The sequence below is a fragment of the Electrona antarctica genome, assembly GCF_951216825.1.
Source record: "Electrona antarctica genome assembly, chromosome: 22".
In the NCBI taxonomy this organism is placed as follows: domain Eukaryota; kingdom Metazoa; phylum Chordata; class Actinopteri; order Myctophiformes; family Myctophidae; genus Electrona; species Electrona antarctica.
In genome coordinates, this window is record NC_136805.1 from 28869227 (window position 1) to 28941315 (window position 72089).

The 72089-nt window shown below is 42.3% G+C and overlaps 4 protein-coding genes across 5 annotated transcripts; 2 read left to right on the top strand and 2 right to left on the bottom strand.

Annotated features, from left to right (window-relative positions):
- The first annotated feature begins 290 nt into the window (after window positions 1-290).
- Window positions 291-12122, top strand: lrrc45 (leucine rich repeat containing 45). Its single transcript, XM_079492433.1, has 18 exons — window positions 291-544; window positions 1458-1867; window positions 2275-2336; window positions 3680-3750; window positions 3877-4055; window positions 4190-4318; window positions 5004-5116; window positions 5564-5622; window positions 6469-6546; window positions 7942-8077; window positions 8174-8251; window positions 8584-8695; window positions 8948-9018; window positions 9317-9409; window positions 9525-9617; window positions 10116-10289; window positions 10462-10609; window positions 10844-12122. The coding sequence occupies exons 2-18, from the start codon at window positions 1636-1638 to the stop codon at window positions 11041-11043; spliced, it is 2028 nt and encodes a 675-aa protein (XP_079348559.1). The 5' UTR covers window positions 291-544; window positions 1458-1635; the 3' UTR covers window positions 11044-12122.
- A 950-nt stretch (window positions 12123-13072) lies between these two features.
- Window positions 13073-19396, top strand: rac3b (Rac family small GTPase 3b). Its single transcript, XM_079492437.1, has 6 exons — window positions 13073-13236; window positions 14858-14929; window positions 15339-15456; window positions 15768-15830; window positions 16393-16552; window positions 17049-19396. The coding sequence occupies exons 1-6, from the start codon at window positions 13202-13204 to the stop codon at window positions 17177-17179; spliced, it is 579 nt and encodes a 192-aa protein (XP_079348563.1). The 5' UTR covers window positions 13073-13201; the 3' UTR covers window positions 17180-19396.
- A 148-nt stretch (window positions 19397-19544) lies between these two features.
- Window positions 19545-26685, bottom strand: dcxr (dicarbonyl/L-xylulose reductase). Of its 2 annotated transcripts, none has more exons than XM_079492436.1 (9): window positions 26561-26685; window positions 26116-26192; window positions 25505-25602; window positions 24974-25128; window positions 24760-24802; window positions 24549-24648; window positions 23129-23193; window positions 20322-20431; window positions 19545-19918 (listed from the first exon to the last, which is right to left on the bottom strand). In XM_079492436.1, the coding sequence occupies exons 2-9, from the start codon at window positions 26165-26167 to the stop codon at window positions 19900-19902; spliced, it is 642 nt and encodes a 213-aa protein (XP_079348562.1). In that variant the 5' UTR covers window positions 26168-26192; window positions 26561-26685; the 3' UTR covers window positions 19545-19899. The 2 variants fall into 2 exon arrangements, with proteins under 2 accessions (XP_079348562.1, XP_079348561.1); XM_079492435.1 differs by having other exon boundaries at window positions 20314-20431.
- An 851-nt stretch (window positions 26686-27536) lies between these two features.
- On the bottom strand, window positions 27537-41144 carry rfng (RFNG O-fucosylpeptide 3-beta-N-acetylglucosaminyltransferase). The gene is made up of 9 exons (XM_079492762.1): window positions 40684-41144; window positions 38703-39316; window positions 32404-32449; window positions 31310-31412; window positions 30351-30504; window positions 29859-29944; window positions 29375-29540; window positions 29174-29259; window positions 27537-28837 (listed from the first exon to the last, which is right to left on the bottom strand). The coding sequence occupies exons 2-9, from the start codon at window positions 39216-39218 to the stop codon at window positions 28771-28773; spliced, it is 1224 nt and encodes a 407-aa protein (XP_079348888.1). The 5' UTR covers window positions 39219-39316; window positions 40684-41144; the 3' UTR covers window positions 27537-28770.
- Between the last annotated feature and the right edge of the window lie 30945 nt (window positions 41145-72089).

The following is a 72089-nucleotide window of genomic DNA, read 5'->3' on the forward strand; positions in this document are numbered from 1 at the left end:
TCTTCATACAGAATGTATGTTCATTCACTCACTATGAGTGATCTGCAACATTCATTTATATTTATAGAAATATATTATGTTACTTATCTCAGACCGAAAAGCTATAGATGGGCAGACTGTGAAAAGGGCGACTAATTTATTTTAGCTCTATTTTGTCTTAATACTACTGTTGCTGTATACGGGACTACACCACCCAAAATGCCTTGCGAGTGCGACCAGATCCAGCATCCAGGCAAGAGGTCACCAGTAGCGAATGCAGGAAATAGGAATTACAAGTTGGCCAGGCGAAAAGCTGACACACAGCGGTGGGGTGGGGGTGCAGAAAGCAACAAGAACACATCGAAATAAAGACAATATAAATAAATAAGGTGTCTTTGCACAGACAGTTTGCAGCGAGCATTACAGATAACAGGTCAGGTCACACTTCCTGGTTACCGTATCATTCACTTCCAGTATCATAACCGTCAGAGCTGTCAACAACAAGTTAACAACACAGCAACTGACGAGTACTGGAACTGACTGAAGTGACCATGCGATCGTTATAGTGAGTTGACATATTGTTCTTTCGCTAATAGTCAACCATCACTTGTTGTATGTGTACTTGTGTAGGCCTACAAAAGAAAAGACGTTAAAGCAATATGTATGTACCAGTGAACGGGCTGCCAAGGGAACTGTGTGTTAATCCTGTTAACAAACGAATCAAATCAATTGTATCCAGTTTGTTGACATCGATCACACGCCACACGCTGTCGTGCAGTTGCCAGTTACTAGCGACTGCTATTTTATTTTTGCACAATAATCACATTAATAGGCTATTGGTTATAGTCGTTCAAGCAGTGTGTGTGAATCTTTAAATGAATGGAATTCGTAGCATATTTTCTTTTTAGGCTCCTTCACAATTAATGTTATCAGCTTCATTGTCATCTCATTGTACGGTTGTACCTCAGCATTAGCTCTGGTCCATAGCTCTAATGCGTTGCATTTAGAACGCATTAGAGCTATGGACCAGAGCTACCTCATCTTAATCATGTAGGTTCTTAATTTAAGAACCTACATGATTACGACATAGTGTAAAGTTCAACTAACTATCATGCTATGTGTGCCAATTTGCCAAATATTATAATGTCTTAGTGGTTGATGAACTGCAGGCTACCGATCAGTAAGCACTAAGCACACTGTACTGGACTGGAAGAGTGTGTTCAGGTTCACTACCTTAGTTATTTTGGTTACAGCTTGTAACCAGCTTGTAACCTCTTTGGGTGGTTAAACTATCATTCTGGGACCAGCAAAGGGAGAGGTATGAGGTGGGGTTGTGACTGAACTCAAGGACTAGATACATATTGAACAACTGCAGTAGTCCAGTAGATGCAGTAGTAATAGATGGAACCGAGGAAATCTGCTGTTGTGCTCGATTTTCATTCATTCTGATTTTCATTAACAACAATGTGCCTCTTCAGGAAAAGAGAGCCAGTCCCCAAGAGGAAGGGGGTGAGGACAAAAAGGCTGGGGACCTGAGGAGGAGAGCTATAAGAGTTGGAGGTGGTGCAAGCGAGCGGTGGATGAAAGGGGTAGGGCACAAGACGAGACAGGAGGAGAGCAACCAGAGAGAAAGAAAAGCACTAAGTGTGACCCAGGATGGAGGCCTTCAGGCGGACATACCTGCGTTTGTGTAAAGAGGGAAGTGTGGAGCCCCAGGAGTCCGTTCTGACACAGCTCCAAGAGACCAGGGTGGTGACGGGGGGCGCCAGACTGGACCTGAAGGCGCAAAGCCTGAATGCAGACACCTGTGCTGTGCTGGGCAGGGTCTTCCACAAAGATACGGTCTTCACAGAACTGGCTCTTAGTGACTGCATGCTCAGTGAGGAAGGTACTGTATCTTATGTGTGTTTGTGTGTGAGCCTCTGGCACATACTTCTGTTTTAACGTACAAATGTTCTATGTCACATGAATTGATCATAATAGCACTTGAATATATTATGAATATACCTGTATAGTGTATATACCTGTGTGTATTTTTATATCCTTTATACCCTAAATCCAATCATGATTTATTCCTGTAAAACAAATAATAACATGTGCTTCTGTCAGTAAGCCCCAACCAATTTCAACCAATACTATCTAGCCCTAGAATGGAGGGATTCATGTCAGTGATATAGTAGTGCACAGCACACACCCAATAATGAATTGTGCTGAGGTCTCTCTAGTTGTTCCTGTTGGGTACCACCTTGCTTAGAACAATATCTCTTGCCATACTGTCCATGTGTGTTCCTTCAGGTGCCAAGGCGCTCATCAGTGGACTGTTTGGTAACACCACTATTAAAGTGTTGGATCTGAAGGTAAGACCACAACCCACCAGGCATTGCAACTCACCGACAGCCAACATTCTCTCTTCATTAACCACTTCAACCTACTGTACTTGCGGTACCCATCCTACTATAAATGCGCCACATCTCTGTCTGCATGTGTGTGTGTGTGTGTGTGTGTGTGTGTGTGTGTGTGTGTGTGTGTGTGTGTGTGTGTGTGTGTGTGTAAGGTTGTAATGCACGTAACTCGAGAACCGCTTGCCCCACCGACTTCAAATTCGACACACGCGTTTCACACCCCCACAGGGAGTGCAGTGCCCGGCCTCGAGTCGGTGGCATACACCGTTGTCCACAAACACCACAAAAGGCTCTGGTCAGGCTCTGCCAGTGGGCCTAATGAGGCCTCTCTGCCTCAGCCAATAGAGCGTCGCAGTCCCGCCCCCTACCAGGGCCCAGGAAATGATTCCCCGTTCATTTTAAAATGTATTTATGTAAATACCTTTTAAGCCTCGTACAAAGCCAACTCTTGTCGTGACAAATCATGATAACAAACACATTTTTTTGGGGCCGAACAAATAATTAGAAGAAGAAGAAAAAAACGGCAGGTTACAACATTTTTTTTAATTTGTTCGGTCCAAAATATTGTTTGTTGTCATGATGTGTCACAACTCGAGTTGGCTTTGTCCGCGGCGTAACCGTCTTTAAATAAATATTTTTTGAAATGTCTATGGGAAAAATGCATTGGGAATCATTTCCTATCCGGTGCTATGACAACGGATATTATTAGGTTCCCAAGTTGCATCATTCCCAAGTATGCCGGTGGCCAACGGGCACAGACAGGTCTAACAAAGGAAAAACAGTGCCCTCTTTTTGGTAGTCACAGTCTGTCTCGAGAGACTAGTTGTACGTCAACAGAGGAAATTGGCAATCAAGAAGCTTACAGTCACAACGTGTTGCAACCCGATGTGTTGTGAACTTGTAGATCTGATATCTTTTGCCAAGTTGCTTATTATGATGTGCCCACAATAGGCATTGATTGAATGCTTATGCTAAAACATTGTTTCCATTGTGGTCCTTTCTACTCAACTAATCAGTAATAATAAATTATAATATTAATAATAACTATTTATATAGCACTTTTTAAAGTGCTGAACAACAGTTAAAATAACAGCATCATAACAACTTAAAATATAAAAGTAGGATAACATAAAGCTTATAGCTTTAAAAGCCTATGGAAATAACATACTGTACAATAATCTTAGTCTTGCCAAGCAATACAAAACATAACACAGACAATATTCTACAATACAATACAAGCTAAGCTGTGGTTAAGCATGTATTTGCCTGTACTGCATATTTGTGATGTTGCTTTGTAGGGAAATAACCTGAGATCGACGGGTGCTGAGGTGTTGGGGAAGTTGCTTGCTCGGAACAAGACTATCCGTAGGTGAGAAATGTGCAGCTGTTATTATTATGGCAACATCCCAAGATGCATGTCTGGTTTTAAACTCTGTACATCTTATTATTGTGTGTGCTGTTGTGTCAGTGAGTAGTGCTCATGTGTTGCTTGCAGACTGGTGTTGGAGTGGAATGCGTTGGGCATGTGGGATGAAGCATTCTCTGTGTTCTGTGAGGGTTTGGGCTCCAATAACACCCTGACCCATCTGGACCTACGCAATAATCAGATAAGCCACCAGGGGGCCTCAGAGCTCGCTCTGGCACTGAAGAAGAACAGCACCCTGGAAGTTCTTGGTGAGTGTGAAACATAAACTATGAAACAAATATAATACAGTCCTTTGAAAGAGCACAGACTTTTTATTTGCATATCTGCGATCAGTATTGTGACAATGTTGTGTGGTGCACCACTCTGGCCTCCCATACCACAGATCTGAGGTGGAACAACATTGGTCTTCTGGGCGGCAGGTCCCTTCTGGAGGCTTTACAGCAGAACAAGACGCTGGTACAGCTGGACTTGGCAGGGAACAACATACCTAGTGACACACTCAAGGCTCTCGGTAAGGAGTGTATCTGCATGTATCAATCAATCAATCTTTATTTCAGACCCAGGAGGATCCATATCACAAACAATACAATATAACAGTAAATACAAAAATAAAAATAAATAAAAAGGTACATATATGCACATATCCCACACTGTTCAGTTTCTGACATACAGACATGTGCGCCAGTGGTTCCACAGTCTCGACGAGAACCTGAGTGAACTGCGTGTAGGGTCCGTTATTACAGCAATGATGTTGTTTATTGACTCAGATGCCCTACACATGAATCTGTACATAAGGTTACGTAGTACAGCAGAGCAGGTAGGTACTCCGACACTAACAAACATCTGGCTAGCACTGGAGCTTCTTGGCACTCTCAACAGCAGCCTCATACAATCATTATAGGCCACTGTGAGTCTTCTGATGCTGCTTTGTCTATAGCGGCACCATAGACATGTATATGTACATATATGTATTCAGTGTGCTGTGCACACTGAATACATATATGTGTATATATGCGTATAACCTGTGCACAGCAGGTTTGTTCATGTTTCATCGTTACGTTCCCATAATATCCACTTATACCACGCGTATCTCTTGCCTTGCCCTGTCCGTGTGCTACACACTGCCCTCCACTCTCACACACAGCCTCATTTCTGTCCTGTCCTTGCCCGCTCCCACCTGTAATTTCCCCCTCCAGAGCAGGCTATAGAGCGTAACTCTGAAAGACAGTCCACTCTGAACATGAGTCGCAACAGAACCCAGGTCCTCACCAAGGAGATCCAGACGATTAAGGAGGATAAGGGACGACAGGTATAGGGCTGCGGCTACTGATTGTTTTCTTGATAGATTCATCTTGTCCATTACTTTTTGAATCAATCGAATAAGCGCTTTTTTTTAACCAATCAAAGTAAAACTATTCTAATTTGATGTTTTATAATTGACTAAATTACTATTAGTCTGACTACTTAAGCCAGGGGTATTCATTTATTCAACTAGATTAGGCAGCGGGCCACAACTGTAGAATGTTGTGTTGTGTGTGGTTGGCCGCACAGTATTTGTACATTATATTGATGTCATATTGATGTCTGAGGAATGCTTGTTTGGCATACGTAGCTATTAGGCTTAATGCTGCTTAATTTTGGTGAAGTATTAAATTGCTACATGTAAGCACCAATAACCCACACAATTAGCTCTGCAATGAAAATACAAAAATAACATCACATTGTATTTTTTCTGGTCATCATATCTCCCTGTCAGTACCTAAGTCTGATGGAGACGATAGACAAACAGAGAGAGGACATGGGACGCTCCAGCAGGTCAGTGGGTTGGGATGATTGGCTTAACCACGTACAGCAAACAGCGAAGAATACCCAATCTACATCTTGACACATTTCTAGATTGTAGATTTGGTATTTTTTACATTTTTTAATTTGTTATTGTGCCCAAAATAGATACACCAGGTTGAAAGTGGTTAAGGCACATTTTTACTAACAGTTGACAAAAATGTCATATTATCAACATAAAAAATAGATGTTATAGTTAGATAGATAAAATAATTAGAGATCCCGGCACTCAAAGTTAAAAGAGGGAGCCTTTATTAAAACAACATGTTTGGACCACACTTGCCTTGGTCTTCATCAGGGCTGGGTTAGGGTTAGCCCTGACGAAGACAGAGTGTGGTCCAAACATGTTGGTTTAATAATGGCTGCTCTCTTTTAACTTTTGAGTGCCCAGATCTCCCTTTTTTATCTGATGTCTTACCACGGTTTAATCCAGGAGCACCTATTACTATTTTTAACTACTTTGACTTTTGTTGTCTCGCTCTCTCTGACCACTTTAAACCTGGCATCATTATTCTATATTAAATAGAATATGGCATATGGCCCTTCCGCGTTTCAATATTAACGGGTGCACTACAAAATGTCATGTTTTGGGACACATTGTTTTCTCTTGTGTTACGACACGGACGTGACGCGGCCATATTATGGAGAGACCACTTGAAACTGGATTTTCAAGCTGTGAAGTGTCCTAAACAATCACCCGCAAATATTCCCCCATATATATATTTTGCCATTGTGACACGTGAGCTTGTAGATAGGCTATTATTTCCACCAGCAAAGTATGAAAGGGCATAACTGGTTCAAATGTTTCCCCCCTGTCAGAACAACCTCTATCCATGTTGGCCAGCTCCAGGAAGCACTGAACGAGAGGAAGTCAGCTGTCAACTCAGTCACCGCCAAGTACGCATCATCTCTTCCTTTATTCTCGGCTCATACAATGAAAGCACAAAATACTCAAAATAATATCTTACTTGAGATCCGACTGGTGGACAAGTAGTCCTGCCTGAAGTTCAGTATTAAAATACTCTACTGTAGCATACAGATCGGTTAAAATAATGTTTCATTCATTAAAATAAGTTTTATTTCTATGTATATCGACAATTCGATATGTATAATTTATAATCTAATTATCGATCCCTTTTTGAGAGTGCCTAAAAAAAGAAACTAATACATAAATAAACAGAAGGAAATGGCCATCTTGGTTGGTAAATGGTGCATTTATATAGAGCCTTACAGAGATTCTGCATTACATTCACACACACATTCATAGTACCGATGGCAGTGGAAACCATGCAAGGCACCAACCAGCACATCGGGAGCAATTAGGGGTTCAGTGTCTTGCTCAAGGACACTTCGACAGTAACTCTGGGGGAGCCCGGGTTCGAACTGGCAACCTTACGGTTACCATCCAGCCACTCTACCCCTGAGCCACTGCCGCCTCACATTGTTATTGATATATTATAGACTTAGTTGTGACCCCATCTTTTTATCATAATGAGAGGCATATCCCCTGACTCAGCCTCATGCAGACTTTACAGGTGTTGAATTTTTAATCAGGCGCTTGGAGGGTCAGCTATTATTAGCAGCCAAAGATTCCCAGGTACATACACGACCCCAACAGAATGTCTATTTATTCTCCGCGACGACCCAGATACTGCTTTCCCCTTTTCCCCTTTGGGAACTGTTTTTGTGGATACTTCCATTAGACAAGGTGGCACCTGGCCACCTGTCTTTTTTCCTGCGTGTTTGGCTTCACATTTTTACCAACATGGGAAGGAAGAGTGATGGCTCGCTAAGGGTGATGGCTCGCTAACTAGTGATGGCTCGCTAACCATCCTCGGAGGAAAATTACATTTGCAGTCGGGATCTATTTAAGTTTTGCGGGGTGGTCAATGGGAGGGTCTCCTATTCAACTTAATATCTACGTCTAGTTTGCACACCCTACTCAGGGACTGCGCAAGTTGGTAAACGATGTTAATTGGGAACCCTGCATGTTGGGACATTTTATAATGCATAAACATCTCCTTAGATTGAGCAAAATCCAACTTTGTTTGAGTTGTGCCTGTTGTGCATGCATGTTGCTAGCATAAATCATGTAATGTCTTCTGAGTTTTCAATCATGTTAGTATTCATTGCATCATTTTCAAAACAATAGTCTGCCTCATCGATCTTCTACTTTAGTAAGCACTTATTTTTTCCTATCTTATTTTATTTCCCTTTAGTATCTTTGGTTGAATGGATAGACTGTGCATGCTTCGAAGTTACAATGATCATGATGTGTTTGTGTGTACTCAGATTGCAGATGACAGAAGCTTCCCTTGCACTCTCTGAGCAGAAGAATCACAATCTGGCAGAGCTACTGGCTCGTGTGAAGACCGAGAAGGATGAACAGCGGGAACGGCAGAATAGAGAGAGGAGGAAAGAGCAGGAGGTTTGAACCGAGATACTGAAGGACAGAGAAGAAACACATTATAATTACAGGGGGACTGGGCTGTCATGTGACCACTGTGTGTCCTCTGCTCTACAGGACAGCGTACTCAGAGAGAGCAAGCTCCTCAGAGAGATGCAAAACACAACAGAATCCAATCAGCAACTCAGGAATAAGGTGCGTGAAAGGTGTGAGATTTTGTGACCAGGTGACCGGGTCTGAATTCACTTTCAGTACTTGTACTGAAATGCCCTGGTACTGTAGGTAGACACACACTTTGACCACTTGAACGGGTATCTCACTTTAAAACACTTCTGGGGTCATTTGTATGTTTACTTTGGGCTTTTGTGTGCACCCCAGACAGTTTTTACGTTGCTTGATTCGATATATTCGATATTCATTTGTACATCAGAAAACCTGTATTCTTATCACAGACCTGTCTATCCTCCATGCCTGTTGTATGCATGTGAAGGCCATGGAAACCATTCTCTCAACTGTGTGTGTGTTAGGTGGAGGAGGTGGAGCGCAGGTGTAAGTGCCAGCAACAGCAGATCTTTGAGCTGAAGCAAGAGCTGACCAACACTACAGCAGAGCTCAAACTACGGCTAGCACAGACAGAAGGTAACATACAAACGCACACTGTAATTTCATATGGTAATACAGTACCTAGTTGTACTTTGTTGCGCATCCTGTCATGCCGGTATCTTCAAGATCTGATATTTTTGGCATGCACAAGTTCGCAACGGGTGTGCAACTAAGTATAAATCAGGCTTAAGGCACTGATTTAAGCCTGACCAGTTTATAGTACCAACTTTATAGTGTTAGTGTCCTGAAAACCACAACTTTGTTTCTTTCTCTCTCACCCTCCATCAGATCGTTTGGAGATGGAAAAGAGGAGGTCCAAACAGGCCTTGGAAGACATGGATAGTCTACGTCAGAAAGAGGTACTCTCCAGGATGTAGTTACAATTATAATTTACAATTTAGAGCTTGCAAAGTGCTAGGTCAGAACACTAAACAGCATGAACCTTAGTTATAGGAGTTAAACACATTAACCCTAGCATTCCTATTCTGGAACATTCTGTGAAAATAGCAGATCTACAAGCTTGTAGATCTTGGAAAAGGAGCGGACCTAGTATAGAGCCCTAACTGAACCCTGATCAACTAAGTACAGTATAAATAATTGTGTTGCAGATCATGTTTTCATAGAAGTTTTATTAATATTATCAATTTTTTTGTACAGGTTGACAATGTGAATCGGCACCTAGAGGAAAGCGAGAGAGCTTTGCAGGAACGCATCTTCAAACTGGAGAGTCAGAGAATCCAGTTGGAAGAGGTCAGCTTTTTAATAAAAACATAAAGTAGATTTAAAAGCATGAGATTTGCATGCTGGTAAAAAAACAACAACAGTATAACACAGACATTAAAATGTGCAATGTGTAATGCTGCAGGAGCTGAGCAAAGCAAAGGCGGTGTGTGTGACAGAGAGAGCCCAGGCAGAAGAGGAATTGGGCAAAGTGCGTGCTCAAATCCGCCTGGAGCAGGTACGCTTTGAGAGCGTGTGAGAGTGTGTGTAAATAAGGTCCTTTTATGCTGTGGCAAATCTTGAAAATGGCGTATTTACTTTTCCTTCAGTCTAACATTAAAAGGAAAACATTATGGACATTTTTGAAATACTGTATTTTCCCCCTAGTTAGACCCCTCTCCTCCATAATTCGGGGTCCTATTGGAATATGTCTGTAACTAAGCATTTATTTTCAGGGCTACATCGATAATCCGCCCAAAAAAGAACAACCCAAAACCCCGGAAACAAAATTGAACGGGTTATGGAATATCCTTAAGTGACACTCTTTTGACAAAGTATAAGTATATTAAGCTTGACGGGCACATAAGAAAGAAAGAGATTCAATTGACATCAGTTGACTGAATCATTATCTCACAAGAAAAGACACAAAACCCCCCTTCCTTCCTTCCTTCCTTCCTTCCTTCCTTCCTTCCTTCCTTCCTTCCTTCCTCTCTCCCTCATTGGTTCCGGGGAGCAGCAGGAACAGGCAGCCTCCTTGGAGGAGAAGCTTCGCTCTGTGCGTCAGTCCCGTCAGGAGGCCCAGACGCACTGCTCCCAGCAGAAACAGACCATCGCCGACCTGCAGTCCAAGAACGGACAACATAGCGTTGAGATAGACGGACTTAGACGCAGGATTGAAGAGCTGCAGCAGGTTTGCAACCCACAACATGCACAAAATATGAATAGCACCCACACAGATTGTATCCTCCTCCGTTCAGATGTTCTTCAGTGTGTCAGGGATTTGTGCTGGCACGTGTTTGAGGGTGTATATTTGTCTAAAATTGTGCTTTCTGTGTCCAAAACCAACTGTGTTCTGGTACCAGGACTTGTCGGGTAAGGACCAGGAGAAGGTGGCTGAGGTGTGCAGGGTGAGGGTGGAGCTGCAGGAGCAGATTGGACACCTGCAGGCCGAGAGGACGGCGCAAGGGGGCCTCAAAGAAAAGATCAGCGCTTTAGAAAGAGAGATGAAAGGTGCACGATCGCTTGGCGCTTGCCCTTCTTCTCTTCCTCTGACCTTCTCCACCATTTCCCTCTCTCTCACTCACTCACACACACACACACACACACACACACACACACACACACACACAAACACACAATCACAGCTGTCCCATCCTGTACAGTATGGTTAAACCTGCATTCATCATCCATTATACTGTATGTGTTTTGACAGTCTTGTCTGCGTGTGTGTGTGCTGTTCCGTAGCGCTCGCCAGCAACCACAGAGAGGCCATCCTTGACAAGGAGAGTGAGGTCTCCTCCATGAAGGAGAAGCTGCGTCTGAGAGAGGCAGAGATTCAGAGGATGAGGGAGGACGAGGCGCAGAGAGCCAGCTACCTCCAGAGTGCCATCCTCACCTACGTTCAGGGTTCACCACTGGGCCACTACAGCAGCCCCAAGAAATGACCCGTTTTACCTCTTTCCACCGCTGATGTCATTGTTGCTTAAACACAATTGAAGGTATAAACATTAATTTAGGGTGTTTCAGCATAGACAGCATAGATAGACAACTCCAGTACAAAGTTCCTGCTGGCACATAAACACCTACAGTAAATGAGACAGACCCCCAAAGACAGTAATGTTGGCTTCAGTTGTGTTTACCCCTCTGTGACAGTCTATAACAACAGTCTATAAAGCCTGACAGTTTCTATTGCTTAAGGGGGCTGTGTCCACACTAGAAAGCGTTTTTTGTTTTGTTTGTGACAGATCATGTCTAGAGCGCAACACATGCACCGACCTCTGCTCAATGATTGTGGGCGTGTCTATCCAATTCTGAAGGTGGTCCGCAAAAAAGAAGAAAAGAAAAACGCTGGATGCCAATAGCACTGAAAGAAACGTGATGCTTGGCGCTAGGAAGAGGAGTGCTTCAGCGCGTCTTTACCATAGAAATACATGGCAGCAAATTGCTGCCAACTAAAATAAAAATGCTTTCTGGGGACATGGCCCCTATGGCTATAGTGAAATTGATTTTTGGTAGAATGTTTGTGTTGTATAACTACCTGGACATGATTTAAGTCCAGTTGTAGCTCACATGGCGATGGCATATGGCTGAGAGGCATTCCAAGAGTGCCAAAGTCTCACAATATAGCAGTCTGAAGACTGAACAAATCCACCTGTGTTTACCTTACCTGTAACCTAGCAACAGCCACCCCCGATGTTAGTAACGCAATAGTTTTCATTTTCAGTTTTTAAATACTGAAGGAATCTGCTTTGTTTGCGTTATTTCATGTGCTAAGAGTAGGATTTTGAGACCTGTCTTGCCATGCAAAGCGAGTGAGTGGAATTGCTACTTGCAGTGAATTGCTTACAGAGCACAGAAGCAACAGATCAAGATGATCTACAATAGTTGGACTGTAGCTGCAGTATACAACCCATGGTTCCACCAAAGTTCAACATTGCTGTCAAATCGACATGATCCTATTCTGTTTCAGCTCTGTATCAGTGCTGTTGGTGCTCAGATAATGGCCAAGTAATTCTCACATGCATGCAATAAACATGCATTTAATCACGGGTTGTGCTGAAAATAATCCACAATCCAACATTCAGTACATTTGCGTGTTTGCACTATCCAGTGAGTAGAATTAGACTGAACTCATAGAAATCTATTCAAAGCAAAGCCAGTTGTTGGCAACTTGGCACTGTAATGTTTGTCACAGTTTATGTTGTTTACATGCTGTACAATATAGTGTCACTGACTGATGAGCCTAATTTATACAGTGTTGTACTGCAAATGCCCAGAGCCATGATCCATGGTCTCGGACAGTATAAATTAGCCTATGGTCAGGACCAGCTGAAAGAGATTTGATCTACATAAGCCCATATGTTTTATTGTTTGTGCTACACTAATCATACTATTATTGTTTAACTTTAAGCTATTTTCTGACGGTCAAATTTAGAGCATTAAAATGGCTTAATGTGAATTTACAGTTGTATGTTCTATATTGCAACCAAGAACATGCAGTTTCCTAAGAGCCTCATAGCAATGATACTTATGATCGCATCAGTGATGCTATCATTGCTATGAGGGGCTCTTAGATCAATGATTAGTGTGATGTTTTATTACTTTTTTATTATAACTTTTATACGCTGTTATGAAATCAATGAGAGAGCGCGTTGATTTATTTCAGGTGGGCTTTTTACCATTTTTGTATTGTTTAATTTTATATTTTTGTCAGTGAAATGTGTTTTGTGTGGAAATAAATTATAATTTTTTATGCATGTTAGATAATTATTTACATTTCGTATAGCCTATGATAATCTAGACACGTTACAGGAGTGTATTTGTGCGGTATTTCCATAGAGTATTTCGGGGGTGTAGTCGAACAATGGGAAAGTGTGGCAAATCAGACAGTTGGGATGAGGTCACTGGGGCATGCGGGCAATGTCTCTTTAAATGCTCTCGGTCTTTTCCGGATTCATTCGGCAGTGCCCGACATCGACCCCTTTCACTGCGGCTCCATCACTGAGCGGACTGGCCCGCTTCTCTCAGTCGAAACCACACAGCAAATTGTTGGATCTATTTAACTAAATTGTCAGCTTATTGACGCCGCCAGCTCCATTACAAATGCAAGCTATAAAATGTGTGGTGGTCGGCGACGGGTAAGCCTTTTTTATTTGTATTTACACACAAAGCGTATTCCTTTTTTTTCATGTGTGATTCAGTGATGCGTCCACGAATGGATGGGAGGATGCTATCAGAAAAGGGGCTGGGGCTCTCCGCGGTTTGACGGGTGGTCTGGTCTATGAGGTCTGCTCGTTGCAATGCAAACAACTAGCCTACGCGATGTGCTTGCTAGTATAACCATTCTCAGATGTTTTAAGGCGTACACTTGTCCGATCGGGTGTTATCTCTCTCTCGAATTGTTGAGCCTATTGTAGGTTACGAGTAGAGCGCCTTGGGATGCTATGCAGGGAAACACCTACACGCCTTACTGTACAACGTTAGGCCATTGGGCTGAAGTGCTGATGCACGCTAAGGAATCCGTGGCCAATATAGGCCCGCCTTTCTCTGTTGTGTCTTATCTCATGTGTTTTATTTATCGTATAATTGCAGAGGCTACTGCTGCTATATGCCATTCAGCTGTATTGTTTAGACATTTTCAGCGAGATACATGATTCATTCCCCCCCCTCACTGTCGGATTCACCTGTCAAATCCAATCCATGCCCTTAATATTTATTTCACCCTGCCTGGCTATATAGTAGATGGATGTGTTACAGTGGACATCAGAGAGCTCAGTGCACTGAGGTCATCAATCAATAAATGACATGCAGATGCCAAGGCGTTTATCGGTGTGTCTCTGATTTAGTGGTCTGTACCAGGCATGAACCATACTGTCAACCACAGAACCACTCCTTGTTTTTCCTCCTTTCCATCCCTCTCGGCCTCTCCTCTGATGTCATTCCCACCTCCTCTCTCCCAGCCAGTGAAACCCACTGACCTCAGATATTGTGATACACTCTCACTTGCATGTGCTTACATCTGTAGCACACCAGTCACTGACACACAAACACACACTGTGACACACACACACACACACACACAATCACTCGTTATTGCATGCATGAGTGCACCGGCGATCTCTCGATCACTCCATACTCATCCATTCCACTTCCAATTTGCACATTTCCCTCGGACAGGCACACAGTGCACTGCCAGTGCCAGCCAATATTCCGCTCGTGTGTGACTGAAAGCAAGAGAGATGCGATTGCGAGCATGTTCCCATTCATGTGTGTGTGTGTGTGTATGTGTGTGTGTGTGTGTGTGAGGTCTTCTACACCCTCCAGGCAATGTGAATGTAGGACACTGTCTGTGTGACACTGAAAGAGGGAGAGGCCGCCTTAGTCTTTAGTCTGTCTTTACGCACACACACACACACACTCATGCACACATGCAAAAATGTTTATTTATTATTTTTTATATATAATGTTTAAAGGCTTTCATTATATTACAAACCTCTACAACATTGAGCCACCAAATATCTCAGCAGACTTTGTTGGTCTCTGAGATTATGTCTTCTCTCCAGATGTTCTTTAATCGTTTCTGTCAAACTTGAGAGCATTGCTAATTTAAATTTGACTGTACATGTTGCTGGACAATAGATCTTTAATATTGGATATATTAGAACATATTTTAGTGTTTTCTTTTACTTAGAAGACAGTTATATACGGTGCTCATATTCTCCCTTCCTCTTAATCTCTCTCTCTCTCCCTCTCCCTCAGGGCGGTGGGTAAGACCTGTCTGCTGATCAGTTACACCACCAATGCCTTCCCCGGAGAATACATTCCCACTGTGTGAGTGAACCACAACATGCAAATGTTTTATGGCATGGCCAAAGACCAGACCTTTTTCTAGAAAAAGGATTGTCTAGTCTTGTACAGTGTGTCATGTACTGTATGTATACGCTATAGCAGTGAACAGACACTCCACGCCACGCCGCGGTGCTGCTATTTGTAAACTGAACACCGAATTGAGATGTTGCTTCATTTTCAAACTGCACACCTAGAAACCTACTATCATAACTAAAGATTGGACAGGGAGGCCTCGCCTTTATACTATATATCTTGTTTGCTTACTATTGTAGCATATCAGTTCCAACCATATGTTAACGAGACTAACAGCCTGCATGTGCAATTGAATGGTCAGATTTATTGCTTTGACATAACATTTCACTAAAGTGCTCTGCTCTTCCCTGGCCTACAGCTTTGACAACTACTCCGCCAATGTTATGGTGGATGGAAAACCAGTCAACCTGGGCCTGTGGGATACAGCAGGACAGGAGGACTATGACAGGCTCAGACCACTGTCTTACCCACAGACGGTATCCAAACACTCACATACATGTGTACTGTGCACACATACATACCTAATTCATGCGTTATCTCTCTTGCTCTCTCTTACACACATGAAAACATACTCAATTCTAAACACTTTCCAAGGCCTCTGCACACAGCTTTTGAAACTGCATTTATACACGCGTGCGCGCACAAACACACACGCGCGCGCACACACACACACACACACACACACTCACATTCACATTCACATTCACATTCACATTCACATTCACACTCGCATGCAGGCACACACAAACTTTGCTCTCAAATGGCCATTTGTCTGATTCTCTCCCAGGATGTGTTCTTGATATGCTTCTCGCTGGTCAGCCCGGCCTCCTTTGAGAACGTCCGAGCTAAGGTCAGTACGCTGACTGACCCCTTGATCCATCTACCCCAACTCCCCTTCCCCCACGTGCCGAGTCTGACCATAAGGAGGCATATCTATCACCTGGCGTCATCTGCTGCGAATGCCTCCAACCAGGCCTCATCTTAGAACATTGTGCATTTTAGTGCCTAAAGGGCATCGAGTGCTCTCACATTCTGTGTGGAATGTGTCATGGGTTAATTGTTGTAAGGCGAGGTCTGAAGGGGGCCAAAGACTGTGTAGAAATAGTGGCGGCACACTGTGGTTTCAGCTGCAGAGCGCCCTGAGGTGGTCTCATGTGAAATCGCAATCATTTGTCCAAGGTCGAAACTATCTCTATGCAGTTTTTTGTGGTTCAATGATATCCTTTCAGTGCATTCAGGTGAATCTTTTACAAATGTGTGCTGCTTCTGCATCTCGTTCCACAATCCACAGATTCTTGTAATTGTTCACAAATGAGTATTCGGTGTCGTCATGGAATGGGGTCCATTGTTTGAGCCACTGTATTGTAACTTTTTTCTCTCTAACTGAACTTTCCCCGTGTGTGGTGCCTTAGTGGTACCCTGAGGTAAGACATCACTGCCCTAACACACCCATCATCCTGGTGGGCACCAAGTTGGATCTTCGAGATGATAAGGACACTATCGAGAGACTCAGGGACAAGAAGCTCTCCCCCATCACCTACCCTCAGGGCCTGGCCATGGCACGGGAGATTGGTGAGGCTGTTTGGCGGGCTGGATATGTTGTGTATATCTCTATGTATATGGTGTGTGTGAGTAGAACTCTTCATTTAATTTATTTCCGGGTCCGCAGGCTTGACGAGTACAATGGTGAAAATAATAATAGAAAAAGCAAAATGGTACTGACTTGTTTCAGCACATTCTGATGATGGCTGTGTGCTTGAAACACGTGCGTTGCTGCAAGCCATGGAATATTCTGCCTTCATCCATACGCATTTATGTGATATGAGAAACATGCAAACACACCAAGATTGATCACTGTATCTTCGCTGGCTTTATATTACGTTCTCTCAGTGTAAGGCTGTAAGCAGTTGTGCCACAAACTAGTGTCGCGTTTAGAATTGCACAGAAAACCCAGAAATCATCTCCCGTGCCTTTAACTGGCCTCACTGTATTTTCCCAGGGGAGAACTAAGTTAAGTGTGTTTCACGTCTTTTAACACACACACACTACGATCGTCCTGGTTTCTCAGGGGCTGTGAAGTACCTGGAGTGCTCTGCGCTGACCCAGAGAGGACTGAAGACGGTGTTCGACGAGGCCATCCGTGCCGTGCTCTGCCCTCCACCCGTCAAGAAAAGGGGCAAGAGGTGCACCATGTTCTGAGGATGGTTTAACACAACAACATAACAACAACCACTACTTCTCTGAGTGTATGAGGAAGAGAGAGAGAGAGCGAGAGAGAGCGAGAGGAAGAGAGAAAGAGTGTTAGCACTGCTGAGATTTTTCTTCTTTCTATTCATGTTTTTCAAAGTGACAATGGTATCAAGACCACTACACAAACGTTTTTTTTTTTACATGACTTAATATGTTCATCACACGATGAAAAGCATTGACTTTCCATGTACTTTGTATACATAACTGCATCAAGTTGCCATTGTATTTTATATGCACAGAATTGACAAAGCTGTCTATTAATCTCATTCATGACATCCCTCCGTTATCAGCCATGCTTGCTTGAGTTGATGCAGTGTTGACTAAATAGAAAGTGAACTGTGAATTCGCCTTCAGGTTTGAAGTTACCCAGGACATCTGATGTTGGATCAGTGATCACATGGAGAATTAATTCATACAATTGGCAGGCAGATTGAGGTCAATTGGCACTATACTGTATGTTTTAACTTAGAGCCATATTTGATGTACCCAAAACACTTTTTTAATTGTTTTTCTTAACCACTTAAAGCCTATACTTCTTTGTATGTCAAATAGCAAAAATAGCTAATCTATAAGCTACATTACAAGTCTATGGATCTGCTATTTGTATGCCGAAAGTTCTACTGGTTTCGCAGAATGTTCGCCTATGACGACATGCCCAGAATTAGCCCTAGAATGGCTGTGATATATTACACATACATTCCATGTGTCCCATACAGAACCATAGATCACTCCCATGCCCTCCTGGCCAGCAGACTCATCGTGGCGGCATTAAGAGTAGTAGTGCTGTGTGTACTTATCCAATTGTTAGCAGGACTGAACATTATGAAAACGTCCTTTGGCGAGCTCATAAGTATGGGCTAGACAACTGACAAGTTTTCATATTTTCAATCCTGCAATCATTTTAGGCCCCGTTGGGTAGGAGAATGTGGGTCTGGAGAATCTGTGTGCAGCTTGTGCAAAGGTGGATATATTTGACTAAATATTTCTTCTGCTAGAACTTTCAAATGGATATGAAACTAACGGACAAGTCGCAGCAATTAATTATTGGGTGAACTATGGTTGTATACATGAAATATATGTAATATCACAGCCATTCTAGGTCTCGCCGAGAATATGGATGCTAGGGTATCATGTGGTTATGAAATGTTGGTCTGATCGTAGGCAGGGGTTTCTGGGTAACTTCATCTCTCTGTGAACGTGTGACGGACAAGCATGCCAAACATGTGGGCTGTACAACCTTGCTGCCTGAGTTCTGCCTCTGAGGAAGAGCTTGCATGGGTCTTAATATTATCTGTCTTAATTTATCCCATTGTTTTAGATCTCTTATCTGTGTCCTGTGTGTGGCGCAAGCATGCATGTGGGGGTGTGCATGTTTGTGTGCGCGCGTGTGTGTGGAGACGAGCACATGCTGGTATCAATGAGAAAGCGAGCGTGGGTTAGTGTGTAAAAGACAGTATTGTTTTGAGAAGATTTTTTAGTGTCAAGTTTTTGGTACTATTTCATATTGTATTGTAGTAATACACAAGGCTTTTCAACAGTCAACAAAGAAAAAGGGATATTGATTACAAGTCTAGTGATGTACAGAATAACCCTTAGAGAAGGAATGCATTATGAGTATCTACATGTACCTGAATATTTATCTCTTAAACTAAAATGATTCAAAAAGGATTATAGTCACTGACATTGAATTTAGAACGTTACAAAACTATGTAAGATAAAGATGCCAATCATTGTACCATTTGTCACATGTGGCAAGCAGTGCAGATTGCACCTTTATGAAACACATTTCTGTATGGTTTGTGGAACTAGAGTGTCTGTCTCCCTCCTCTGGTGAGATGCAGCACTGCAATTCCTTGCTGTCTTTGGTTGGCATAGCAACTGTGTGGTTGAATAATGTTGTGTCCAGTCCTGCCTAGGGTGTGAAAAATGTAGCTGAGAAGCAGCAAAAAATACAAACTACTATTGCATGGAAATTATCTGGTTTATTTGACCCACTGTAATTCTTAGGAGAGGTTGTATGATGAAATGCATTGGCCATGTATGTATGTAATGTAAGATGACTTGTATACTTGTTTCAACTGTCTGTCTTATTTTTTATGACTTCACATGTCTGTGTGGTGAAATATTTCAATTTTGTATAATAAATACAAATGTATATGTATGACATTTCGCTTTCTGTTACAATCTGCCGTTACTGGCTTGGGTAAGGGACGGGTTCAGGTCCACATGCTGGAGAGAAAACCAACAAGAGAGCTCAAAATAAATCACTCACTGGATTGACTTAATTACACCAGATGAAGTAGTAAGTGTTTCTGCTCTTGTTCAGCCAGTGACATGAGAAACAAGCGTGATTGAGCCAGCAGTGGATAAGGAGGTAAGAAGAGTGGTTCCAGGTTTGATCCCTGCCTGCTCCTCCCGACAAGTGTCCTTGACTCCTTAATGAAGACACTGAACCCCTACTAACTGCATCCCTGGTGCTGTTCATTAGCTGCCCATTGCTACTATTAGTCGGGGTGGGTTGAATGCAGGGAGGGCACAAATTCCAGGTGTGTGCATATCTACTCGACTATTGAAATGTTCCCTTTCAGCAAGCCAGAAATCCTCCGTCCACAGGCAGAGTGACTCCATTGGTCATGTTGCTCTTATTGCTCAGCAGGAACAAGATACTGTTAACGACATCCTCCACCTCTGCACAGAGAGAGAGAGAGATAAAGCATTTACAAAATAAATGAGAGAGAGAGAAGATAAATGCAACTATCATTTATCTTCTTAGTGATTATTCCATCGATTACTCTTTCAATTCATCGAATAATCAAGAAGCAATCTTTTAAATATATATGAATGATTTGATGCAAACAATTCTAACAGTTTTGTTTATAATCGACTAAATTGAATAATCTGATTAACCACTAAGCCATCATTTCATACAATGGTGTGGCACAACGATAGTGAAAATATCCAATCTTAAACAAGCCCTGTAAATCAGTTTCATCGATTAACATCAATTAACTGTTACCAGGGCTCTGCGTGTTATAAGAAAGTTAATGAGGTACAAGGTAATGAACAGTAGCAATAAGTCTGACCTGCGAACCTGCCCAGCGGGATGCGTGAAGTCATGGTCTTGGCCTTGTCCGGATCGCTCCAGCCCAGGCGGCCCATTTCAGTCATAACCACTGTGGGGTTCACACTGTTTACACGGATCTGCACACAGCACAGGTCCGAAATGTAGTAAAGAGATAATATAATGCATTCAATTATAAATGGTCTGACTCTGCGCCTCACAGACATGAGTTCTGCAGTTCAAAGAGGAGGGAGGAAATCACCCTCTCCGCCGCCAATATGCAGGACGTTAGCACTTAAACTGGATCAGTTCGCAGTACAATACCAGAATACCCATAATCATTACCCATGATGGAATACTTGTGCATTGCACCAGAGATGGTTGCATGTATACATTAGTTTGTTCAATCACAGGTGTGTAAACACTGTAACCTGTGTCACTGTCCAGAGTTGCATGTTGTATGTAATTGTCTCCACCAGGCCGAAGGCATGGGGAGAGAGTATGTTTTGCACTCCGTCCGTGTGTCCGTCCGTCCGTCCTTCCTTCCGTCCGTCTGTGTACAGCTAATCTCCGGCACCGTTAACCCGGTCGATGCCAAACTTTGCACACACACTCCCTGGATGCCAACGATGAACCTCTGCCCCACATTTTCCAGAACGGCCTGTTATAGCGCCACCATGAGGCAGCTTTTCACATTTTTTACCTAAAACTGCACAGATCTGCGTGAAACGTTGCATGCACACTCCCTAGAGGCCAAGGACAAACCTTTGACCTGCATTTTCCGCATCTGCCTTTTATAGCGCTACCAGGAGGCCGACTTTTGTAAAACACATTTTTTGATATTACTCCTCCAGATTCTGTCCAAAAATCTCACAAATCGTTACACAGTATCTCTATGGTCATGTGCTCAAGTCGGATCTGTCTGATATTTCATATTCCATCCTAATTGGCTATAATTGGCTTTCACAGTTTGCATGATTGCCCCGTTTTGAACAATAGCCTCAAATCATGAACGCAGCATGCAATTTACGTGAAATCTTTCACACATTTTCTTACTAGGCTGAGGAATATATCCCACCCTTTTCACATTGGCCTGTTATAGCGCCACCAACAGGTTGATTTTTGCTAAACACATTTTTGGACAAAATGCCTCAAATCATCCAATTGCCATCAAAGGCGTATGAAGAAATGGCAATCGGTACACATGATCTCTGTAGTCATGTGATCAAGACGAGTCTGTTGGATTTCTCAGATTGTACACTGATTGGCTAAGATTGCCTTCCAAAGTTTTCAGGAGTGGCCCGTTTTGTACAAAATGCTGCACATGTCTTGCTCATCCAGAATTCTATCCTCAGAGATGCTATGAGTGATCTGGCTCTGCATTTCCTCAACAAAATGAAGCAAATTGTTGCAAAAACAAATACAAAAAAACATCCTCCTAAACATTTTGCCAAACATCACACACACTCCTATCCTCCTGGTGGAGACCTGTGCCCGGAAGGGCACTTTTTCTAGTTTGTGCTCTTGCAGTATTTCAAATATGTTGTGTTTTCTTATTATCTATTAATGTACTGAACAATGTTATATAAGAAACCATTTGTCTTATTTTGTGTTCATATTATGGTTGGTGTGTACACATTATTGCTTTAATTTGGGCAGTGATTGGCAAACCCCACCCAAGATTCACCTGTCTCACTTGAGAAGGGCTGTCGGAGATGATTGTGATATGTATGGCACCTGGAGAGTGTGGCTCTCTGAGACCAGAGTGAATGAGGAGTGAGAGTGTGAGACTGTCACTAGAGTCTTGTTATACTGTAAGTTATTGCCATTGGAGTAACTGTTCACATTGGAAGAAGAGATTGAACTTTCTTGGATTTCTGCGCTAAAGGTTTTCTGTGGACAAAAGAGTGGACTTTAATTTTGCCATAACTGCTGCATAGAATAGCCTAGCTCCTTTCGGAACCCTACGTTAAAGTTTCTGACATTTTGATGACTTTATGTAGGGTTCCTTCTCACCGGATTCAAGCGACATGGGATGCAATCTGATTTCCCCTGACTTACCCCTGTGCTGCGGTGTGGGTGTCACGCTGACATATTCCAAACGAAGCATATGGACGCTATAGGAGACAACGAACCATCTGACCCCCCCCGCGAACGGCTCAGAAGCCGTTAAGTATTTTTAATGTTTGTACGACCGTTTTGCCAGCTCTGAAATTCTCTCTTCGGTCCCTCCTTGTTGACATCTCGGTTGGCTAGCTGCGCCTACGAGGCGCGTAGGGAGGCGCTGCTAGCCAACCGAGATGCCGAGAGGCGGTACAATGGGATGTCAACAAGAGAGAATTTCAGAGCTGCCAAAACGGTCGTACAAACATTAAAAATACTTAACGGCTTCTGAGCCGTTCGCGGGGGGGGTCAGATGGTTCGTTGTCTCCTATAGCGTTCATATGCTTCGTTTGGAATATGTCAGCGTGACACCCACACCGCAGCACAGGGCTAAGTCAGGGGAAATCAGATGGCATCCCATGTCGCTTGAAGCCGGTGAGACCGGACCCTACGTGGTAGGTCCAAAGGAGCTCAACCCGGGGGGTCCGGAGACGGGCTAAGAATAGCCTAGAATTAATGATTTTCCATTGGAATTCGGATGTTGGCTTATGGACAGTGACGGGACACTAATAGGTCAGTGTTGAATATTTAATTTGATTTGGTTGAGCTATTGAAAGACTGTTTTGTTTTTGTTTATGAAAATAAATTTGTTTATGGGTTGGGTCCAGTGTAATACATATTGCAGTTCTGATAACGTATTCTGTCCAGTGTTATGCATAATGCCGGTCTGGTACCTGGTAGGGTCCCAGCTCCAGAGCCATTACTTTGGTCAACATGTCCAGGGCTCCTTTAGTGGTGCCTTTAAATAAAACAGACCAGAAAGGAGAGAGAGAGAGAAATAAGACAGGGTGGCTATTAGTGTGGACTTAAACTGTTTTTTGTCTAACAATGTGGCTTCCCTCTGCAGTGTGTAGCTATGGACAGCAAGTTACTACATGTATAGTTTGTGAATGAAGCAGCAATGATAATGATGATATTAAAGTGCCATGGGGAGCCTAGCAGCATGAGATGTGCTGTGATTGGCATAGCAGTGTCAGCACTCAGCATGTATTATATCATATCTTGAACAATGCCTATTGCCTATAGTACATCATGTGCTAACATGCTAATGTGAGCTTTAGCCTACATCTTAAAATGTGTATTGAAAACATTTATTCAGCTTACTATAGTTGGAAGATTTAGCTCTGACCATAACTGTAGTTTTCCCATGCCTGTAGCTTTGTTTTTGTCTCCTTCATATGTGTGTCCGGTTAAAATCTGCTGCTTATCCATTTATATCGAATCATATAAAGCTTTGGGGAAATTAAACTGGGACTTTTGCTTTTATATTACGCTGTGCCGTGCATGCTGTATATCTTGAACAATGCCTACACATCACCAAGATGCTGACATAAGTTTGTGTGTGATCATGTTTTTGAGCTGTGATTGGCATAGCAGCATGGGCTGAGCTGTGTGGTTAGCTGTGATTGGTCTACTTTTGTGCGGACTGCAATGGGTATAAGCAGCGTCAGCTTGAGCTGTGTTGTACTAGTATGCTGTGATTGATGTACGTTTTTGGACATACAGATGGTCTACTCAGGGGACATACATAAGTAGCCTTGGGAACCAAAGTCATGTGGCCTCTAGGTCAGGAGCCTATCTCCTGTTTCCTTAGCGTAAGGAGATCGATGTACATGTACACATTCTGGACATGATGCTAGTATGCTTAATGCTTGATGCTGAGTCTCAAGCAGGGCACAAACAGGGTGAAATATTTTTATAGTCCTTGTATGTCTGTCAGTCATCCTTCATCATAATAAATATCATAACACACACACACACACACACACACACACACACACACGCACACGCACACGCTGTTCACATTGGCTGTCCCCTTCAGAGGCTAGCCATTCTGTAAAAATGAGAGACAAAGGAGACCGAGGGCACACAGATGGAAAGATGAATAGGAGGACACAGGAGGATGCAACCAACACAATAATTATAGGGGGACATTATCTAATCACTATCTATCTTCCAGACAAAATTGTGATTATTATACAATGATTATGGTACATTTTGTTTGGATTATGGCCTAATCACAGCTGCCATTTTTCCCTTACGTCGCCCTTGCAGTGTTTATGGTCACTAGCTGGTCTGAACTGAGTTACTCACAGTAGACAGCATGGTCTCTGAGGGCACACTGTGAAGCTTGGCTGGAGATGTTTACTATGGAGCCCCCTGTTCCTCTGGCCTTCATACCCCGAGCCACAATCTACATGTGATCCAACCAAAGGGAGAGAGAGAGAGACTCTGAAAACTAAATGACCAAACCAACCAGGCATTTGTACAGATGGCAATGACGATTGATGATGAATATTGTTACCTGGGAAACTTGAAGCACAGCTCTCACGTTGACGTTCATTGACCTGGAGACCGGGGAGGCTTTTGAGTTTTATACGTTGATTCTGAAGCCTGATATATGCTTTTGCGACGTGTTGTCACACGTTTCATTTAAACTATAGAATAGTTTTGTGGCTAATTCGGCATGCGACACCATCACACAACGGAGTACGAGTTAGCGTTAAAGGCTCTGTTACTTGTCAAACTGGTCGGGCGTGACCTCCAGGAAGGGCTGCAGCGCGGCATACGCGGCGTTGTTCACCAGCAGATCGACGGGACCCACGTCCTGCAGCGCTGTGGCCGCGGCCTCCCAGTCCGCCAGGTCCACGCACACCGGCGTGATGGACGGACACTGCGGGACGACAAGCCACACACCAGACACCGGAACGAATCACCCGGGGGAGTTATCTTGCACGGCCTCCCTCCCTCCCGTCCCGGGACGAGTAGGCCGTGGAAACAAAAGGGGCGGCGGAGATGAAAAGAGCAGCGGGGACATTACTAGACAGAGTGTGCCTGTGATCATAATGAGTAGAGAGATGGAATGGGGACACAATAGGAGAGTGAGATGGAGAGCTGGAGTAGGGGGGGGGGGGTAGGCGTGAGATTGTGGGTGCAGAGGTCGCAAAGTGGGGGCCCCGCAGAATAGAATTGAGATCAGGGTGTGTGTGTGTGTGTGTGTGTGTGTATGTGGGGTGGGGTGGGGAGGGGACTGGGGGTCTGTACCTTACCTCCAGCACCAGGGTGTCCAGGTCTGACCGCGTGCGCGTGACAGCGGTGACCTCCGCTCCGCAGCGCACCAGAGCGAGTGCAGTGGCCCTCCCTATCCCTGAGGAACAAATATCCATAAACACAAAGCCTATTATGCACTTGAGCTCCCAGTGTGACACCGGGGGTGACACACACGCATTCCTATCATGTTTGAGGGTTTACGACATTAGAACTGGTTCTTCCATTGACTGAGTTCCTACGCTTGGAATAGTTCGACTTCACTTGCACAATGCATTTCAGATCGAAAGATTGTAGGCTACTGTGAAACTTTTAATAAACGACCTATAGGTCTGGGTACTAACGTATAATTAAAACATGACACTTTCTTGTTTTCTCAAATTTGTGTGTGAAAAATACGTTACTCGGACCCCTATAGTGTTTATAGTTTCAATGTAGGCCTACGGATATTCTACTGTTAGAGTTAGACGGATGATAGGAGTTATGATCCTAGATGACTATTTCTATGCATTTGATGTATTTACCTTGCTTACTACTAAATGCCTGAATTGTACATTGACCAGATGGTGTCACTGTAAGCACTGGAAATGATGGGGTTTTGTTTTTACAATACCTTTTCCTGCTCCCGTGACTAGAGCCCGTTTCCCTGCAAATGAAATCTCCATGGTTCGTCAAGTCCTCGAAGATAAACTGTGAATTCACATCATGTACAGTCTGGATGTTAGATTTATTATGGAAAGATAAGATTCACTTTTGTATAGACTTGTTATACTCATACTGTCTCGCCGATTTACTAATAGTTTTACTGAGCTGAGCACTGTTAGCTCAAACTCACATTTAGCACCCAGCTAGTTTATTGATTCTCTTTTTGGATACAAATACAATCTTTTCCAGAGACTACCATTGTGAATTGCAGCAGTGAAAATTATTATTTGCTAAACACTGCTCGTTAAAGCCTTGGGCGACCATGGATTTATTTTATCGAGTACGCAAATGACTTGATAAAAGACATCTATGACTTCTTGGTCAAATAAGGCTAACTCGTTGCTTATACCCACTTTCAGACTGGTGCAGAAGGAACTTGCACTCTTGCAGCTTGTTATGGACAGTGGGCAGCGTGTCAGCGTCACAGCGATCACGTCAGATGGATCCCGAGTTGCACCAAAAAGTTAAGTAACGTCCCACGGCCACGGTCCCACAAAAAGTGAATGGCCAAAAGATGGGACACTTGCTGGTTGGACCATTATACTTGCACAGTCACTGTTTTTATAGAAAACATCCTCCAGGTCACGAGTCGTAGGTGACTGTTTTTCTAGTGCTTATGCAATCGAACTGAAATAATTGTATTGTTTGTCTTAATACACTACAGTGGTTCTCAAACTTGGGTCTGGGGACTGCCAAGGGTCCTTGACTCCTTAATGAGGTTCCAGAGGGTCCCTGCCTACTCTATGGTCCCTGCAGATAAATTAGTAGGCTACTAAATACATTTGGCATCAAAATCAGCTTGTAGATCTTATTTAAAAAAAAATCTATAGGCCATAGGCTATTTTAAAACATTTTAACAACACAAATTGTGTGTGTGTGTGGGGGGGGGGGGGGGGGGGATCTGTGGCCATAATTATTAATTTGAGCATCCTTGACATGAAGTTTGAGAACCACCGTCTTAAGTATATCAAATTATCTGACAAACCCAGCCCTGGCCTTAATAGATGGTACACCCGACTGTGAACTATGTCAGCTCCTATTGTTCTGCCCTCTTGCTGAACCTCTCTTCATCATTCCCATTATAACCATCCAGGAGATAATTAACTTAACCCTCAGAAATAAATCCATGCTCTCACTATGGCTATACAAAGCACTCCGGGTTCACATCACCAACTTATCTGCTCCTCTAATAGCATTTAACTTGATTACACACCAAGTCAGGTATAGGTAACAAATCTGATATGATTACATTCCAATTTAATACTAAGATGATGTGATTTAGTCAAGACTGTTAATAGGGTGCCAAGAAACATAGGGCAAAGAACCATGCAAAGCTAAAACATTTTAATCAATTTAAATCATTTAAAAATAATTATGAACAAATTCACCCCAATACAGGCCTTTGCTAAAGCAGAAAAACACTTTTATTTTAATTTATCAAAATGGCAATACTTAACAGAAAGGGGTACAAAAACATAGGAGGGAAAAAATAGTCAAGCCATGGCAAAAAGAAAATACATTTAGCTCGGTTTCATCCACTGACCTGCAGTGAGACATACACATATACTTACTACTGTAGGTGTTCTGTATTTGGCTTTTAGTGCGTACACACACACACACACACACACACACACACACACACACACACACACACACACACACACACACACACACACACACACACACACACACACACACACACACACACACACACACACACACACACACACACACACACACACACACACACACACACACACACACACACACACACACACACACAGTAACAAGTTATACACAGAGCATAACATACAAGAATTGACAACTTCAACACAAGTAGTGCAAATAAAATAAAAAAGAGCAGCGGGGGACATAAAAAGAAAAGAAAAAAAAAGATGTAATGATAAATAATGGCATTTGGGTGAGAATATGGAGCCGTCAGGAAAATAGTGTGAAATGAATGTGTGCACATGCATGCATACACATACACAATAGGTAGACATTTACATGAGAAAGCAAGTCAAAGAGGAGCGGCAGCCATTCTCACAGAAACACTGTAGGGTGTAGAGTTTAGTTTAGAGTATGTCTTTTCTCACTGAAGGCAGGCACCAAAAAATAAATAATCTCAGCTCAGCTCCAAAAAAGAAAGAGAAGAAAAAATAAGTACCTAAACTATCATTGATATGCCCCCTCCACACTCCACCAAAACACTTTGGGATGGTAGAGCAGTCCAGAACAAAGGTTGGTGAATTATACTGCTATGGAAAATGAATCATACATTGGCAACTTTCCCAATGTTCAGTGATGATGAGGAAACAGGGTTCTGGAAAAGCTTCTCTTCAGTTTGAACTTTGTGGTGGGTGTTTAGTCTGTTCAGGAATACTGCTAATAAACAACGCTGAAAAGGCAATCAATCATCCAGTCACTTTGGTTGGGTGCAACAGGCACACGGGTACTATGGCCTGGACAGAGCAGAGTGGTGTGCGAGATAAAGGTGTAGTAGTGTGTGTTTCAGTGGCAAGTTATACAACATAAATTTAGTGGGTTTCATTGCATTGGGTTTTTAGTGTGGCTTCATCCTGGAGCACAAGTCAGTATCTGGATACAGGAGGCAGTGGACCGTCTTAAACCTGGGGAGGAGGAGGGGGGGGGAGTTAATACATTACAAATGTTACAAGTTTGGGCAAACTGTAAGTGCTTGCTAGAGTAATTAAGGGCAACATCACTGATTTCAAATCTGAATCATATCGTTCTTTTGTGACATAGCTAAATTTGACATAACACTTCCCAATGTGTTCTGTGTTTCCAGAACTTGCTCTCTAAGCGCTTGCAAAACACAATCTAGCCTACTTAAAAATGACAAGTATTTTGTACATAGGCTGGTGGTGATGTCCTCCTCATGAAAGAATGATAGGAATAGGATGCGTGTGTGGGTCACTGTAAACGTCTTTTTCATTTGTGTTTACCGTGTGGGGTCCTCAGTCAGGGAGAAAGGTCCTCCAATGCTGACCACGTTCCTTCTGTTTTCAAAACCCCCGTAGCTCAGAGTCACCTGACACACACACACACAAATTACATCTAACATCAGTCATCTCCCATGATTTCTCTCGTAATGATCCCCACTTACACAAACCTAAATGCATGCATGCACATACACACACACATACCTGCTCCAACACTGTGTCGATAGGCAGCTTCTGTAGGTTCTCTAGGTGAGAATGGAACAGGTGTGTGTGTGTAAGCATCACCTCGAGCAAAGCTTCAATAATATAACCAATAGTGCAGTCGTCAGGGAGCCGGATCTTCTCCGCCGTGCTAATGAAGTTTCCCAGACTGGAGGACAAAGAAACAGATAGCGTCATTTAAAATAGATCCACAATTGCAGTACAATTTCCTCAAATAGATCTTTTGTCCAAAAGGCTTGACCAAAACCGGTCGCTTCCCACAGAAAGTGGTACAGGCTCTGACATTCTTCCAATCCCTATCGATAAGATATACAATCATGCAATTTTAATTGATTAATTGGCATACAAATAATTGCGATTAACGATTCAATTGTGCTCTTTGACACCTATGAATAAAAAAAATCATTTTGTTACTTTTATGTAATTGTTATGGGCCAGACCAGGATCAGGACAAGCCACCACCTACCTGGCCCATGGGCTCATCTTCAGCGCCAAACCTCGGCTGATGCAGAACCCAGCACCACCTGTGGCAAACCAGAACTTCACCGAAACCTAATAAAAGATTAAATTGGGCCACGGGTAAGCACAAGAACAGCAGATTGGAGACAAACAGTTTGAATAAACGGGGGACAAAGAGACTATGATTATGTGACTCATACAGGGATGAGGTGGAGAAATGTAGACAAGAATGAGGTATAAAGTAATTATGGAAGAGAAAATAAAACATTCTAATGAGTGCTATTTAAAACTTCCATCACGATGTGAATGTTTGTCTTTGCTCCACATAAGTTCAAGTTTTGAGTCTGGTTTGTTTGGAAAACTCATAATTAATGTTAACCATCATTTTTACTTCCTTATTTCACCATCATAATGTGGTCTAAATTAAATCTGAATTGGAAAAAATTGGAAAATAATGATTTGATTGTGGAATTAATTTGCAGTGCCAAATGCAACGGACCGATCCATCACTCTTGACCCTCTCTGCAGCCTCTATTGGGTGGTCCAGACTGGGCCGGCCCAGGTAGACATCCTGACTGTGATGGTAGGAGGACAGTAGCTGCAGCAGGCTGGGAAGGATCACATAATTGTCGTCATCCACATGGCAAAACCACCTGCAGGAGAGAGACAGGTCAGAACCACAGTGGCCAGTCCCAATCTACTGGCATTTACCGGTCTGTTAACAAAACAGCTTAGAGTGGATGGCAGGAGTTTAATGAAACATAATGAAAGCAAAGCGGGAAAGATGATTAAACTGCATAAACTATGAATCTGCAAGACAGCACCTCACTGAGATGGCGCTTTTCATGTTTGAATACTAGTCCAATGTGAAATACACATTTGGAAAACAAGTTAATATTGACATACATGATGTTGCTTCCTTGATTCCTGTCACCAGGCAGTTGTGAAAGTAAACTATATCAACATAGCATTTAGGCTTTTCAAAACCACAGATACAGTCTGTCACTGGTAGGGCTCCAAGAAAGTGCATACAAATACAAGCCCCATCTGCTGATTTTTGAACCAAATAAACACAGTGCCTACATAGAACGTGAATGTGAGATTCGCTGTTCTCATGTCAATTTGCTCAGCACATATGGACTGAATGAAGTGTTTGTAATAAACCAAATGGCCTATAGAAACTATGAGAACACTTAAGAACACTTGAGTGTGCTTAACTGCTTATAGCATTAGCTAGAGAGACTTTTTTCGGCGCACAAGAGGCTTTTAATATAGGATAGATGCAGTGAGAGTGAATTGAATAATTATGTCCAGTTTGTGGATCAGAGTGCAGAAGCAAAATATGAAGATTGTGAATGTTGTCATCTTGTAGATGTAATAATGGAAATTAGAATCACTATTTGCCAGGGTTAATGTGTCATTTTCTTGGGGGACTACAGGGCGAGAGACAAGACTCACTTTTTCTGAGATTCGATGAACTTGTCATACTCCACTGACATCTTACAGCAGAGAGCTTGTCGAGTGTGCGCTGCTGAACAGTTAGTGTTGATTATGTTGGCACCTGGGGATGAGAGAGGAAGTGATAAGAATAATAAGATGCTAGTATATTCTGTATACTATTTTTGAATTACACAATACAATAACTTAATTTCCATTCCAGTCAGGGATTATTAGCCGTCACATAAATGTCATTCAGGTACTGTTTATTAAACTGGCACAGGTGGAAAACGGAACAATATACGCATTTCACCTCAATCATGTTTCATAAAAATAATTTCATAGACATACAGGTACCATTTGGTACATATCATGTGGTATTAGTACTACATTTCTATGAATCTAATGAATGTATATTTAAGATAAAATGTTTAAATGGTATGTCTCATGTATGGTTTCTATATAAGAGCCACTTCCATTTTATATTGTATTAAAAAAATCACACCCGTGTGAAGTGTGGGGCGCTAATATATTAAAGTCTAACTCATGTTGATTAGGTGATGTAATGGTGATGTAAAACAAACGGTGCCAACACAAACATTAAACACTATTAACAATAAAGAGACAATATGACGTAATGAGGCACATTATGATGTACATTTTCCCTTCATTGTCAATGGCGTTTACAAAACAAACATTGAACTAAAGACAAACATTAAACCTGTGTATAGGATTTACGTCATATTTGGCGGACATTTTATTTTACCTAATTTCTCCTTTCATTGTCAATGGCAAATATTGAGACGTGTGGGGACAAAAGCTGTATATAGGAGGGGCTAGCGCCCCTCAAAAATGAACAAGGCTTTGTTCTGAAATGCATGTTCTATCTGGTACCTAAAGGACATTTCTGAGTACTGTGACATTTAATTTACAGAGTACACCCTCCAAGTGTAAAATTACTTTTCTAGACCGTGCACACAGTAAGACTTCTGTTTGAGTAGCACTCACATCCTCTCAGGCTCTTAAAACCCTATAAACGTTGTTGACCAGGATGCCCCAAGGGGTCTATACTTAAAGCATTGTCAATTTGTCATGTACACTCGTCAGCATCTCACCAGTTCTCTGCAGATCCTTGTCCTCCCCGTCAGTGAAGATGAAGGTCTGAAACAGACAAAAACTCCACTGTTAAACACTGCCCATCTGAGAACAAACTACCCCCCCCCCCGCCCCCCGCATCCAAGGGCACAATGAACCGCTCCATTGTTTTCCCAGTGGGATGGTTGTGCAGAATATGGACCAGGGTAAAGATGGAGGGAGAGGAATAATAAACAAGCGATAGACACAGAAGGTGAATGAGAAAAGGGGAAGGGTGAAAGGTAGAAAAAAAGATAATGTTCAAGTGTGCTTGTGCGAACACCAAGATTTGTGAACTGTTGTGATAAAAGAAGGTTAGCCAATGGACTACAAACCATTAGTGGTGTACTCTGTACTGAGTGGACTTCTGACCTACTACACACAAACAGCACTACTATCTTTAAACACATTTGAAATCTGAGGCTTTTTGTATACCATTTTAAATTGTTTTGGGGAAAATGCTGCTAATTAACACCAAAGTGACCTGAAAGATTGTTTCAAAAAGCTTTATACCAAGCTACCCTTGCCAACATGTATAACCCTGCAATGTGACATAGCTCTGTTTACACAATGCTGTACTCTCCAACTGCTCAAACTACATACTTTCCCCATTTTTGTCTGCCTCGCTCTCCCTAATTCCAGTGCCTTATCTGTGATATTTGATGTCCCATTCATCTCCAATTACGTTATAACATGTACATATAATTAGCTCTGGTAAATAACGTTGTCGCAGTACTGGAGGTTAAGTGAACAGTGAAATAATCACCAAAGGGTATAATGGTGATTATTCATATAGTACTATACAGTATACTGGCAGCACCACAGGGTGTGCCAGTATACTGTATGTGAGGGGAAGTGTGTGTGAGAGCATTGAGAGAGAATGTTTTGTCTACAGAACTATCTGTCTGTCTGCTGATTTACGAGGTGGTTGTTTGGTTTGATGCAACAGCGAGAAGGTCTCAGTCTTGGCCAGCAGACTCTGTTTAGCTCTCTCTCTTGGCTTAAGTTGGCTCTGGCTCCATTTCTTCCCAAACCTTGTCCAGCCAATATATACACACGCGCAGAGTCGCAGACAAACACCTCCCGGACATCCCAAACTAGTTTATCATTCCACCCATCATCCATCTTGCCTTTCAAAACATGTCCATTTATGTCCACCTGTCACGGTGGGGAAACATCTCTATTCTCTGCTCATTTTCTTTTCCTGTGGCTGGTCTGGTGGTGGCACTGGTGGCATGCAGTGCACTCTTTCCTGTGCTCTCTTCCAGATGACACTAGTTATCTTTGCCAGGCTTGGAGCAGAACACCACAGGCAGGCATGTCAGGAGAAGTCAAGTTCACACTTTCCATCCATGCACTGCCAGCCAAGCTAAAGCTTGAAAATAGGACTGAAAATAGCAGATCTACATCGCAGCGCAATGTGTTTTAGACAACACAAAATCACTTCTTATTTTCGGTGTGCGACACTTGCATGCAACTAAGGATAAGTGCATGGTCACAAGGTGAGACTTTCAGGCGAGTCAATTTGACTCGCCTTTGGGCACTGCCGGCAAGAGTTCAGATTTTCTGGTGTGTAGTTTGTTGGAGTGTTCAAAAGTGGTCAAAGTTCACCAAAGCTGAAGATTTCAGCCTGACTTCAACTGTATTGATGGCTGACGCAACACTTGGACGCAACACTTGGACTGTTGAATCCGAACACATTAAGTCAGCCAAATATTATTATATGAATTTCATAAACCAAGCCATGAAATTGTCAAAATATTGTTTCAGTTAATTCAAAACATTCCATCGACTTCAATTTAATCTTGTTCACTGAAGTAATCTATTTTCCACAGGTCTCAACTTCATTGTGAGTCGGTGACTCAGTGGTTCCTTTATGTTATTCCTCAGAGTGCTCCTCCTGACATCAGAACGCGAGGTTAACACTAACCAGACAAGTCATACAGTACGAGGCAGACAGGGGTGCATCCCCAGACTCTTTAAAGTTTCACCAAGGTTAAATAAACCCAGCAGGAACGCTTTAAACTTCACACACCATCAATTGAAGCATACGGCTAAAGGTCTCCTTTTACTTGACCTTGCTAGGACTCCTAAAAAAAAGGTCTACTGTCTCCCTTAGAAAATACCCAGTTCCATCATGTGTGCAACTTGGACTATTTGTCAAACAAATAGTGGGACTAACGCATCTGATCTATATAATCACAGACAAACCGCCTTTTTATGTGCCCTCATAAAAATGAGTGGCTAGACTTTATTGGTCTGGAAGTAAACACAACACCACCTTTAAAGCTATAAGCACTTGCCACCCATTTGGAGTAAAGTGGTCACTTCATGTACGCCCTTGACACAATGAGGTCCTTTATTAACCAGACCCTTCTCAAAAACCAGTGCGAGACTGGTTACGTAAACACAAATCGAGCTGGTTTGAGTTCTCCTGAAGTTGCTCCATCCTGTGACATTTCCAGGCTAAACTAGGGCGGTGTGTCTCTTTTCTCCAGTTAAATCTCCTTCCTGAACACTGGGACTCTTTGTCTGATGATGGCAGAACCTACCGCTAATGGTGTTTATGGCTCCCCAAACAAATGATTTTGTTACAAACATAGCCACTCAAAAAAACCGAAAAAGGTATTTGGGATTTTTTTTGTTTTGTTTTTTACTTGGGCCTTAAGGCCTTTGACTTTTACTCTTGTGAGCAGCGTGAAGGTGTCAAGTTTATTGACAGCCAAGAAAAACAGGCCACATCATTCTGCCTGGCTAAATGTCACGGAAAGTATAGAGGTTGGAGCCGTGTGATAATAGTGAGGTAACACAAGCTTAAATTAGCCTGGCCATAGACAGACATTGCAGACGCAATACAAACATTCTAAACAACATGGCTCATAGCGTAGCTTTAAAAACGCAGAGTAGTTGGCGAGTAGGTCTTGTTTGGCTGCCCTGACTCTGAGTGCCCTCCCTGAAATAGACGGTAGACCAGTGAGCTAGGGGTAGAGTGGCTGGATGGTAACCACAAGGTTGCCAGTTCGAACCCTGAACCCCCAATTGCTCCTGATGTGCTGGCTGGTGCCTTACATGGTTTCCGCCACCATCGGTGTATGAATGTGTTTGTGACTGGGTGAATTGATGCACAATCTATGTAAAGCGCCTTGGATAAAGGTGCTATATAAATGCACCATTTATTTTTACCAGTACCACCCCGTACAAATCCCACTACTCTCCTCTGTCCCCTTGTCTCATCTTTCCTCCGCCCCCTATGATAGGGGGGAGTAAAGATGAGGCAGCCCTATCCATCATAAACCACCACGCACCCAACATTCAGCTCAACTCTCTATTCACATGGCGTCCAGCCACCCCGTTGCCACCCAGCTTTTTCAATGCAAAGTGTGAATATGGTCTATACCCCAACTTTTTTAGTTGTGGTCAGAGGCTAGTCTCAGAGGCTAGTCACACACACACACACACACACACACACACACACACACACACACACACACACACACACACACACACACACACACACACACACACACACACACACACACACACACACACACACACACACACACACACACACACACACACACACACACACACACACACACACACACACACACACACACACACACACACACACACACACACACAGGAGAGGGTGGGGGGCAGAGATTCCTGCAAGTGAGAGAACAAACAGTTCACCACATGTGTGTCCCAGACTTGGGTCGCTGTGGAACGTCCTCCACAGAGGCTTATGGTCCTCTGACTGGTAGAACTGTGCACTACAGCACACACATGAACCATGTTCAACCTGGCCTCGCTATTTTGGGCAACATTTTCAAAAACAATATATGAAATGAGCACAATATTGTCAAAATCAGATCTATAAGCAATGTGAGCTGGGATAGTGCTGGCTATTTACGTTGTGTCCTACAACTAAGTAAATTATATAGAACTTAAGTGGTTAACCCCACACATACAGTTTCTCCGCCTGTTGTGTACCCGGGCCATGCCTTTCCATCGCACGCACGCACACACACACGTACGCACACAACTGATAGATGAGGGGTGGAGAGCAAAGATTTATTCTTGAATAACAGTTTTGATGGCTCTCATTGAGGACATCGTAACCACATTATCAGCAGAGGAATCTCCATATGGGGATCAGGGGGGGCACACCCAAAGATGACAAACACCCAAAGACACCAAGTAAAAACAAGGCTGTATAAAATTAAGCCAATACATGAATACAAAGCCAGTGGAAGCCAAACAACCTTAAAGGCAAGCGACACTGTTTTCTTGTTAAATGTTAAAAAGAATCTACTGATTGATAGCTAGAGAGCATTGTTGTTCAGTAACATGGGTCTCCCCATGTCTTTAGCTCTTTAGTACAATTGGTATCTCAACCTGAAAATGTATTTGTTAACTAAAGAGCTGGAGAGATGGGGAGACCACTGTTACAGAACAAACTATAAAGAATATAAAGCTATTTAACACTCATTTTAACAATATATCACGCGCACCCCTTTTAACTCATTGACTGCCATAGGCCCATGTACAGTATACGATACGTCATTTCAACACCACCATTGACACATGTGTACGTCATGTGGCGTTTTCAGTGTTGGTACCATAGAGGGCGCTCTTCCACAACCTGTGAGTGATCCTAGGACTTCCGAAGAAGACACCCAGAAATATCGTGATCTAAAAAAAATCCAAGCTGGTTTAGTAAAATATTATAGGATTCAACAGCCAATAACTAAACGGAACATCGTCGTGACACACTTTTTTCTTTTGAGATATTTGGTTAAACACCAAATATCTCAAAAGAAAAAAGTGTGTCACGGCGTTCATCATCATATAACACAATATTCTGTGGGTCTTGAAAGATGAGTAAAAAAACGCTAAAAAGTGTAAACTGTGCAAACTGTTCTAGAGAAACTCCAGGCAGTTCATACATCACTGCATGACACAGGTCGGCTGCTTTTTCAGTTGTTGAACGAGGGTCATGCGATAAATTAAGTCGTAATCTATTTTCAGTTCACACTCATCACAGTAGCCAATACATGGTTGGAGGAATGTTCTGTTTAGATAAGCTTTGGCTGCGTTACTTAAAGATGTGGTCTGAATGTTTTGTCCTGCTGACAGCATGGAACCGACAGACGTAATGTTTCCAATAGCATACCGCAAACCCAAAATTTGACCAAAAAAGACCCAAGATTGCTGAATGGTATTGCAGTGCACGCCACTGCAGGGCTCCATGAGGTCAAAATACGACTTCTGTGTAATGTGTAACAACAGTGTAGCCTTTGTAGTGTCCTAGCTATATCTACACAGTTTTGTTTGAGGGCCCGACCTTTCTGGTACTGCAAAACATTATGAATGTTCTATAAATTATAGACTATAATGAAATAAATGTTGCTAACATTGAATGCATCCACGTCTCATTAATGTCACTAACTCAACAAATTCTTGAGATTTCTTCTCTGGACTTTGTGCTTTCAATTTTCGCAGGCACTCATGGATCATGATTGCAGACCCCCAGCTGGGGATCAAGGTTCTCCATGCAATGCAGCTGTGTACTGTTATTCTACAGCTCAAGGATCGTGATTGTGGATCTCCGGCTGCAGACCGAGGCTTTCCATGGAATATGACTGCGGGCATTATTAATACAGGTGTTATTATAGTTACAGGTATAGGTATTGTTGTCAATATAGTTGTTGTTGCTGGCATTTTCCCATATTGTTGTTTATCTTGTGTCTCTCTCCCCCCTTCCTTTAGTCTTTTCCAATGACACAGTCATGGTGGCATGTGGCATTTTTCCGGGACCCAAACATAACAAAAATACATTGTGAATTAACCACTTTTTAAAAGTGAAAACAGCAGATCTACAGCTTGTAGATGGGCTATTGTCACCATTTATTACTTTTTTATTTTATGGATTTATTTTCCTGAAATTCTATAGATTTTTATTTTTGGAAAACCTTTTCAAATTATGATAACTTGATTTCTTCATGCTAAAGGGGAGTTTTTCCTTGATACTAATGCTTGCTCAAGGGGGAAACATTGGGCTCTATATGTAAAGTGTCTTGAGAGAAACTGTTGTGACTTGGCACTATATAAAATGCAACTGAATTGAATTGTTTTGGACCCTAGAGGCAATTTACAGCAGGACTTCTAATTATACTGTACTACTGATCAATTTACAATAAAGGGACTGGTTGTGGCGATCTAAGGCTGCATGCATCCCCGTATCCCTTAGTGTTAAATCGTTGTCTCATCTCCATACCTGTTCTTTGGCTTGGGACACCCAGGTCTGAAACAGCAGCTCCAGCCTGGACTTGTGATACTTCTTGGTCGTTTTCACAGCAATGAAAATGTCTTTCAGCTCCAATGGGTCCCTTGATCTGGACCCTACGGGTCTACCGCCTTTTCCTCCAGGGATATGCACTTGATCTGGGCGTCTATGGGACTCTGCACCCCTCCCAGGACCCAATCTGTGGGTATGATCTCTGTTTATGCCACGGTCACCAGAACCTCTCCCCCGTCCCAATGATCTAACTTTCAGCTCTATGTCCAATGCCGATTCCCCATCCTGGGCTGTGACCGTCAAACCTCCAGGGTTGCCCTGGGTGTTGGCCGAGCCCATGCCCGCCCGACCAGGCCCGGCATGGGGCCGGGGCTGGGGCAGATCCCCCTGGCGTGTTGGAGGCTGGAGGGCAGGGATGAGGAGCAGCAGGAGGCCACAGAATGCAAGAGAGAACAGGAAGCAGTGCTTGCTGATACCCACTGAAGCTACGCGCATCCTGAATGGCCAATAGATGGGCTGGCGGCGATCAGCCGCCGGCACTGGCTTCACTCCCCGTGCCCCTGTATCCCATCCTCATGACATCATTTGGAAACCTACGGAAACCACAAATGAATACAAGAAGAGCATAGTTAATACGGATGTAACGATTCTTCAAATTCACAGTTCAGTTCAGTTCAGTTCAGACCTCGATTTTTGAGCCACGGTTCGGTTCAAACCTTCACTATCACTTACACCAGTTTTATTTTTTTAAACGGCCTCAGAACCAATTGAGGACTCCATTATTTCACCCGCCGCCGCCGCCCTCAGTTGGTCACACCTATATTTGTAAACCCTTTACTGGTTGTATTTTAGGTCCATTTTGAATAGACTTGGAGTGAAAATGTTTATATAATCTTTTCTATCAAGATGGAACCACGATTTAGGATTGCGGTATCCGTTTCAGATCCATTACACGCCTATTAGATTGTTTTCAGGTCCTGTGGTGTCCCAGTGATCCTAATGGGGAAGGACAGACAAGAACTAGTATAGTGACAAGACAAATGGGTGTCCTTTAATACGTTTTACTAACCCTAATAGATTGCCAAAAATTTGTGACGCACACACGCACACTAATTATTTAAAGATTGAGAGCAAGGGCTGGGAAGACACTGGGGCATGGGGGAGCTATTATATCTGTTATTTCTGAGCTGTCACAACAGTTATATTACTCAGTAATTTAACAATCCATTGCCTGTGCATCTGTTAGTGATTGGGATTTTTAACCCCCACATAGTCGCCCTCTTTACTTACAAACCAGAGATGGTCCCAGTAAGATCCATCTTTAAGTAACAGGCAGAGGCTGAGAGGCTGAGAGGCGAGCACAGTGCACACTTGTAACTTAAATCAACTAAACACTTGCTTTTGCTTGGCTTAGTGCGTGAATTAAGATTTATTTTCAAATGGCACCAATTTGCCGGTGTTATTACATGCGATCGTTTCCACCCAGGTCAGTTCCCTGGATAGCTGTTATTCTCGGATTGCTCATCGATCGAACATGCCAGCGCACTGAGCGCAGCAAACTGATGAACGAGTAAAGCCAAGAATATAATATAATTAGTCAACTCTGCGCAATAGAGTTAAAGCTAATAACGTAAACGTAAAACAGTTGAATGCTACATGGCTTATGGTTATGGCTATAATAAAGTATAGAATGAAGACAACTGACAGGAATTGAGGCATATTTAAATGTCACACTCAGCCATACAGCGTGCATTGCAGTGCAGTGCATGGCCTGCCCCGGCTGCACAGAGTAGCATATTGCTCAACCAGTTTGTGGCTGTTGTGAACTTTTGATCACTTTTCGAAATGTGACGCCATGCAGAATTGTGCAATCTCTCGGTTTTATTTGCAGACAACGTTGTAGTGCAATGCATGTGACGTTACCTCACAAATGGCCACATTAGCAATTGAACTGACTTACCGTGATATGTGCTGGAGCACGAATCTGTTGTCTTTTCCCGACCATCCTCCCGTTGATTCCGTCGATCGATATTAAATTATTATAGCAACGTCGACGACTGTAAATTGGTGAAAGAATCACGTCGATCGGATGTAACGTTAATGAAGAGAAAGACAGACGTGATCTATCGTTCTGTTTTTGTTCGTGACTTTTTGATACAGCGCCTAAACTTTGATGAGTGTTGCTGCTGCGCACAGCTCAGCACCTCTTCGTTTCGCCCTTCGGATTCTCAATACCGATGATTCATCAACTAATAGATGATATCGCAAATTCACTGCCAAGTGTCAGGAGGGCGTCCTCACGTAACAACAGTCCCATCAGCCCATTCAACGAAGCTGACACTGTATTCCCTCCTCGCCAGCTCTAGATTATTGTTTGTCCCTCAAAATCGACCACATAACTCTGAATTTTAGCACCGTCTGGCGGCGGTGACATGTAATGCATCCATGCATGGGCACTCTTCTTCTTCATTACTTTATGCCCATTTTCTACCAACAGCAGCATTTTAGCGCCGCCAGCTGTTCTACACATTTGATTTCTCAGATACTTAGTAATTCTTCTTTAAAAAAAAGAAGTCATATTTTGTAAATCAATGACAGATTGTCCTCGAGTTTCATATACATTTGAAGGTTCTGGTTCTGTGACTTCTGTCTACAGACAGGTGCATGCGTGCAGAGTAATTGCTCCCTGGAGGAGGAACGTTGGCATTAAGGATGGATAAGAAATGACAGCTGGCCCCAAGGCGGTATATTGGGTGAGTACAAACGGAGAACTACAACTGTTATAAATGCCGAATGTAATAAGTAATTCTTTCTAGGGCTATACTTAGCCTAGCTATACTTATCCAGATGCCCACTGTTTATAAACTAATGCTGCCTAACACTAACACAGTACTGTAGGCTATGAAATATTCTCGGGGTCCATTTGGTTCCATTTGTACACTCTCAGAGTTAAATTAACATTGATTTTACAATATAAATTGGGGATTGGGGAGATAGAAATGCCATTAAATGGGGGTCCGTAGAATGATGCATATCAAACTGGGGGTCCTTGAAATTAAACGGGTCGAGAATCACTGCTAGAGCCGTAAAACTCTTCTCTTATGGGGGTCCCTGGCATATCTTCAAATGGGGGTCAGTGGGATAATTGATGTCAATTTGGGCGTCCTTGACATGATAAAGTTTGGGAACCACTGGTCTATCAGGTCACCCAGAGGAGGCAGGGTGGCCTCCCGGGCACGCTTGGCATGCACCCACTTACTAGTCTATCCAATAAACGAATGCGAGGCCTGCAGGCTGAGGAAGACCATGGCATGGGTCATGGCAAGATGACAAATAGGATGAAGTCAGAAGAGAGAGGTTACGGGGGGGCAGGGTTATATTATATAGGGTTCTCTCAAGACGTTTTTATTTATTTTTTTATTTCTTGGTCCCGGTGTAAGCACAAATAATGGTTGGATGCACTGTAATGTTAATGTTGCGGAAGGGTTAGGGGAGGTGTTTTTTGATTGATAATTTTATTAGACAAAAAAAATGCAAACAGTACAGGGTACAGTCAAGCACAGCAATTGGTCCAAAAGGACAGCACCGAAGAAAGACCTTGCGGTCTTGTTTCCATTCGGGTCCTATGCATTCATTCACAACATGTCACAACAGTGACAACAAACAATACGTTTCTCAAACACATTAAATCTACATGTACAGGTTGTAATATAAATACATTAATAAACAAAAAGGGGGGAGGGGGGAGCCAATCACCTTCTCTCCCTTTGACCTGATGACAGTGACAGGTGAGTTTTCAGACCCTTTTTAAAGGAAACCAGTGATCTGCTTGTTTTGAGGTGTGGTTTGTAAAGTCCAAACCACACCAAAGGGTCAAGATGGGACAAGACGTTTTTTAAGGTCAACGACATGGGTACACCCTGGCACTCCTAAACACCGCTATTCCGAAGATTGGCGGGTAAATGCAACTCATCGAGTTGCATGAGTTGCATTGGTGTGGTTGACCTTAAAACGGTCTTGTCCCAAGGAGTCTCTACAGGTGTGGTTTGGGCTTTAGGGTTATGACGACACAGAAATGGTGTATTTTCGATTGGGCCTTTTGACTCGGCTTTCAGCTTTCAGGATGAAACAAAAAATACACAGGGAAGACATATTTAAATATTTTAACCACACCTGGGGGTCTATTAGAGTAATGTTAACAGACACGTACAAAGTACAAAAATCACGGCACTCCAACCCATTCAGGACGGGAACCCCTTTTGGTGTTATAACCCTTCTGGACTGGAACCCCTGGGGTTCTTGTTGCTATGTAGGCTACAGTATATAGCAGCATGACACTTTTGGAATAAAGTTTTTCAGAAAACTTGGGTCAAGATTTAGAAGGCGTTTTTAGAATCGACCTCAGTTCAGAATGGGTTTAAAAGTGCAGTTTTGTATGACATCCAGCAAGGGGCAGGGTATTTCAGGGTTTGTTTATTATCTTGTCCAACAAGCAGAGTGGATTTGTTGATGGTTCATTTAGAGTCTAAAATAAACCATCAACAAAATCTAATGTAGGTTCCTATAGTTAGTTTAGTAGTCTTGCGTAGCCAGACAACTATTCCACATTTGAAAACTGTGGATGGCCAACAGGTATAGGGAATAGGGACAGCCTGTCTAGTCCCTATACAGCTTGCCCTGTCCCGGACAGGACAAGCTGTCCAAGCTGTCCTTCTTCCTGAGGAGTGTTGTGCATATTTGAAACTTGTAAATTATAGACGTGTTTCAGCTTTTGGGAGTCAAACTATGGAATTGACTGGTCTCTAGAGACCACTTAAAACCAGTGGTGGAAAGTAATTAAGTACTGTACTTAACTACAATTTTGAGGTATTTGTGCTTTACTTGAGTATTTCAAATTTCCAGTACTTTTACTTCTACTCCACTACATCTTGGAGCCAAAATCTGTACTTTTACTTCACTACAATTATTTGAAAACTTTAGTTACTAGTTAGTTTGGCGATTTTACCCTTCAACCCTATACATTTCGGCCATTTGAAAATTGAGCTTGTATATCGGATATTTTCAATAGATTTTCTAAACATTTTGAACTTGTGAAATGGGACATTCTGCAATATGAATACTGTATGTTTACTTGTAACGAAGTAGTTCTAAATTGCAGTATTGGTACTTTTACTTAAGTTTTTTCACCACTGCTTAAAACTTTGTAGAGTTTTAAAAAGCCATAACATTTAAACTTAAATAATTGTAGTAACTAGTAAGCCTATTCTTTCCCCCTTGTTCTTTCATAATGCTTATAAGGTTAACTAATTTCATGGTTTGTATAGGATAGACGGTAATATGCCCTAGGCTCAATATTCCTTTTTTTGGTCATCGATTGGATGAATCTTATTTTATTATGTGAATGGATTAGTGTAGCATTGATCATGTAAATTATTGTCCTTCATAATGTATGACCAAAATACACAAGATTTGTGAACTCGTAGATTGGCTATTTTTGCTATTTGTTGTACAGCCAAGTATATAGGGTTGTATATATTTTTTATTATTATGAATTATGCATATTTGTATACTTTTTTAAACTTTATTCTTATACTCTAAGTCTAAGTCAATGTGCTCATATACCGTCATATGGCGATGACTGATGTCATAGTATGTATGTCACATTTATTTCGTCATGACACACCTAAGTAACTTGCTATTCCTAGCTACAGATTGCACAGGGAAGCCACACCATTATTAGACCCTTGTTATTTAGAACTGGTTAATAATAATTCAGAAGGTTTTCTTTCAATATCGCCTTCCTCCTCACAGATCCAGATTGTCCTTTAGGTTTTCCCACTATGGAAAGAATTGGCATGTAGGATTGCTGTTTCTCTAACAGTTTTCTCCCTGTGCAGTATAGAGACTAAATTAAAACATGGATGTTATCACGGCTATACTCTAAAGACAATTGTATCTTATTATGGCTCATCATTCCGTGTCAGACCATAACAGATACTATCATCTCTGTATCTCCCCAACCAGATGGAATTGACCAGTCAATATAGTAAAAAGCAAAAGACAACACCCAAGAATAACATTTGAATTATTTAGTGTTGCTTTTTATTGGAAGAAAAATACACTTTACATTCAATCAATGTTGGGTTGGTGTGTGTCAATATCTTTACATTTGTGGCTAGATGTGTATTGGTCTCAATAAAGATTTTAAGACATCATAGTATCTTGTTCATGTATGGAAGACAAGGATTCAGTATTCATAATCATATCACTGGTGTACTGGGAGGGCTGTCAAGACTCAAGAGACTATGAATTCTGAGAAATATCTTCAATTTAAACTTCCTAGGTTAATAAAAAATCACACCCATGTGAACTGAGTGGTGCAACAGTGACGTCACACACTAACCATAGCAACCATGCTCCTTTTTTGAGTGGACAGGTACACGAACATACAGACAAAGCTGGTTGTTGGAGTGGTTTGCACCACTCAAAAAGAGTTGTCATTCAGTTGCTGCAATGCCTCAGTCAGATACTTCACTTTGTATCAACCTTATGTATATTATGTATACTTATATTTTCTTCCTTTCATCCAGAGCTCTCTTTCAGCTAAATTAGTTTGGCTCTCAATATCAAAGTTTACTTTCTTAGCAAGTGCCTGTGAAGTGGCATTGGGCGCAACTGGCCAGAATACAGAATGAGGCCTGAAAAGGGAGGTTTAAGAGAAAGAACACTCAACTGTCTCATTAGAAGTCCTGTGGGATAGGAACAACCCAAAGTGTGTCAAATTCAGGCTAGGGATAAAAGATAGTCATTAGTGAAGGATTTACCAGAGATCACATATTGATCACCTAGTTGAGCTCCTGAGTGTGATACTGGCGTGGCTTCTGTCTCACTGTCTGTAGCTTAATCTTTGTCCTTCATCCCCTCTTCCCTGTGCTCGGGATCCCTGTGGTACAGTGGTCGGCATGTCGGATGCCACCCGCCGGACCTCTGTGGTCCCATCGTGGCTAGCTTAGAGAATCATCATCCTTACTGATGGTGGCATCAATACAGATCCACTAATCCAGTGTTATCCAATAAAGGCAGAAACTAAGCAAAAACATATTTAAAAATAAAATAAAATACTGCATTACATTCTCATTTTCCTTTGTTAGATTCTTCAACTGTAGCATTATTATAAGTGACTTAAACGCATTCAATATGGCTTCCAATTGTCTCTGTCTGCTGCAAAGCTTTATTATTTTGTACAATACATATTAGATATTTCCCCATCAATTCTGGAAGACAGCCTTTCTTGGTTAAATTAGTGGGGACATGGAATTCAACACTCACAAATATTAGAAACTCAGGAAGCTTTGCAGTGTGTTACCTATCCCCAGAGATAAGAGCAAATCTCGGAAACAGCTGGATCGATCAGTACCAGATTTCATGTGCACATTCCAGTAAGCCAACTTAGTATGCATTGTTTTCACATAATGTTTTATATTTTTGAAGTCTTCATTATTTACTTCAGATTTTATATCTGAAATCAATGGGGCTTAGATTGTGCTGAAACCTTTCCCAAATTTGGAGTCATCACAGATATGTCATGGTCTGAACTGAGGTCACTCACAGGCTGGCCACAGTTTGTCTACCTGCCCAGAGACAACAGATGCAAATTAGCTGCTGGATAACAATCACTTTAATAATAAATACATGCAGTCTATGTCTATGAATTGTAACTAAGGTCATCTGCTGGAGCTCTGGCTTCTGAGGGCGAATTTCAGATGGCTCTAGCACCCACGTCACAATTTATTTACTACAAAGGAAAACGTTTGCATTGAGCTTTGATGTCCTTGGTTTCAAACCAAGGACATCAAAGCTCAATGCTTTGGCAAAAAAAGCTCAAAACGTTTTGGCAAATGGTTTGATATAAATTCAGTGTGCTGTCAAGTTCTGTGCGTTTGTTGACTTCAGCGTATGCTGTATAGAGTTTTTTGAATGCTGAACCATTTATGTTCTCAAACTGAATGAGGCTGAAAGTAGAAGGAAGAAATGTGGAAAACCTTCCAAAAAACCATTTTCAGTATTTCCAGTAAAATGCCTTTCAGTACCCAGTGAAGGATGAAGGCTCCCCACTACTCAATGGGTGAGTGGCTTTGATGACTTGAGCAGTGATGGACAATTCTTAAAAACGTAGACACACATTTCTTCCTCCACAGGAAGCCTTTGATTACGGTAGTTATTGGTAATCACAGTGGCGTTAATTGGTCCATTTTTATTTCATTGCAACATTCCTATAAGTACATAATGTTGTAGTCGTGGTCCCAACATGCTATGGGATCTGTGGGAGCGGTCACGATTCTAGAGCCTGGGTGGAGGGTGGGTGGAAATGCATGTAGTATTCTCAATGATGAGCCAGTGTCATTAATCAATGGCCTGTTATTACCCTGCCTATGAGCATATGTGGCAGGGTATTGTAATCAGTCCTGTCTGTGAATAAAATAAACGATTTGGCAGTTTCAAGATGATGAATAATCAGTATGCTTGCCCATATGATTTTGTCAAGGCCACAATCAAGGTTACCCATTATGATCATTGAAGCACCTAGTAAGGCTTGTTTTAGACAGAAAAAGACACTTGATTAGTTACCCCAATTTGAATTCACTGACCTGTAATTTTATGGATTGTCATGCTTAGTGTTTTTATATTTTTACTCCCGATGGAGGGGAAAGGAACTGGTCGGAATAACGTGTTCCTTCCATGCGCTATGTCCGGCCGGGGAAACTCCCCTGTCAGGTGAAAAGAAGCAGCTTGGACTCCTCATGCATAGAAGGAAGCATGAGGTCAGTCCGCTGCCCCCCCCCCCCCCAGGTTGGCAGAGGAAGTGTAGCGCCCATGATTACATTAGATAATTGACACTGGGTGAAAACATGGGTTGCAAAAGTGGGATAAAATATTTAAAAAAATAAAATAATAATCTCACATATCAGGAACAGAGACATAGGCCCTCATTTATCAATTGAGTGTAAAATCTGCCCCAAATTCGAATGTAGGTTTTGTAGTACACTCACGTCGCCACGGCATTTATAAAGTGATCGCAAACAGCTGATCCTTCCTTAATTTCGTTCCGACGTTAATAAATGTGACGGCTCAAATGTATCTGGCACGCCCTATGAAATCAAGCCTCGCCCTCGTTTTTGCGACATGAACAACTACAGTACGACCTTGGAAACCATAGTTACATGACGAAAAAATGCCAATAAAAAAGTTCCCCCGCGCTTGCCTGGCTTATCCTGGCTTAAAGTAAAAGTAGTCTGAGGGAAAAGAACTGTTCTGTTCCCCGGACATTGTTTTGGGATATTTTGGCTGAGATATTTGTCAAGTCTCAAGTCAGTGTGGAGATTACCTGGTGGTGTTGCTGCCCCTCTCCTCCCTCCCTCCCGGCTCATGGCTCTTTACGGGCCACGGCACACAGACAGCAGCACCTCCGCTGACCGTGTTGCTGCAGGAGTGTGAATGAACCGTGCGGGCTGCGGCGGTGCGGTCACTGGAACAAAGCCACCGTATTAGCATTTGAATACCTGTTCTGTGAACACCGTAAAGGTGTGTGCCTATACGTGACAAAATGACCAGCATTCAGTCAGTGGATTAGGCTACAGTAGGCTACCCATGTTGGGACTCTCCGCAGCACTGCACTATACTCTCCAACGTCCCGTCATGGAAATATTCCAGCACAGACAGCCCAAATCCTCATGAAGAATATAATCTACAAAGAGGAGAGTGCTTTTCCTCTCCCCATAGAGCATAATCAGACCTTAAATACTTAGACTAGAAAATACTCAGGCAAGAATACGGAGAAGTTCTGCAGACAGATAGATGGATGAAGAAGCACAGGCATTCAGATGAAAGTTGTTCCGGAGTCCCATTTTATTTGCAGAGTTCAATACAGCAATCAGACAGCCATGGGGCCGGAGCCCCATGGATCCTTCCCTCAGCCCCTCGGCCTCCGGACTAACACACGTACTGTTACAAGCATTTTCAGTAGACCTTATACAACTCAAAGACAGAGACATCAAAGGAAGAATGCAAAGGTGGTCCCAACCCCCCTGTACCAAATTGTCACACATGTCTAAATAAGGTAGTGGTCACCAGGAAGGACAGAGCTAGGAGGAACAGTAGGTGTCCTGCAGGGCCCGCTATCAGCAGGCTGATCTATTAGCATACAACCCCCGTACCAAATGGTTGGTCAAGCTGAAATTCCTAGCCTCTGTGTCCTGACTTGTTTGCACTGCTGAAAGACAATGTAATGTCATACTACACTAAACAGTTGTTTAAGCTATATTAGTGTTAATTGTGATTTCCATATACATCATAACCTCCCTTTGAGACAATCATGTCTCATAAAAACGAATATGGAACCACAATTATTGACCCTCGTCCTCCCTTTGGCACTGACTGGAACATCAAGATGACACAAAGAAATCAAACAATTACAGTAGAATTAAAAATGGCTTACAAACTTCCAGGCATTCAAATCACATAACTCGTTACCAGTGTTCTCATTCCATTACAGTATTATCATCGGTGTGCTTATAGAACTCCCTTCTGTGTTCAATTTAATTTCAGGCTAAAACATTACATAGGAAATACAATGAATAAAAATAAGTAAGTAAGTAAATAGTAAAAAATACATTCCAGCCCGAAAACCACAGTAAGAATCTCTCTTACACACTAACAACTTCTCTGTACTGTAATCAACTTCACTTTTAACCTTTACATAACTCAAAACATGATCATTGACATAAATGATAACCCGTAAACATTTATCTGACACTTAAACACAATACACCGTCGCTGAATCCAACCCCTTTTGCTTCACTCCAAAGCACCCAATTATTGAATACAAACTTTACATCTGATGCTCTTAGCATCAGTTAATGTTAAGGATACATTTTACCATAGTCATCCATAAAATGATTCATTTTTGTTTAGTTAACCTTTTTAGGACATGCAGAAATCATCCAAATTATTTCAACACTCTAGATTCCCCAAGGCTCGTACAGGAAACAGCACTGCGGCGACCATAAACCCTACTCACCCCGCGATTAACGCCCTCGGGCCGGGGCCCTGTATGTTTTTCCAGATCTCGTGCATGCTACTATTACCTACTAACGTTAAAATCCTAGAGTAATTTATATAACTTTAGAGTTTTCCCCACATGTCATAGCAGAAATACTTTCGTTGACTTTTCCCATTCACAAATTTATTCGAACAAAAATAAGAACTTTATGCACAATTAGGACGATTAACACTTATGCGTACGACAGGAGCGCTGTCTTTCGCCTGACAAAGACACATCTAACTAATTTTACTCCGGTAAATATTTCTATTCAGATCCAAATCTCCCTTAGGCATATTCATCCCCATTAAGCCAACTTATCTAATTAAATACCTGACACATAAAATCAACACACATGCCCATTATATGTTGAACTAGATAAACGTAAACATACATTTGGAATCAAATGGAACGATATCCATCTGATATAATAGAATCTTCTGTAACGTTTCTTCTCCTTTTGTCTCACCTTCGTCAGTGTCCATCAGCCAGCACGCACGGGTCAAACGAGGTTTGTGATGCAGTACACTTATGCACCGCATGGCGTAGGCCGCTCTGTTGTCGAGTTGCCCTTTGTCCCGTCCGGAAACTTTCATTCTGATCCGAATTCACTTTCATCACCTCCTCCCTTTCAGTCATGACAATACAACATGACTAAAAAAAACGAGAAAGTGAATCAGTGTCATCACAGGAGCCCGTAGGCCTCTGCGAGGCAGAAACTCGTGACGTGCCGCGTTGCGAGCTTGTAGATCAGCCGCCTCTGTCGAGACGCGCCGAGAAGAGCCAACGAAGTGGCCATCGCCTCCCTTGGACCGCTGACCGCCGATGAACGCTCACGGGCCGGGGCACCCTCCCCGCCGTCCAGCCGCTGTCCATCGCCGAGGCACGCACAATCGCCCTCCACCGCAGCCGCCGTGTAGAGTAGACTGTAGGCAGCCTCCCTTCGATCGCCGCTCGACGCCGACCGTAGTCAGAGGTGACGCTGGAGACGCCGACTGTAGTCCCTCCGTCCTCCGTCCATCGCCGGGCAGGAACCGCAGCTGTGCACCGTCGCTCCTCAGTGCAGGCCAACCCTGTCGCGGCGGTGATCGCCGTGTTGAACCCCGTCGGTTCGACTGCAGCGCCGTCGTCGTTCTCCTCCGTTCAAAAATAGCCGACCGAAATATCTATTAGACTGAATTAAATTGGCCACTGGTTCTCTCGCCTGACGCAAAAATGCATCAACACGACCGAGCTTGGCACCACTTTGAAGAATATAATCTACAAAGAGGAGAGTGCTTTTCCTCTCCCCATAGAGCATAATCAGACCTTAAATACTTAGACTAGAAAATACTCAGGCAAGAATACGGAGAAGTTCTGCAGACAGATAGATGGATGAAGAAGCACAGGCATTCAGATGAAAGTTGTTCCGGAGTCCCATTTTATTTGCAGAGTTCAATACAGCAATCAGACAGCCATTTGGGCCGGAGCCCCATGGATCCTTCCCTCAGCCCCTCGGCCTCCGGACTAACACACGTACTGTTACAAGCATTTTCAGTAGACCTTATACAACTCAAAGACAGAGACATCAAAGGAAGAATGCAAAGGTGGTCCCAACCCCCCTGTACCAAATTGTCACATGTCTAAATAAGGTAGTGGTCACCAGGAAGGACAGAGCTAGGAGGAACAGTAGGTGTCCTGCAGGGCCCGCTATCAGCAGGCTGATCTATTAGCATACAACCCCCGTACCAAATGGTTGGTCAAGCTGAAATTCCTAGCCTCTGTGTCCTGACTTGTTTGCACTGCTGAAAGACAATGTAATGTCATACTACACTAAACAGTTGTTTAAGCTATATTAGTGTTAATTGTGATTTCCATATACATCACTCACATGTATGCGCTCATGCAAAACACTGTTTAAATGGCTTAAGCATCTTAAGTGTAATGCTTAATTGTCCACTCACAGTTAACAGCCTTTGTATTGAGTTTGTGCTTGAAATGTACTGTAATTCTGCAAACTGTTAATAAATTCTTCAATCAATCAATCAATCAATCTAACTTGCAACATTGTTTTTAATTGCGCGATTTTAATTGCTTGCACACTTGGAAATATCCTACCAATTTCATATGACATGCCAATACAAAATATATTTTTTCACGTGTATTATTAGTTTTATACATTTTAGGAGTGAAAACATATGTTTAGATGCCTGTGACAGCATGTCAGCAGTTCAGACAATGCTGCTCCGCTTGTGTACGACAGAAAAACAGCTGATTTTTGTCCTGGCTCACGTTCAAGTTCAAGGTTTTGCGGAAATGGTAAATGCCGATAAATGAGGGCCTATGTCTGTTCCAGGTCTATGTAGCGACCTACGTGGCCGGTTAAGACTGAGGCGTGGCCAGTAGTGGTGCATTCAATTAATCGATATGGCAATATATCGATCGAAGATCTGGACGATAGGTGAATCGATCAAGAGGCTGCTGTATCCATACGAAATAAACAGCGCGAATTATCTGGGTGACGCAGTGTTGCCAAACGTACCTCTGTTTAACGTTATCAAAGCACCCCTTGCAAGTTGCAATGCACTCACTTCCCAGACCCCTTGTTAGGATGTTTAGACCTTTTATTTTAATTTAAAGATCTCACATGCCTGAAAGTGTTTTATTGTATTTGTGTCATTATTTTGAATAAATGTATAATCGATATATATATCGTATCGTGGCCTCTGTATCGTGATAGATATCTATTGTGAGATTGCATCATTGCAAGCAATATCCACCACTAGTGGCCAGTTAAGACTGAGGTGGCAGCGGTGGCCGAACGGATAGCGGCGCGGTCTAGATACCGGAAGGTTCCCAGTTCGAATCAGCCGTCCGACACGTTAAAATTACCACCGCTGAAATGCCCTTGAACAAGGCATCAACCACTACGATGAAATGTGTTCTATGAGCAGGGCCTGGCTGGAAACAAGTTCTTGAGCTTAGCCCAGATACCCTGGGTAAATATAGATTTCATTTCATTTCATTTCAGGTTAGGGTTAGAAACCAACGTGGCCGCTAAGACTGAGGTTAGGGTTAGGGTTTGGGATAGTGATCAGTCGGAGGTCTGCTCTGAACAGTGACATGTTACCGGTATATGTAGACCTGACAACATACTGTACTGTACTATGTTGTGCAACAGACCCTTTTCACAGCAGACACAGCTGAAGATCATAAATCTGTGGGTGTGTTACTGTGTGCCAGCAGGGACAAGTTAACTTCATACATTTTTCAGTAGGCAACTACCAACTAAAGTATCTCAGAACCATTCAAGTTTCTCTCTTTACTCAACTTTCTACCACGATCGGCCCTGCTCTTCTTGCATGATAGTTGTGTTGAACAGTGTCGTGGAATTCTAGTTATTGTACCAGAAAATGTCATTTCACAGTACAGAATAATAAGGTAATGTAAGCAGCGAATTGTTTTGGTAGGTTGTACCAGTCAAACGAATGATCTGTTAATAGGATTTCATACAAATATTAGGTAGGCCTATCCTTAGAGAAATGAGTTTGAGGTAGAAAGCTAAATTATTAGTTGACGTTTTTAATGCCTTTCTCACTTAGCACTTCAATGTGTTAATAATGTAATGAAATTATGCCTTCTGTGTGTGCAGTTTTTTTGATCGATGGGAGAAATCCCAGCTCAGTCTTCAAGTCACGTAGCTGTTTGGGGCATGTAAACCGTCTGCACCAGTGACAGAGGAACATCATCGCCAACGGGTTAGTGCGGTTGTTAGTGTCAAGTACTGTGTAATTTGTGCATGTGCACAAACACATCTGTGGACGTGTGTGTCGAATATGGAGGCTCATCTGTGGCTCGGTGCAGTATTCATTCAGGTACACTCAGATGTCTGTTTGCAAGTTGCCAATGCACACGTCACTCTTGACTCTTGTGTGTCTCTTATGTGTGACTCTTGATGTGGACAGTTGGAACCAGAGCCATAGAGTAAGACAGAACCAGAAGTTTACGGAATACATTGGAGTCTATAGGCTTTACAGTGACAAACGAGTAATGAACCACAGGTCCGTGATATCTTTACGTTTTAATGGTAAAAGTACACTTCTTGAAGCAGGCAAATAAATACATTTTACAACTACAGTGGTTGCCAACGGCCACCAGAAGGAAACCTTAGGCAAAGCGTAGGGTGAGCACTGGCACCCTGGCATGTGTGAGAAAGAGGTCGGTCGGAAATTAAGTCCAGTCTCATGATTACATCAGTATGGAAATGTCATCCTGCATATAATTCTACATTCATTCAAACTCACATTCATTGATTGAACTCTGACCAGGGAGAGAGTCTGGGAGATAGTGGGTTATTGAGTCTAATAGGCTAATCATACATCCTGATGTGAAAGAAGATATTTTTAAAGAAGAAGAAAAATAAATAAATATTGCCATGTTTATGGACAATCAAAATCAGATGGACACTGACTATCAAGAAAATAAAAACATGGCACTTAATGTCAAAAGGTTGCCAACCCCTGATCTAATCTATACTTCATCTCTATGGTATTATTCCTGCAGACAATGCTACTGTAGATGGAATACTGTAGAATTAATGGTAATGGTGTGCGTGCGTGTGTGCGTGCGTGCGTGCGTGCGCGTGACTAATCTCGCACATTACTTGACCGAGGATTTTTCACATTGGTCGCTGACCACATTTTCTGTGGATTCTTAATCTCAGATACACTATCCGTCCAGGCTATGGGATAAGTATCTACAAGGCTATGGAGTACAGATAGCCAGTCATGTGCAACAAGTTATTCGCCCGGGTTATCAGATCGACTACTAGCTATGTGCAAAATCCCACACCACTGTTTTACAATTATAATAATAATCGTCCCCGAGGGGATATTCGTCTTAGACATGAGATCCCCACTGTACTACCAATCATCCTATCGGCGGGGCAGTTTGTTTTCATGCCGCGATGGCTGAGGGGACAAAACTCCTACTAAAGCTTTTCCATGATAAGGTTCTGTATCTTTGTCCAGATGACATGAGGTTGAAAAGCAATACAGAGCCAGCTGATGTACAATGCGTGCATGTGCACCACCACCGCACATAGACAGAGACACATACATTACACACACACGCAGAAAGTGCACGTGCATGGGAGAGTGATGCCATTCAATTAACGCCCACATCTGATTAACACCAATGTGCATATGTGTGCACACTGGACACATATAGACAGAAAGAGGGAGAGACAGACACAAACTTGACATTACTGTCAATGTATTATTGGGTTGTGCCTCCTGGCCGAGATTTGCGCTCCACAAGTATATAGTTTCTAGATATTTCTGCCTATATTTATATATTGTCGTTTTATATTTTAATTCAATAGCTCTATACAAATACATATGTCCATACTGTTGCTTCAGTGTAATACAACCACCACCCCACCGAGGGGCAAATGGCAATAAAAAAAACATTTCTAATTGAACTCACTGCATATACAGTACAGTATAGGAACAGTCAGTTCTGCTGCCTTCCTTCTGATATAGAGTAGACTACAGTGACTGACAGTTTACATTCAGGTTTTCCTTTCCCCAGGATGCTCTACTCTGTAGAGCTTATATGTTCTATGTACACACATATGAGGAACAGCGCCTTGACACTGGTATTTGTAGAAGCACAATAAACCCCCGCAGCGATGCAATCACAGCTAAAGCCAGCGAAAGCCTCACCGCGTGGTGAGCTTGTATATCTGCTATTTACTGCAACACCTCTTTTCCTTCACAAATAACACTGGGTTTCATTTTGTATTTGATGCTTATATACAAGTATGCTCAGTGGGATTTGTGTAGGGATATTTGGTATATGAATTGGCCCAAATCCAGATATTCAATGCATTCTGTTTGTGGTGTTGTAAATGCAATCGGAGGTAAATCACAGGAATGCGATGCAAAATCCCAGGAATAAAACGGGATATGCCCCTGTTTTGCATCTAAACGATGATCTTTCTGTCCTACCCTAATTAGAGACCCTGAGGGCCCTATTAAGCAAGTGGAATCTAATTACATATAATTTTACAGTTTTTAAGACGTGGGGGCGGGTGCAATGTCATATTACAATTATGGGCCAGGTAAGAAGCGCTTTCGACACCCCGTGGTGTGAGCAAAACGGCCTTGAATTAGTCATGGGAGTGTTTAAGGGAGTTTTGAGGCTTACCCAATGAACATGTCCGTACTATTCTCTTTACGACACCAGCTGATGATGCGCCCTTTTCGGCAAGTGGTATTACATTTCTGCAGACTGGCACCATAGACATGACATGACTTTGTCACATTTGGGTTAATTATTCATATTGCACTGCATGCTGTCACCTTTATGCCTCCAAAGAACAGATCCACAAGCTGTCACAGCCATGATGTGCATAGCTTGTAGGCCTATGTCTCTATTTTGTTAAGTAACTTGCAGTTTTCATTGGAAAGTCATTACAGCGGCGCAGCCATATGCTAAGGGAGGGAGATATACGCACATCGTCACTTAATTTGTTTCTGTTCTAAGCATGAAAAACAGCTGTAAAAATCTTTATTCTAGTTCATTTGATTCATAAATGAATAACTAAGACTTTGAAATGGCACCTACCTATACCTTTCAGATCGGAATGGAACTGCGAGTAGATACGCAGCATTGGCTGGCAAATTGGCAATCCATGCGTAATGTTCCCAGAATCGTCTAACCCCCGAACATACAAGTTCGTTTGATATTGTTTAATTCGATAAAAATAGAACCATGTACCATACAGCGAATGAAAGCAAGATTCCTAAGGAATATGGGGATTTTTACATTTTAAAAAACGGTTGAGAAATGAGAGAACCATGAGTGTTTATAATATCAAATATTATAAGAATAATATGAAAGACAAACGGGCTGTGAAGAGCTCAGCTCACCATCCCGACAAGGAGGAAATATAGCCTATAGTGCATGCACGTATATGCACTGACTGTTGCACACACGCTCTTTATTTGTTTCTATTGAAAAACACCAGTAAAATAACGTTTATTTTATTTTATTTCATTCGAGTCACGACGAAGGAATGAGTTGAAATGCCATACGTGCGCCATGCGTATTGCTGCGGCCCCAATGTTATGGTCTTCGCTCGTAGCATATTATTGAAGAAGAATTGAGTCGGGTGTGATACAGCGTATGAAAGCAAACCTCCCAATGAGTATGGAGATGTTTTAATTTCTAAAAAAGGTTGAGAAATGAGCGATATATGACCCTTTATAATCTCAACGAGAAAGCCAGAAAACTCGCTGTTGCCATGTGTCATAGAAACAAGTAAATAGGTCTATAAACATACTCCCAAAAGAATCGCATATAACAGGGGTCTACAACCTATTTTAAATGAAGTGCCATGTTTTTATTTTCTAGATAGTGAGTCTGCCATATCAAGATTCCTTTTAATGACACCACATTAAAATTTCCAGCATATTTTGATTGTCCACAAATATAAAGTTATTCCTTCTTTTTACATATTTTCTTGCACATTGTTAGAATGATCATTATAAATATATATCCCCCTGCAGTCAGAGTTCATTGTTTTAATGAATGAATGTGATGCATTGTGAGCTGGTAGATCTGCTATTTTCAAAAGTAATCTTTGAAAAAAGTGACAATTATGGAATATTTTTGAAAAATGTTATTGAAACATTTAAAAACACAAATCTGTCATGGGGGTCACTGGCTTAGTTGGGCAAATGCATTAATCTGGGGGTCCTTGACATGGGAATGTCGCTGTGTGAGGATCACTGGTTTAAACAACATTAGGAGAAAAGCCCAAATAAGCACTTTAGAAACAAGAAAAGCAACCACAACTACCAATATTTACAAGCATCTTTGCAGAAAAAGAAGCCGCTTATAATAAACAGACATGGCAACACTCCAGCAGCACTCCAGAGCCGCTCAAGTGTAAAATGAAACAGTGCTTTTTGCTTTTAAGACGTGGTCAGACCCAGGCGGAATCGGTATGCGCTGAGTGTTTTTAGGTCAAGGGGCTTAATAGCAAATTAGCGCAAAGCGAAAATAATTAACATATGGACACTCCCCCAATGCTAAATTATGCAGGAACGTGGTATTCCATATGAGTGAGCGCTCACCACGGCTTCCATAATACGAAAAGGCGCAGAGCGAGGGCGAAATCTGTATTACCGCATGGGTTTTTCGTCTTGCTTAATAGGGCTCCATGGGCCCTATTATGCGTGTCTTAAGTACCAGGTCTTATGACTTAACTTAAGACCTGGAGGCGTGGTCAATGCTGTTTGGCCACTCAGAATAGCCAAATGGCATTGATCACGCCTCCAGGTCTTAAGTTAAGTAATAAGACCTGGTACTTAAGACATGCATAATAGGGCCCCATGTGTCTAAAGAAGTACCATTTTCCCCCTACAGCATACTGTAAGGTCCTTTTTTTAAAATAATTTTTATCCCACGATTTTGTAACCCATTTTCACCCCTGTGTCAATTATCTAATGTGATCCTGGGCTCTACACACCCTCCGCCAACCTAGTCCCCATATATGGGGGACATGGGGAGAGCAACGGACTTGAACTCATGCTTCTAAGGTCTAAGGTCCTTTTTAACATGACATGAAATGTACCTAAACTCATCCCTGCTAAAAGGTTGCAGAGACAGCGTACACTCTGACGTCAGTGACGTGATTGACAGCAGATGAGTTGCTTATGCCTGACTCCAGAATACTATAGATCCTCCGATTGGAAAGGATTAATTCTAGCACAGCAGAACACTTTGTGACGGCAGCTTTAACAAGCGAAGCGATACCTGAGCCTTTTGGTAGAACTGTGTGGAATTACTGCCTCTCAAAGACAGACCAATCGATGATATTGGAGAGAAAATATGCCACATACGATTTAGGGCGCCATGGTCTGATGCTCCAACAGTCCAACATGTTAAAGACGGTACAGTGGCTGAAGGCTAAGCATTGGCATAATGTTAAAGAGCCATTAGTCAATCTGACCCTCTCTGAGGAACAGCAGATGGCACTATGATGCATACTTCCTGTAAGCATTAGACAGTGGGAACATTTTTCTTAAATGTTGGACATTGTTTTGCCATTTTGTTAAACAACCTGGAGACTTATGAGGTGCCATTCTTTATACTCTCCAGTCTAGAGAGCATATTTGTAAGTTTGTAACCCTTGTGTTCTGTTTTTAGGAGGTTATTGTTAATGGTGCGGCGGTGGCTCAGGGGTAGAGTGGCCAGTATAGAACTGCCGGATTGGAAAACCGTGAGGTTCCAACTTCCAAGTTTGATCCCGGGCTCCCCCAGAGTATGTGCTTGAGCAAGACGATGAACTCCTTGCTCCTCCTGATATTAGGTGGCAGCGGTGGCCGAACGGTTTGCGGAGAGGTCTTGATACCGGAAGGTCGCCAGTTCGTATCCCCGGACCGGCACGTTAAAATTACCACCGCTGAAGTGCCCTTGAGCAAGGCTTTGAACCACTACCATGAAATGTTCTATGAGCAGGGCCTGGCTGTAAACAAGTATCTGATGCTTAGTCCAGTTACCCTGGGTAAATATAGTAACTTTGCTTTAACTTTGCAGCATGGTTTCCTCCGCCGTGCGTGCGTGCGTGCGTGCGTGCGCATGTGTCTGTCTTTCAACAGTATTTGTGTTTGAAGTATTCAAGGCCAAACAAGTTAGCAGACTTTTGATTGATTGAAGTATTTATTAACAGTTTGGAGAATTACAGTACATTTCAAGCACAATGTGGACGACACCATAAGGCATTACACTTGTTTACAATAGGGTCCACCCATTTCAATTCATCAGAATTCTAATACTAATACTTGAATACTAATTAGTCCGAAATATAAACGGCACATGGTACAGTAAGAGATTCAGGCTAAAAGGATAACACAAAATGTCTGCTTTTTGTGAGCCCATGGGTTTTCATCTTGCAAGATCCAAGATTTATTTTGCCTCATTTATAATGTGTATATACTGTACACAAGACTAATAATGATTTGGTTAGCGCCACCCTTCATCCAATTTCCAGTTTAACCCATTTTGGGTCCCGCCCAACTTTTGGTGTTTCAAACATTATGTTATAATTTAGCTATTGAAAAATAGCAGATCTACAAGCTCGTAGCGCGCCACCGAGTGGCGCGCTACGAGCTTGTAGGTCTGCTATTTTTGAAAAATTGTGAAAATATTTATTTCAGAAAACTGGAGGATTTAGAAGATTTTTTTTTAATTTCAAGGTCAGGCCTAAATGGGTTAAATACATGGACCCTGGCATCTCCATTATGGGCATGTAATAATAGGCAAACATTTGGCAAAAATACGGAAACATTTGGCATGTAGATCTGCCACATCTTTTCAAAGACATTTTAGTGCATGGACCATTGGACCATTCACAAATGAAATGCTTTCGTTGCCTGCTTGCCTTTTCCATCTGTCTTTTTCTCTGCTTTTTGCATCCCTCTCAAGTCTCCCAGCAAGGCAGCAAGGGAGAACTGATCTCTGCCAACAGCCATTTGATGAGCACAGAGTAAATATTATCTTCAAGGTGACCACATTGGTCCGTCAAACAAATGCTAAGGAGATATGGTGATTGGTGACTGACGTCATGGCGTCATGGATGAGACTTACATCAGAGACAGGCCTCCAAGTACTACATAGATAACAGGTACTGCATGAGTAATGCCCGCAAATTACTGGTACTGTTCTGGTGCAGATAATTTGGGGGAATATGAATGAGGAGTATATTGGAAGTTGACCAGTGAGGAATATTCTGGAATCTCATTGCCTGCGATGTTATTTATGTTTTTATCCCAGTCTCTCACAAACACTTTCTTTTGACCAGATCGTTGGCGTGTGGCGTCCATTTTCTGGTTCCATGACTTCCATCATTTCAGACCCCATTACTTTTTCCCATAGAGATTTAAAAAAATATGCATATTAATTATTTTAAGCCTAGAATCAAGCCATCCAGGATCCTGGTGAATCATGGATTCATGACCATAAAAAAAGAAAAAAAGAAAACAAACATAATCAAATGTTTTATTGTCATGGTTCACCAGAATCCTGGATGGCTTGATTCTTGATTCTCTGCTATGCCCTATAGGTAATTAAGATTTAATGCATTTAAAAATTAAAGAAAACAGTTGGTCTCCAGTTTAAAAAGTAGTTTATTGCCTCCAAAAGGTGTCTGTGACGTTTCGAGCTTCACTTCACTTCAAATTTCAAAGAACTTCATTTTTCCATTCGCAAACTTCTTTTGTGCAGTGAAGACAAGTGCAGTGAAGACAAGAAATCACAATACACACACTATATAAAAAGAAAAGACTATTAAAACGACTTCAAAAGCATAATTAAAATCAGTTCTATAAATGTGGTTGCCGCAATCGCTTACATAGGCCCCTCCCACTAACATTGCCAGTCAATTACAATTGCCAGTCAATTAAATTTAGGCATTTAGCAGACGCTCTTAATCCAGAGCGATTTACAATAGGCAAGAACAAAAAAGCATGGGAACGTAACTAGAACATATCTATATAATGACACTATACATATAAACTATACATATATACTATACTATGCTATACATACGTACTATGAAGTGCTATGACTACATACAATGCAATTATTGTGCTGTCTACATGACATGCTATAAGTCTGTTTCAAATGCTATCTAAGTCTAAAAAGGGCTATCTAAGGGGGTAGGGTAAGTGCCATCCTCCGGAAACGAGCTGATCAGAGAATCTAGTTCTTCCAGAAAGTTCCCAAGAGTTACTGGGGGGCGATAGAGCACAATGAGGGTGAGGGGGACTGGTTGTGATATTGAGATAGCATGAAATTCACATGTAGACAGAGAAAGGTGAGAGAGATTTAAGCCACGGAAATTCCATTTGGGGGACATTAGTAGTCCTGTACCACCCCCTGCACCTGTTGGGCGAGGGGTGTGGGTGAACTTGTGAGAAACAGACGTGTGAGAAACAGACGTGACATTACAATGTCACGTCACGCCTGTGATCATGTGTAAGTAATGTTTATCCCCCAAAAATCATGTTTTTGCAATGGTTACATTTTTTGCATTTGGCGCCCCCTATGGATGAAAATGGAATTACTTTTGGCTCTGGGTTGAGTAACCCACCCGTGATTTCAAATTTGGGATGGATTGGACATTCCGTTCGTGATTTGTGGCATTGTTTTGTAAAATAGGCCCCTCCCACTAACTTCGGACGACGATTACGGCCAAACGATACGGACTACCAACATTATTAATAATCTGATATATACTGTATGCAACCTATGTGTTCACTATAGTCCATCAGGTGGAAAGGGTGGTCTGTTTGTTAGACATTCCAACGAGGGGGGGGGGGGGGGGGGGATTCAGCCTAGGCGTTCAAAAGTCTGATGGAGGTGAGCACAAAGCTAGCTGAGCCTGAGGGCATTAGTTTGTAGTGGGTATGGAGGGTGTGTGTGGCCTCTCAACTATTTGAGAGGCCTTCTTTATTGTCCGTTTATTATGGATGCTGCTGGTTGGATGGACTCCTGGTTCGGTGGTTCCTCCCAATGATCTTGCCATTGATCCTAACCACCCTGTCGAGAGGGTTCCCGGTTGATGGCACGCATCACACCAAACCATGATGTGATGTTGAAGGTATTATTGATTCTACAAAAGACACCAGCTGTGCGTATAGGTGTGATGCAGCAGGCTTATCACTGCATCATCCGTTACCTCTCTGCTGCTTGTATGCAAACTGGAGTGGGTCCGTGACCGTCCGTCTGTGAACCCACTAACCTCCCTCTGTAGCTGGGGTAGAATGAGCCTCTCAAAGCTTTCATCACCAGCGATGTTAAGTACTCATTAGCTACATTGCATTTTGAATGCACATGATGAGAATTGACCAAGCTAATTATACATGATGTCTGTTCTGTCCGTGTTGTAGTCCGTGAGCCGGAACCCCAAATTTGGGGTCATCTGTACCAATTCATTCTCATAGTGATTTTTGGGAAGGTATACATCCCTAGTGCTAGGAAATGCGTGATAGCAATGCATCTGTGGTAGCTTTCTGTGTGTTATCACTCCATTTATAACCACATGCCAAAACACAATGTTCAAAATCCGAATTAATTCTACTTCAAACTGAGGGTTCTCTCTTATTATTGATCTTATCTCTTTGAAAAATGGTTGGGATACAGCATCAGACTATATATGTCTCCGGAAAGTTGTTAAAATTAGCACATCTAGAAATGTTATCTATTACAGGTGACAACATAGTGACTATATATATATATATATATTACATGAGACGTACTTTTGTTTTAATTTTAAAAGTTGAATTCTAACTAACTAAATATTTAAAACCACCTTAGAACATAAATTCAAATGAAATGTTTTATGAAATTCCATAAACTAAATATAGTGCAAGTGTAGTGTATAAGTAATGCATAATATAACTTTCCGTTTACCATTACATACAGTAATATAACCTTTTAGTCCATTTTACACTACTAGTACTACAGTATCTGTACTATACTAAACCTAGAAAGGTTGTTTCATATTAAGTTGTTTATTCGTATTTGGGGACAATTTTTACTTGGTTGCCCAAACTCTGGAAATTTGCATAATTCAAAATGGCCACTGAACACTATGGCTTTTTTCTTTTTGCATTTTCATATGTGTAGAATGCATTCCTGAAGCTATTTTGTTTTATATCAGGTCAATCTCATATGTTAAAGGTCAGGTCAAGCATGACCTTTGAGAGAACAACAAATAGAAGGTTCATGTCAATAACATCACTGGTAGGCTATTTGTAATAATAATAGTATGACATAAACTATGGTATTTATCTTTTGCAACTACATTCAATATATGTAAGCTTCAAATCAGGCCTGGCCCGATCACCCTCCTGATTGGCAGCATTATCTTACCCAAATCCTGGGCTACCTCATCCTCAAAAGTATCCTCTTTATCGACATCACTCCTCATCTGTAGCTTGATTGCCAGGTCACCCTTTCGTGACATCGGCCGACCTTTCAAGTTGAGCTTGGTGGTCTTGTATAATATGAGCCCTCAACATGTGGGGCAACAGATTGCTACATTGTGACACCCAACTCACCCAGCACATCAGAGTAGCCTGGGAAGTGTTTTGTGCTCTGATCTTGTCCATACAATGCTCCTGTACTTTAATAGTATAAAGTACAGTATAAAGTTTATACTGTATGTCCACCCGATACACACCAACAAGTTGAATCACTTATAGCATGTGTTTGTGTATCACTGCTGTGGCTCAGGAGGTAGAGCAGGTCGTCCAATGATCCATGGGTCGGCGGTTCGAATCCCGGCTCCTCCTGTCTACATGTCGAAGTGTCCTTGGGCAAGACACTGAACCCCAAATTGCTCCCGATGTGCTGGTTGGTACCTTGCATGGCTTCCGCCGCCATCGGTGTATGAATGTGTGTGTGAATGGGTGAATGTAATGCACAATCTATGTAAAGCACCTTGGATAAAGGCGCTATATAAATGCACCATTTACCATTTACACCCTGCATCAGGGACATGAAATCATGGTGATGTCTGCCTCATCATGAACAAATGCAGTATTATATCCATCGTCAACACTGAAGGTGTGCATGCTCACCAGCCTCTGCTTAATGTTCTTAAGGTTTAATGAAAGTACTGCCATTCTTAGCCCACCAACTCTAATGGCCTTGTGAGCCTCCTTTAAAATGTATAATTCAGTCGATGTACTTGCTATAGAATCTCTGAATGTATAAGATATTGAGTTTATGTTCCCTTTAAATCTCCACAGTTAATATATTATCTCTGCTTCCTATTCTACCAAGGCACACGTGCCTTGCTCTATTAGACCATAAGATGCAATTATATTGTTTGCAGACGAGCTAATAAATTGTTTATGTTCCTTATACATTCCTGGGGTCCTTTTCTATTTTCACAGGCTGTTGGTTGTGCAGCTTAAACCACATTGAGCTAGAATTCTGTGAATAATACATTGTCGATGTGTTGAGTTGAGTGAGTTTCCACAAATTGATTTATGTAAGCTACGTTTATTTGTATAGCACATTTCCACAACAAACCAATTAAAAGTGCATCACACAACATTAAAGGAGCAGATCACCCATCTAAAACCTTTTCGTCATACATTTTCGTCCACACCTCATTAAAAGATGGCACACTTTTCGTCTGGAAAATGGAAATGTGGATACAATATAAAAAAGTTATTAACTATACCTATAGTTATTTAGTGCAGCAAAAGGAATGAATAAAAAAAACCTCAAAAGGAATCGTCAAACAAAAAAGTTGAAAAGACGCTTTGATTTAAAAAGAACAGAGTCGTAGCAGGCTGTACGTTTTATGGGGGTTTGCTCCAGATATGTGGTGCATGCCTAGAGCCCAAAGATGCCCAAAGAAAGTCAAGGCACTCTTCTATGAAAAAATGTAAAGTCCTGTCCTGCAAGTACAGCCTTTGGCAATAAAATGCCTTTATGTTGGCATATACTATATGCCAACATAAAGGCATTTTATTTTTCATGGAACTTACTTGACTTTCTTGTGAAATGCTTTGATGAAACCCAGGCAATCAGCACCTTCCAGATAACCTTCATGCTATCAGCCAAGCAGTACCCCCCCAGTACCCCCTTATTTAAACATTAATCAGCCCAAGTGAGATGGTTTGAATTTAATTATAATTATAAATGATAAGTAGTCCTGCCATACAGTATTTTACATATAAACCCCAGAGTTTCTATTCTGGGATATATATATATATATATAGGAGGGGCCCTGACAGGAGACAACCCACAGAGCCTAGTAGTCCCTCCATGCGCCAGAAGTGTACCTCCCAGCCCTGGCAGAGTAGTTCTGGAGTAGTTCCAACGGATTGTGTGCCCCTGGTTTTTCCCTAGTGGGACTGATTGAGGGTAGCTACTGGGACGTAAGTCGGGACTTGATCACTCCCGGCTGGGTCGCCTGAGTGAGGGGTATGATGTTGAGAGACCCGAAATATATATTTTTCGGGTATATATATATATATATATATATATATATATATATATTATATATATATATAGATATATACACACACACACACAACAAAATGATGAATTAATAATAATTACAATATCAGCAAGTTAAATTCATTGTTCAATAGTACTTTATAAATTGACTATATAACTTGTTGCTAAGAAACTACACTGTATAAACTGGTTCTCTCAAGTGGACAGCTGCAGAGCTAAGAGCACTTCATCGCCTTGGTGATACAGTGCATTTAAGATGTTCCAATCAGCTGTGAGCTGTCTGCACACAGTGGTGGAAAGTAATTAAGTACATTTACTTAAGTACTGTACTTTTGAGGTATTTGTACTTTACTTGAGTAATTCCAATTTCCAGTACTTTTACTTCTACTCCACTACATCTCAGAGGCAAATATTGTACTTTTACTTCACTACATTTATTTGAAAACTTTAGTTAGTTTGCAGATTTTGATTATTACAAAATATACAGTAACCACTTCAGCCCTATACATTTCAGCCATTTGAAAAGATTTTCAAGTAGAAACGGGACATTCTGCATAATGAGTACTTTTACTTTTGGTACTTTAAGTACATTTTGATGGCTGCCAATACTTTTGTAGCCTACTTTTAATCAAGTACATGTTTATAGAGAGATGACTTCCGCACACCCGGTAGGTTTGGAGCAGGTGCGATGATGACGAGGCATATACAATGTTGAAGGAGGGACAACCGCACACCGCCACTTACTGGTTTCAGAGATTTTTATTAAAGCAAAGCAACGTTTCGGTCTTGCGACCTTCCTCAGGCTTGAGGAAGGTCAAGCCTGAGGAAGGTCGCAAGACCGAAACGTTGCTTTGCTTTAATAAAAATCTCTGAAACCAGTAAGTGGCGGTGTGCGGGTGTCCCTCCTTCAACAATCAAGTACATGTTGAATTCCAGACTTTTACTTGTAACGGAGTATTTCTATATGTAACGGAGTGTTCCGCAAATATGGGTCCCATATTTTATAGAAGGCATCTGTTGTGGAGTGTAGCAGGCAGGTTAAGAATTCCAACGGCATGCACTGCATGATTATTTTGTGCCAATCTTTCTTTGTTGGTGGTTTCTCATTAATCCAAGACAACAGAATATTTTTCCTAGCAGCATAAAGTAAGAGATTAAACAGACGCGTATGGAACTTGTTAACAATTTTATCATCAGGCAGCCCAAGAATCAAACACATAGGGTCGGGTTCAAACTCCATATTGAAAATCTCATTCAACTGCTGCACGATAGCCAACCAATATCGTTTAATCCTATGACATGACCATATACAATTATACAGTGAATATAATTTCCCTCTTCAGAATTACACTTAAAGGGGCATTCCACTCATTTTCAACATTTTACTATGTCATTAATATACCTTAGAGCTGTTGTGTGGTAATAATAAAAAAGTCCCCCCGATTCTGTGTTTCCTAGAACTAGAGGTCTGAAAAAAATCATTAACATGGTGAAACGCATCTTGATTGTATTGTTTGCATACTTACAGTTCTAGGAAACACAGAATGGGGGGACTTTTTATTATTTCCACACAACAGCTCTAAGGTATATTAATGACATAGTAAAATGTTGAAAATGGGTGGTTTTCCCCTTTAAGACAAATATTCGAGCTATACTGACCCTAGGGGACACGGAGAGAACATGCAAGCTCCACACAGAAAGGCCCTTTCGCCAAGCGGGTATGGACGTTGATGCTGCAGAGGAGAGATCACGCCCCCAGCGCCCCCAGTAGGAATCGAACCCGGGACCTTCTAGCTGTGAGGTGACAGCACTGCTGACTGCCACCGTGCCCTCCAGATCTGCTACTTTTGCTTGTGTGTGACACTGTAGTATGATCAAGTAGTAAGGCAAATAGAAAATGAATAAAATCCGCACTTCCAGTTGAGTAAGAGTCTTTGTTTAATGATGATAGTGCTCCGCAGCAGCAGTCATACCAGACAGACAAACGCGTTTCGGCGCGCAGGCCTTCGTCAGTGTCAAAATGCGCCGAAACGCGTTTGTCTGTCTGGTATGACTGCTGCTGCGGAGCACTATCATCATTAAACAAAGACTCTTACTCATTTTCTGTTCATTTTGAATCTGCACCCAGCACACGCCTGAAACTTTATAAAACTGTCTGAGTAGAGCGGGCCTTTTCCCTTCAAGTAGTAAGGCATTGCCCAGGCGGTGGCGTAACCGTCTGGGCACCCGACTGGTAATCCAGTCGCAGTGTGCCGCGGGTTCGACTCCCGAGCCCGACACGGCCTTTACTGCATGTCTTCCCCCATCTCTCTCCCGTTTCCTGTCAGCCTACTGTCTGTCCCTTCAAAAACCAAAAAAAAAAAAAAAAAAAAGTAGTAAGGCATTCATTTACAAAAAGACAAAAAGTTAGAATATGGAGATAAGAGGTTCCTGCAGTGCCCGACAATGACGTCATGGGGTTGATGGGGTGACAGCTGACTACATGAGACACTTTTAACACACAGAAAGAAAAGTTTGCTAGAAGCAAAGTACAGCCAAGGTTTGGTCACCTTAACGCATCTTGGCTCTATTGTAAGCCAATGAATCACCATTCTTGAAGAAGCTGGCATTTGTGTGAGCAGATGGACACCAGACGTTTTCAGTTTTCAATGTGCTTCTTAATTCGTGACGCTCCATATGTGCTTGGCCGACAACCCGGTATCTGTACAAAATCTGTTGTGTCAATCACACATTATCATTGTAATATACTAGAATTTCGCGGGCCTTTGGCCCGCTCATCCCAGAGTTGCGTTGCCCCGCGTTGCGATACAGAAGTCCACAGATACAGAAGTCCACAGTGACACGCGTTGTATGCAGCTGTTTTGTGTTGCAGCGCGTGCGCGCGTGTGCGTGTAGTGTTGTTGGTGTTGTTCTTATCCATATATGCGCCTCGGTTCGTCCCGTTTGTTCCACGCCAGGTGTTGATTTTGTCTGTGCTTGTTTTCATAGACGTGGCAACAAATTAGCAACAGTAGCCAATGGGAAAAAAGGATGCAGTGTTGCCAGGTCCGCGAGTTTTAAGCGTGTTGTAGTGTGTGTGAGCAGGGCTCGACGCTTAGCATTGTGCCAAGTAGCACGCAAATTATTTTAGGAGCACGATGAAAAGTTATGAAATAATGTGTTTGAGGGCCCTCCTATCCTATATACAGCTTTAGTCCCCACACGTCTCAATATTTGCCATTGACAATGAACAGAGAAATTAGGTCAAAATTCCGCAAAATATGACGTAAATTCAAATATATTATTATATATATATGTTTTGTAATTTAATTTGTTTTGTTTTGAATACTTTACTTATAAAAAAACCTGGCAACCCGCACCCCGCGGTCATTTTCCGCTAACCTGAGCGGGGCTCCCCAGCCTGCTGGAGGGGGTCACATCATCCCATGCACCCTCGAGAGGAAAAAAAAGGAAAATAAATGCAGCCTTGAGCCACCAATGTGGTCTTGTGGAGCTTGATCACCTCCTCCTCCTCCTTTCCCCAAATTGCCAATCCCAATAAATCCAAAAGTAGCCTAGTGTGAATACTTCCACAGCCTAATTACTAAAGGATGAACTATCAGTCTTCTCCAAAATCTTGACAACGCATTGTAAAGAGACAGGAGCCGTGTGTGTCACACCAAAAGTGGTGACCTATAGAATCCTGTACATATAAGCATCACGCAATCGTCACCCCTACACAGCTGTCATTCATTAATGGTCTTGACTTGATTGCCTATGCGTTAAAGTTATATAGGGTGAAAAGCGTGAAATGCACAGGCTCATCTTACATCGCTGCTGGCTGCCACTGCCACTCTCTCTCTCTCGCTCTCTTGTCTCTCCTCCCTCGCTGGGGTGTGTGGGGGGGGGGGGATTAGTTGCGCTGCCTTCGACAGTGCTATACTTCTCCAGCAGCGGTGCAGAACCGAGAGAGTGACACATTCTTTTGGATGTAAACTGCGCAACTTTTAGCTTTAAAGATCGGATTCTGTAGTCGCACCGGTGCTACAAAGTGAATTGTACAACTTGCACGGTGATATTTTAAGTCGCAAATGCGAGTACGTAGTCGCACTGTCGAGCCCTGTGTAGTGTAGTGCAATTTGCGCTGCATCGCGCGGCGATCCAAATTCCCCCCCCGCGCGCGCACGCACGCACGCACACACACACACACACTGTACGTAGCTGTTTGTTGTTGGTGTTGTTGTTCGTATCCATATATGCGCCTCGGGTCGTCCCGCTTGTAGCACGCCAGGTGTCGACGCGGTCGTGTTTGCATGATTTGAACTGTCCAAGTTAGAGTCAGTGTGTGCGGTGTGTAATTCTTCTTCTTCTTTTGGTATGTGCAGAGCCATGTCTTTTCTAAGGCTCTGGGTATGTGTGTGTGGGTCACGTGGTGGGCTTTGAGCGTATTGCCAGGTCCGCGTATTGTAAGCGAGTGGTAGTGTGTGTAAGTAGCGTGTTGAATGGCATTTTTTCTGTGCTTGTTTTCATAGACGTGGCAACAAATTAGGCGGGGGTGTCGGTGCTTGTGGCGTGTTTGTGTTTATTATTGATATTGGTATTGTTTGTGAGTCTGGACGGGAGCCGGCTTTAGTGGCAGTGCAATGACAATTTTTACGCGGGTGGTGTTGAGTGTGGGCGTGCGGCGCGACATGAGGAGATAGCCGTGGATCGACGCGGAGGGTAAGTCTGTGACGTCTTAGTGTGTTGTTGCAGTGTGTGTTGCTCCTGCTTCGGCTTCGGCACCCAGCGTGTCAGTGGCGTAGTAGCTGGTGACTTTGGGTATTGGGTTGCGTACATGTTTTCAATTGTATAATAGATACAACTATAAAAAACGTTTTATAAAACCTTATAATTTACTGGCCTTTGGCTTGATTCAGAACTTTAATTTAAATGCCACCTACATAACATTGTTTGGAAAATCTCAGTACTGGTGTTCTTTACCTGAGGGATTTCTTTACCTTTGCCTGTGGGAGATCCACAGTAAGATGACAGCAGCACTGGTTACAGTTTACTCTTAAATGTATTCATTTTAACTATCCACAGTATCTGAAACAGTATATGGAACCTTTCACCTCTGAACATCAACTGAGACAAGATTTGTTCCAAATCTAAAGCAGTTGGTAAAACATCCTTTACGTTTAAACTCCCTCTGACTGGAACAATGTACCTGCTCATATTCGGTCAATAGCATATTTTTATTTGTTTAAAACTGCTCTGTCCTCTCACCTTGAGATTAGCTGTTCATGTTTTGACATTATAACAGATCTATTAACAAATGATCCATTTATATCATATATGTCAAACTCAAGGCCCGGGGGCCAAATCAGGCCCGTGGATGAATTATCTTTGGCCCGCGGGATGATATTTAATTAGTATTAGAACTGGCCCTCTGGTATATTGCACAGACCACCATAATACTACAAGTCCGACAATTCACTGCGAGTGCATTGGCACATATCACATACTATGAAATCAGTGCTTGGTGAGGATCATAGAACAGGAAACTGAGCTTAATAATAAATGCATTTTCAGTTTTAAATGCATTTACTTTTTTGCTGTTTGCCTGGGACGTCCTCATGACCGCGTGTTGAAACACAGTCCGGCCCTCGACCTCGACCGATTTCTTTATTTTGGCCCACTGTGTATTTGAGTTTGACATCCCTGATTTATATCATATGTGCTCTGTGTATTGCCATTTTTGTCTCCACCAGGCCGAAGGCATGGGAAGAGAGTATGTTTTGCTGTCCGTCCGTCCGTCCGTCCTTCCGTCCGTCCGTTACCAGCTAATCTCCGGCACCGTTAACCCGGTCGATGCCAAACTTTGCACACACACTCCCTGGATGCCAATGATGAACCTCTGCCCCACATTTTCCAGAACGGCCTGTTATAGCGCCACCATGAGGCAGCTTTTCACATTTTTTACCTAAAACTGCACCGATCTGCGTGAAACGTTGCATGCACACTCCCTAGAGGCCAAGGACAAATCTTTGACCTGCATTTTCCGCATCTGCCTTTTATAGCGCCACCAGGAGGCCGACTTTTGTAAAACACATTTTTGATATTACTCCTCCAGATTCTGTCCAAAAATCTCACAAATCGTTACACAGTATCTCTATGGTCATGTGCTCAAGTCGGATCTGTCCGATATTTCATATTCCATCCAAATTGGCTATAATTGGCTTTCACAGTTTGCAAGATTGCCCCGTTTTGAACAA

Coding starts and splice junctions, on each gene's coding strand:
- lrrc45 (XM_079492433.1), top strand. CDS start 1,636: ATGGAGGCCTTCAGGCGGACATACCTGCGTTTGTGTAAAGAGGGAAGT. Junction 1,868..2,274: donor CTGCATGCTCAGTGAGGAAG/GTACTGTATCTT, acceptor GTGTTCCTTCAG/GTGCCAAGGCGCTCATCAGT. Junction 9,618..10,115: donor CTCAAATCCGCCTGGAGCAG/GTACGCTTTGAG, acceptor TCCGGGGAGCAG/CAGGAACAGGCAGCCTCCTT.
- rac3b (XM_079492437.1), top strand. CDS start 13,202: ATGCAAGCTATAAAATGTGTGGTGGTCGGCGACGG. Junction 14,930..15,338: donor GGAGAATACATTCCCACTGT/GTGAGTGAACCA, acceptor CCTGGCCTACAG/CTTTGACAACTACTCCGCCA. Junction 15,457..15,767: donor CACTGTCTTACCCACAGACG/GTATCCAAACAC, acceptor ATTCTCTCCCAG/GATGTGTTCTTGATATGCTT.
- dcxr (XM_079492435.1), bottom strand. CDS start 26,167: ATGGAGATTTCATTTGCAGGGAAACGGGCTCTAGTCACGGGAGCAGGA. Junction 20,432..23,128: donor TGGAGCTGGGACCCTACCAG/GTACCAGACCGG, acceptor TGCTGTGTGCAG/ATCCGTGTAAACAGTGTGAA. Junction 19,919..20,313: donor CCCGCTGGGCAGGTTCGCAG/GTCAGACTTATT, acceptor CTCTCTGTGCAG/AGGTGGAGGATGTCGTTAAC.
- rfng (XM_079492762.1), bottom strand. CDS start 39,218: ATGCGCGTAGCTTCAGTGGGTATCAGCAAGCACTGCTTCCTGTTCTCT. Junction 32,450..38,702: donor TGTCCCAAGCCAAAGAACAG/GTATGGAGATGA, acceptor TGTCTGTTTCAG/ACCTTCATCTTCACTGACGG. Junction 29,541..29,858: donor AAGATGAGCCCATGGGCCAG/GTAGGTGGTGGC, acceptor TTTGTCCTCCAG/TCTGGGAAACTTCATTAGCA.